The sequence below is a fragment of the Pleurodeles waltl genome, chromosome 7, assembly GCF_031143425.1.
Source record: "Pleurodeles waltl isolate 20211129_DDA chromosome 7, aPleWal1.hap1.20221129, whole genome shotgun sequence".
Classification (NCBI taxonomy): Eukaryota; Metazoa; Chordata; class Amphibia; order Caudata; family Salamandridae; genus Pleurodeles; species Pleurodeles waltl.
The window spans coordinates 1,445,010,373-1,445,082,461 of NC_090446.1; the positions used below are offsets into that span (position 1 = coordinate 1,445,010,373).

General features: G+C 45.0%; 1 long non-coding RNA gene across 2 annotated transcripts; it reads left to right on the forward strand.

Annotated features, from left to right (window-relative positions):
- Window positions 1-6,722: 6,722 nt before the first annotated feature.
- LOC138246461 (uncharacterized) lies at window positions 6,723-48,956 on the forward strand. Of its 2 annotated transcripts, none has more exons than XR_011194294.1 (3): window positions 6,723-6,835; window positions 14,815-15,059; window positions 48,822-48,956. It is a non-coding gene; the product is annotated as an uncharacterized lncRNA (long non-coding RNA). The 2 variants fall into 2 exon arrangements; XR_011194293.1 differs by lacking the exons at window positions 14,815-15,059; window positions 48,822-48,956 and adding exons at window positions 6,934-7,003; window positions 7,337-7,599 and having other exon boundaries at window positions 6,733-6,835.
- The last annotated feature ends 23,133 nt before the right edge of the window (window positions 48,957-72,089 follow it).

Sequence of the window (72,089 nt, forward strand, 5' to 3'; positions counted from 1 at the left end):
CCGCCAGCACCAGCCCTGCTGCCCAGGAGGCCACCGCCAGCACCAGCCCAGCTGCCCAGGAGGCCACCGCCAGCACCAGCCCTGCTGCCCAGGAGGCCACCGCCAGCACCAGCCTAGCTGCGTAGGAGGCCAGCACCAGCCCAGCTGCCCAGGAGGCCACTGCCAGCACCAGCCCAGCTGCCCATGAGGCCACCGCCAGCACCAGCACCAGCCCTGCTGCCCAGGAGGCCACCACCACCAGCCCTGCTGCCCAGGACGCCACTGCCATCATCCCCGATGGGCCATGAAGGACCACCAGCACAAGCCCCGCTGGGCCATGAAGGACCATCAGCACAAGCCCCTCTGGGCCATGAAGGACCCCCAGCAGCTGAGTCACTGCAAAGGAGCCCGCCGCTCCAAGCACCGCTGAACAGGGCACCGCAGTCTCAAGCACCACTGAACAGGGCACCGCTGTCTCAAGCACCGCTGAACTGGGCACCGCCGTCTCAAGCACCGCTGAACAAGTCACCACCGTCTCAAGCACCGCTGAACAGGGCACCGCCGTCTCAAGCACCGCTGAACTGGGCACTGCCGTCTCAAGCAACACTGGCCCATGAGCGCCAAGGGCACTGACGCTACTGAGTCCGTCACCGGCAGGATGAAGCACTCTGGGCACCATGCCCCCTCCAGAACCAGTGGAGAGATCCATCCACTACCTCTGTCCTTAGCAGGATGAAGCACTCTGGGCACCATGCCCCCTCCAGAACCAGTGGAGAGTTCCATCCACTACCTCTGTCCTTAGCAGAATGAAGCACTCTGGGCACCATGCCCCCTCCAGAACCAGTGGAGAGATCCATCCACTACCTCTGTCCTTAGCAGGGTGAAGCACTCTGGGCACCATGCCCCCTCCAGATCCAGTGGAGAGATCCATCCACTACCTCTGTCCTTAGCAGGATGAAGCACTCTGGGCACCATGCCCCCTCCAGAACCAGTGGAGACTGTTATCCACTTGAGAGACTGTGGCTTTGCACTCCCCAAGATTGAACAGTGGGCAACCCACCCACTGTAGAGACTTGAGAGACTGTGGCTTTGCACTCCCCAGGATTGTACAGTGGGCAACCCACCCACTGTAGAGACTTGAGAGACTGTGGCTTTGCACTCCCCAGGATTGAACAGTGGGCAACCCACCCACTGTAGAGACTTGAGAGACTGTGGCTTTGCACTCCCCAGGATGGAACAGCGGGCAACCCACCCACTGTAGAGACTTAAGAGACTGTGGCTTTGCACTCCCCAGGACTGAAGAGTGGGCATGTGGCCCCCTCGTGGATTTGGTGTCGTGCACTCAACCGGCTGACGTGCCCCCCTTTCCTCCCCCTGAGGTGCCTGTTTTCTTGCTCTCTGATGCCTCTGCAGTGTTCTCTCCGTCATGGTCGGGGATCTTGTGTGGGCCTCGACCCATACCGTGTGGGCCCAGTGATCCACGGACTTAATTGGAGCACTACCTGGACTACTATGCTTGGTGTATATTTTGTTAATGGTGTATATATATATATATATTTTTGCGTACTTGCTTTTAATATATTACAATGGTTACACTCATTTCCTTTGGTCTTTGCATTCTTCCGGGGAGGGTTGGGGGGTGTAACTGTGTTATATCAATATGTATTAGTGTGTGTGTTGTAGTGGGTGAGGGTAGGGGTGGGGGTGTTGCGTGTGTGTGTCCCTGTTTTTTCCCTCCCCCCCTCCCCTGTGTCATAGGTGCAGTACTCACTGGGGTCTTCGCCGCCGGCATTTGTGCTCCTGGTAGAGGAGCAGGAAGACTATCGCAGGGAGAATTTGGAGTTCCGGATCCATGGTGTCCTCGTTCCTCGTGGGATGTGTAGAGGTGAGCGTTTTCCCTTCGGAATCCTGTTTCCGCCATGTTTTTATCCACGGTAAATCCGCCCCGGAAAAGGTGGCGGATTGGTAGGTTGTGATACTGTGGGCGGTACTTTATCTCCCGACTGTCTGTTGGCGGTGACCGCCGTGCTGTTTGTTTGTACCGCCGTGGCTGTCGGAGTGTTCAAGTGGCTGTCTTTGTTGGCGGTTTCCACCACAGTGGTAACTGCAAAATTTTTACCGCCGGCCTTTTGGTGGTCTTACCACTGCTTTAACACGACCGCCAGGGTTGTAATGACCACCAAAGTCTCTTTCAAGCACAAAGTACCTGGTTTGGAGTGGAAAATCTCCACAAAGGGCCGCAGAGGAGGAGATGCGTGGAAAAATGGTGTGTGCGTGTATGTTTCACCCCTTTACACACGGACTTGCGTCGTTATTTTTCACGCGGGGAAGACGTGCGTCGTTTTCAGGCTCGCGGACAGTCTCCTTCTGTGGGTCGCGGGATTACCAGATGTCCCAGGGCCTGTGCGTGGAATCCTGGGCTTGTTATCCGGCTGCGCGTTGTTCCGGTGGGCTGTGCATGGAACTTTCTCCCTCACGGCAGGCGTCACGTCGAGTTCCTCTCTGGGAGTTGGGCGGCGTTGTCCAGGCGGGCCATGCGTCGAAGTTCCGGTCGCACTGCAGGCGTCGAGTTGATTTTTTCCTTGAGGGGTTCGAGTGCCATCTTTCCGGATCGGATTGCAGTGAATTTTTCACCGCGGAGCAAGCTGTGCGTCAAATTGTTCGGCGCACAAGGAGTCCAGTTGAAAGATGGAAGTCTTTTTGGTCCTGAGACTTCAGGAAACAGGAGGCAAGCTCTATCCAAGCCCTTGGAGAGCACTTCTGCAGCAAGGCAAGAGTTCAGCAAGGCAGCAGTCCGACAGCAAGGCAGCAGTCCTTTGTAGAAAGCAGTCAGGTGAGTCCTTTGAGCAGCCAGGCAGTTCTTCTTGGCAGGATGCAGGTTCTGGTTCAGGTTTCTTCTCCAGCAAGTGTCTAAGGTGGTAGGGCAGAGGCCCTGTTTTATACCCAAATGTGCCTTTGAAGTGGGGGAGACTTCAAAGAGTGGCTTAGAAGTGCACCAGGTCCCCTTTCAGTTCAATCCTGTCTGCCAGGGTCCCAGTAGGGGGTGTGGCAGTCCTTTGTGTCAGAGCAGGCCCTCCACCCTCCCAGCCCAGGAAGACTCATTCAAAATGCAGAGGTAAGCAAGTGAGGCTGAGTACCCTGTGTTTGGGGTGTGTCTCAGTGAATGCACAAGGACCTGTCAACTAAACCCAGCCAGACGTGGATTGTAAGGCACAGAAAGATTTAAGTGCAAAGAAATGCTCACTTTCTAAAAGTGGCATTTCTAGAATAGTAATATTAAATCCAACTTCACCAGTCAGCAGGATTTTGTATTACCATTCTGGCCACATTAAATATGACCTTCCTGCTCCTTTCAGATCAGCAGCTACCACTTCAATAATGTATGAGGGCAGCCCCAATGTTAGCCTATGAAGGGAGCAGGCCTCACAGCAGTGCAAAAACGAATTTAGGAGTTTTACACTACCAGGACATGTAAACTACACAGGTACCTATCCTGCCTTTTACTCACACAGCACCCTGCTCTAGGGGTTACCTAGGGCACACATTAGAGGTGACATGTGTAGTAAAAGGCGAGTTTTAGGCTTGGCTAGTACTTTTAAATGGCAAGTCGAATTGGCAGTGAAACTGCACACACAGGCCTTGCAATAGCAGGCCTGGGACAAGGTAAAGGGGCTACCTGAGTGGGTGGCACAACCAGTGCTGCAGGCCCACTAGTAGCATTTCATCTACAGAGTCCAATAAGTGGAGGGAGGCAGGCAAAAAGTTAGGGGTGACCACCCTAAGGCATGTCAGGTCTAACAACAGGCATGTGGGGCCCTCACCCCCCGGTGGCATTTAGGACTAGAGTCACATGACCCCGTGCACTCTTGCCATTCACTGGGAGGAGGGCAAGCTGCCAGAGTGCTTGGCCTTCGCATTGCTGGCTGGCTTCCACAAACGGCAGACCTAGATTCGGATAGTCTGAGTGGAGCTCTTTTCTTGAAACAGCCGAGGCTGGCGAAGCAGTCCATCCCTAAACATACCAAGGCCCATATTTATACTCTGTGCCGGATTTGTGTAATTTTTTTTTAACACAAATCCAGCACAAACTTAACTCCATATTTATATTTTGACGCTAGATGGGTCTACCGTCAAAAATATGGAGTTAATGTCATTTTAAGGATGCGTGAAACCGCCTTGCATCAATGAGATGCAAGGTAGGCGTTCCCGTCCAAAAAATGACTCAAACACCTTAGCGCCATATTTATCCAACAGGACCTGAAAAATGACACTAAACTCGATTTGCGTCAAAATTTACCGCCTGGCTCAGGTCAGGTGTTAAAATGAGGCAAACACACCACTACTTAAGGAAAACACACACAAGCAACATCACAGACCAACAGGACAACATGGTGGTGCTACTGATGCCGCTTGCAAGACGATGAAGAGCACAGGACCAACAGCAGCAGCCACACCACCCCAACACAGCCCACAAAGGCAACGGAGAAGGCAGGAGAGGTACTTCAGGAACAGGACAACCCTCCATGGCCTCAGGGTACAGGACATCATCTGGAGGTATCGACTGAACTGACCAAGCTGCTAGCTGTCCTGCATATGTTGGCAAGTGGCTCCTTCCAGATAACAGCTGCCCTGGTCGCTTTGGTATCACAGCCCTCATTCTCGGCCTTCCTGCCCAAGGTGTTAGATGCCTTAATCTTCCTCACACCCACCACATCAGCTTCCACAACACACAGCAGAAGCAGCAGGAGATAAAACAGGGCTTCTACCAAATCCATGGCTTCCTGCATGTGCTCGGTGCAATTGTTTGCACCCATGTCCGGATCGTCCCCCCCTTCAGCAAAAGAGCACCTATTCCGGAACAGAAAGCACACTCATTCTATCAATGTGAAGGCCATAGTTGACCACCAGGAATTGTTCACTGACATCTCGGTCAAGTATCCTGGGAGTGTCCATGATTTATTCATATTCCGCCAAAGCAGGATAAATAGGCACTTCCAGGATGGACAATATGGCAATGGCCTTCTTGTTGGTATGTCAATAAACCTAGCAATGTACACACAGCACAACAACCCTGTAGGACACACAAAACATACACCACTACATTGATACGTGGGCAGGATGACACTGAGGTGTGACACTGGTAGTTATGTTGTAACTTCGACCCATATTGATAATATGGGTCGAAGGTATCTGGCTAGGGGATATCCAGAGAATATCATAGAGAAATCAATACAGAAAGTGAAAAGAATATCACGCAGACAAACTCTAGGTCAGAATTTTTGGGAAGGAGGTAAATTGAATAAAGGTGAGGATCAGAAGATTAGAATAATTTTAGATTATACGGAGAAATCTAAAACACTTATCAAAAGTATGAAGAGACATTGGTCGATACTAACTCAGGATGATGTACTTAATAAATACATAGGGAACAGACCGGATGTTGTATTTAGAAGGGGAAACACTCTTAATAATATACTGAGTCCAAGTTATCCATTAGAGAGTAAAGAATTAGATTGGCTAGGGAAGCGTAACATAGGTTTTTTTAAGTGCGGATCATGTACAGTCTGCAAATGGGCATGGCAGCCCAAGAAAGAGTTTATGGACGGCACAGGTAAAATAGTGCCTATCAAATCACATATTGATTGTAATACAAAATTTGTAGTATATATGATTGTATGTAGTTGTGATAAGATGTATATAGGCAGCACAATTAGACCACTAAAGGTTAGAATTTTGGAACATTGGAGGGCAATAAATTTGGGGGATGATCGTTATCCCATAGCGTCCCATATGAAGATTTGTAATGCACAGACCCAATACAAAACATTTACATTTTTTGGCTTTGACCACTGTTTGGCTAATCCCCGGGGTGGAAATAGGGAGTTAACCCTCAGGAGAAAGGAATCCCAGTGGATTCTACAATTACAAGCTGTGGAACAGGGTCTCAATACTGAATATGAAATGGAATATTATTTGGGAGATATGTAACTAACATATATATTAACATAAAATTAGATGTTAGAGTTATATGTGTTGTACTGTATACCATAATAACACTGTGCATTATAATTAGAAAGTGTAAGAAATTAGGAGGAATAGGCTAAGAATGTGACTGTTGTGATTAGCTGATTTAGAGTGGAGATATATGCTCAGCAGTTATTTTATGTATAGAGGAAATACTATCACACAAACACTATGCTGCACTTATTAGCTGTAATTTGTAAAGTTTAGGCAATTGCAGTGCACTGAGGGTACTTAGAACAAGAAAATAACATATATTTGGGGTAAAAACTCGGGGATTTGCTAGTCCGCTTTCTATTTCTATTTTTGTTTTATTGAAAATAATACAGACGCTCCTAAGGAGTAGTCCGTTTTCGACATCTAGTTTGTAGAAGAAGACATACAAAATATTGATTTATTATCATAAAATACTATGTTGCACGTATCACGGTGCATCATATGAATTTTGGCAGTTGTAGGAAGTTTAGGACATTGATATTATGCAGTGAAGTGTACTCGTCAAAAATATTGATTTATTATCATAAAATACTCTATTGCACGTATTAAGGTGCATCATATGGATTTTGGTAGTTGAAGGACGTTTATGATATCGATAATATACAATTAAGTGTACTCGTAAGAATTAAAAATATTCTCGGACTTGTTTAAGTCCGCTCTTTATTTCTATTTTCACCATTGAGAAAACACGGACGCTTTTAGGGAGCGGTCCGTCTTTTATGTTTAGTAGGAAGATGGCGATATAAAACGTCGGTAGCAGAATAGCCTCGGCTTCGACTAAATACGAGTCGGTTAGAGCGTACTCGCGCCTTCAGGAGTCACTTGACAATAAGATAAGGTGAGCAATTAATTATAGGATATAATATATTGAATAAGTATGCTCTATTTAGGTATATAGTTTTATAGTATATAATTATATCTAATTCCTTTGGGCAGAGTTTCTGAAAGGAGACAGTTCATTCTAATAACGAGATATTCCTAAGGAATAAGTGAGCATTTTATAAAGGTAGGACGCAATTTAGTATTTAGTTCACATGACTCACGAGTGATAAGGAGTTAATAGGGAAAACAAGAACAGTCACCGAGGGGATTGCATGTTTGTAAATAAATTGGCACATAAGGGTGGTTTGTGTTAAGGTGCACTTAGGAAACACATTACATGATACTAAAGACACTAAAGATTTAAATTAGATTTCAGTGGAATAATATGAATGGAATTTTGGATTCCCACTGCATATTTTATTTAATTACATCTAATCACATTTAATTATATCTAATTATATGCAATTTGGCATTTATGTAATATGTTACAATAGCACATACATATGTACTGTTATAGGAGGTCCTGATGAAATCCAAGGGTACTCCCAGGATGAAACACGTGTTGACTACGGGACAACAGGATGGACATGTTTCACAAGGATAAAATTTGATATGGACTCTGATTTTGTGGACAATTTGCAAGGATCACTTTGAGAAGGACTTTGATTTCATGGACAATTGGGATTATCTAAGAATATAATTGTAATTTGTAACTTGGACAATGAATTTTTGGTTGTTTGTATAGAATTGCCAATTACAATAAATGTAATATTTTAGGTAGTGATGAAAAATCTTTTCTATATGTACAGATTAACATGATGTGTTGAGTTACACGTGTGCGAATATTTAGTTTCTAGTTGTGGTAACCTTGTGTTACTGTTTTGGGGAGATTGGAGGGTATAACCCCAGTGTTTGGCACCGTGTACTATATTTGAATTCTGTGATTTGGATTTAGGAGAGTAGGAGAGCTGTGACACTTTAGATTTACCCCCACATTAGTTTTGGTAGTTATGTTGTACACCCTGACACAATGGGATACACACCTCTGGACAAATGACGGCTGCCACAAACATTAGCTGCCACTCTAGAGCAACAAGGGACCAATGTCAAAGCCCACAGTGACAATGACATGGCCTGCCCTGGAAGTACAACTTGGACGATGAACCATTTACAAATAGATTAGGCCACATAGTCAATCCGACATCCTCCCAAGCAGTACGTAGCGTGAAAGGGGTGTACAATGTGTGTTGCAGCAGGTCTAACCCCATGAGACACATAGCATGATGATGCTGACTCACTTGTAGGTGACACGGAAATACTAAGACCGTCCCAACATCATACAACCCTCCTGGGGTGCCGTTGCCAGGTTGCAATAAGGAAGTGGACTGTGATATGAACACATATTGATGTGGCACGAATGCAAACTGCACACTGCTGCACACACTGAAAGAGCCAATTGTCCATAAAAAATTGCTTATGTACAGGGAGATGGCCCTTCCTGCACAGATACATCCACCTCCTCAAGGCAGTTAGCCAGTTTCTTAGTGTAGGTGCATGTTGCACATGAGCTACTGGCAGAGGGAACAACAAAGGTGTGCCTAGAACCAAGTCACACATGGGGCAATTGTGCATTGTCAATACTGAACACCTCAGTGCTGCCAACTTATGGAGATGTGTTGTGCATTGTCACCTAGCCAAATCAAAGTGCCTCACTGTTGCATTTCATCTGCAATGAAATATGCTTAAATGGATGGGATGTCCAGGCCATGTAGTGCAACCATGTTACCACCACATCAGAATCTATTGTGTGTGTGGACGTATCATGTCCCCTCCAGTAAAAGCACACTAAAACATGTTGAACACTACACAACGCAGGGTACATACATACTGATCAACAGTTTGGAAAACAAATCATAGACCCCAGGTCAATGAGCCAAACACAAGTTGTCAAGTCAAACAACCCACTGCAGAAAAAACTTAACAGACGCCCAGGATCTCACACAATACCACAAACACATATGAGTCACAGACGACACAAGATATCAACTGCCATGCTACATGACATTCCTGTTGCAAGCACTTACAAAATATTCACTCCTATTATCTTGTGCAGCAGTTCAGGGTTACAGGATCCAGCCATGGATCATGACCCCATTCCCCAACCCAAGCACAGCAGCAGAGCGTGCCTATAATGAGGAACATCAGAAGACATGCACCATTGTGGAAAGGACCTTTGGCATCCTGAAGTCCAGATTTAAGTGCCTGGACATCACAGGAGGCAGTCTCCTATATGCCCCACACATTGTGTGTAAAATTATACTAACCTGTGCTATCCTGCACAACATTTGTGTGAGGAAGAACATCCCTCTAAATGAGCCAGAGCAAGAACTGCCAGAGGAGGAGGAGGAGGATGGTGGCTGTGAAAAAGAGGGGGAAAAGCAGAACACAGCTGCAGACACATGTGGTGCTTATGATTGTACAGCAAACATCACACACATATTAAAAAATACTCATCTCTTGAATTTCACATATGAAGGACAAAATCAATGGACCACAGCATATGACTCACATCCACGTTGCCAACATGGTCTACTGTAGCACATGACACACAACTATGACATCTCCAATCATAAGGTAAATCAGTGACCCATACATGAGGCAGTGTATGTGAAATGTCAGTGGAAACAGGAATGTATGAACAGACCCCTGACATTAGTAGGTGTGACATTTGCAATCTCTGCAAGGTGCTTGTGTGACAAAGGGGGCATCATTTGTGAAAATGGATAGCATGAGTGTCCCAGGTATGACAAGCAATGTTCGCAACACATGCCCTGAAGAGTCCATCTCTGGAAATAAGTCCTGCCACTGCCATGTGTTACGTCTCTGCCCTCCCATCTCCAGGAGGCGCTGTAAACAGACTATCTGTACCCTGGGAATCATCATTAACACTCATCAAGAGTCCCTTTCTGACTCCTGTTTGCTTCCTTTTTCAATATGGCATGCCATAGAAGAACTACATTAGCTTGCATGGACTTCAGGTCCCATAATGCACTGCCTGGTAGTCGGTAAGACCTGTAATCTTATGTCCATTGCTTCCTATGGGAAAAGTCTGGTTATCCCCTTATACTGGATTCTCTCCTCCAGGACTTGTGAGAGACTGAAGCTGCACAAACCGGTGACCTCTTGTGCAGCCCAGCCATGTGACCCTGCCCTGGCCTTCCTGCTGCCTGGAACGGCTTATAAGCTGCCATTCCCTGAAGCTCCTCGTTGTGCATTGGAGTACAATTCCTTTGTGTCCCAGACCCCTTGTCCTGATTCAGCCTGAACCTGCTCTCTGTTTACCCAGTCCTATTCCTACTTGTTCCAGTCAGAGTCTGCTTCCTGTTTTTTAGCCTTGTTCATGTTTGTTTCTGCCAGAGCCTGCTTTCTGTTCCTCAGACCTGTTCCAGCCCTTGGATCAGCCTGAGCCTGTTCCCTGTTCCTGGATTTGCATCCTAGTTGGTTCCTTCACTTTCTGTTTCCTCTTTGGTTTTGTGTATGGTAAGTGTCCTATCAGTCCTCACTTCTGTAGAAGTGTTTTCCTTTGTACTTGGGTTGGCACCTGGTTTCCAGGAGGCAAATCCAGTCCCCATCCTTTGTCTGGTGTTGCATGTAGTCTTTAGTGCCTAACAGTGACAGTGTGCTATGGCTGTATTCCAGGAATTGCCACTGTGTCTCCAACAGGACCCCCAAGGGCTGGTCTTGTGTATGTAGGTACAATCCTTGTTTGTGCCCTGAGGGCCCAGACACAGAATCACTTCTGCTGCCTCCTTTGTATGGGGCTTGCGTGGTGACTATCTGTAAGATTAATCTGCACAGAGGCACTGATGTTCCCTGTTGCTGTGGAAAGTTCTGAGCTCTACCCTGTGTACAACCTTAGTGATAACCTCAGCGTGTTTGTCCATTACTGACCCGTTCCATATTTGTTCACACTAAGGTTGCTCTGCCTTCACATTTCCTTTTTTTCTGCCTTACCATAGTTGGCCTTTCCCCTTGTATGCCTTTAGCTGTTCTTCTGCTTTGGTACACTACCTCCTTGCAAGATACTCTGTGAACTCAAGGGGTGCCCTAACAGAGTCCTGACTAGGCCTGCCTGAAACTGTAACACCATGGAGCCCAATCCTGACACAGGGTACACATGCCCACAGACTTGAACTGGACACTTCTGTGGAATAAACATCTAAAAATATGTGAACACATGCAGCTAGGGCAGCAGGTCCACCACAGCAACACAAGTAACATAGGCAATTGTAATGAGTCAAACTGACGTGTACCAAACATTTTATGCATGTGAATATCCACAGAAATTCTCCAGTCTACAGGTAATGCGTGGTATTTTGCCGCACATATAGGTTATGCATCGAACATATTCACGCAAACATTGTATGCATCAAAAAAAATACACGCATGACGGAAAATGGGCCACAAAGGGGACAGGAAGTGATATAATAGGAAATCCTGTTTACAGACATGGTACAGTGGGTATACTTTCACTTTACAGTCTGTGCTATTTCTTGACTGTGTGGCTGTGTGTCGGTGTTGCTGGTGTCTCTATTGTGTTTCTTGTATCTTGTGGTGTCTCTCTTGTGTCTTTTGTGTATTCTGTTTGTTTATTGTACCTGTGTATGTGATTTTGTGTAGTTTAGTGTCTTTCAGTTTTTATTTGTACTGTCGGTGTCTTTCTGGGTTAGTTGGGGTTCTTAGGTTTGGGCTGTAAGTTTCCTTTTTTTTCATTTATTTTCATATTTTTTTTACACATTCTCAGTTTTGATTTGTTGGTCAGGGACTTGTCGGGAAGGGCGAGGCTGACCCACATGGGGGAGGAGGAGCTTGGGGGCTTTGTGCGGCTGGTGTGCCACTTCCTTCCCTTGATGCTGGAGATGGGTGGGCGGGTAGATACAGGGGTATCACACAGAGGCGAAGTGGTTGCGGTGGGGCAAGGTGCTCTACCACCTCAAAAGAGTCTACCATATAAGCAGGAATGAGCACCAGCTGAAGTATCGCTGGGCTGACCTGGTGGCCAGAGAGCAGGATCTGCTGGACCACCTGGGTGTGGCAATCAATGGCCCTGTTGGTGAGTATCACATTGACAAATGTGTACAGTAGAAAGCTCCTGAGTGACAGTAGCAGATGTCTTGACGTGCTGCATGCAATGTTTGTGGCCATGTTGAATGCAAGCTTAACAATGCAGGCCTGAGGTTTGTTGAGTCATGTACGACTATCACTTAGGGCCACAGGTACAAAGCTATTTTTAATTGTCACAAATGGCCTAGTTTTCAGAATTTGTGTGTTTTTACGTCAAGAAAAAATGTTTATTCCACTGCATACCCAATTTTGCTATTCTGCAATCACATTGCAGAATCACAAAACAGGGTTTGCTAGTGGCATTTAGGAAGGGGCGTTCCCTTCCTATTTGTGAGTTGCAGTCTGCTGATTGATTGTTTGAGGACAGCAAAGGCTGTCATAAAACAATTGCAGTTACCACCAGTTTCAAGTTAGTGCTAACCTATTTGCGAAAGGGAAGCGGTCCCCCTGGGATCCCTTTCCCTTTATGAATACATGCCAAAAAATTGTTTCAGAGCAGACAGTGGACCCACAGACCACTGGCTGCTTTAAAAAAAATACATACTATTTGTTTTTGGCATGCTTTCTGTTTACCCTTAATGAAATAAGGCTGCATTTAAAAAAAGAAAATACATCTTTATTTGAAAGCAGTCACAGACATGGGGGTCTGTTGAGCCCAGCAGGCCAGCATCCCTGTGAGTGCCGCCATTCCCAAGGGGTTTGCTAAATGAGACCTGCCTCATAAATATTCATGAGGTAGGTCATTTGCTACCCCATTTGTGATTTGCAAACAGTGTCATTGACAGTGTTGGACATCAGAATATCCTACTCGCAAATTATGAGTTGCTATGTCTCACAATGTGTGACTCACAAAACCTGATCTTCGTACCTGTGGACCTTAGTCACACATTTCAGGTGCAATGGCAACACCTGTGCCCATGCATTCTGTCAATGATGATCAGGTAAAACACTGTCAGCATACCTCATTTCACTGTATCAGGACAGCAAAGTGGGCAATCCATGTTTAGCGCTACATTGTCATCATTACACACACATAATCCCTGCCATTATGTTGGCAAAGGGGGCATACACGGCTTAGGGGACACTGCCAATGGGGCATTTGTTACCTACATACAACTGGGCCACATCTGTCATGGACCACTGAATGCATGATAATTGCAGACTGAAAATTGAGCCACATGTCCATCACACAGTAACTCAGTGTCCCTTGATGCACAAGCCACAATATCTGAGTCGCTTGTATTGCAGTGCACCAGGGAAGTGCCATTGAAATTGTCACAAAAATACAAATCATGCATGGAGTACCATCTCAAATGGATTAGCCGCAAATGGCTGTAGTCAGGTTTAGCACCACATGATTGTTAGGCCCAGTGCATGTGTGCAGATGTGTGGCTATCACTCACTGGAATTTCAGTGTCAATGTGAGTTTTCAGTGGTATGTCTGTTGTACTGCCTACATGCAGGATCACCAGCTCACTCATGTAAAATGTTACACACTGTGATATGTTGTCCACGCGTTTGTACAGTGATCCGACATTGAGCATATATTTCCTTTTCATGTCTGACAGGTGAACCTGCCCCCTATACCATCAGGGAAGTGGCTCAATATCAGGACGCAGACGTATCCACTAAGTGTGATAATGTCTGTCCTGTGTGGTGATTGTAGCTGTTGTGTGAGTGACTCTTGTGTGTTGCACTCATTGCAAGATATGATGAGCTGGCGTGATCTGATATCTTACACGGCTGGATGTTGACATAGTGTTCCGTGCAAGGGTTACACATTCACAGGCAGAGTCATATCTTGGGAGTCGTGTGCTGCAGAATAGGCAGCAGTGTGTGAACAAGGTGATTAATAACCACATGTAGGCCCACATCTGACTTGGAAGTGCTTCAGTGTCAGTATATTGGCACTGGGTCATACCCTCATTCTCAACTCAGTGATGCATCAGTTTTCCACACACAATTGTGCATCCCTGTATTGTAATGTGCATGTAGGACTGTCTGGGTAACTGTCCCCCAGCATCTAGCCCCATAATTTGTATTCAATTTACGTGACACGTATGTGGTATGTAATAAGCGTGCATGCAGGTCAAGGCCAGACGTGCTGGCATCAATGTGGGTGTTGTGGGAATTGTGTTGGCAGATCAGGTGTTGAAGGTTGTCCACAACTGGACACATGAATGTAGATGTCAATGACCTATGGATATCTTATTTCTAGGTGGCAGCCATCCTCACAAGTGTTCCAGTCACTAAATCCATATACAAGTGGACATGCCTTCGTGGTTGTCCTCAACAGTTGTGATGATGAATTGCATGCCCATCACCCCAGAGGCACGGTGTAGGAGAATAACATATATGTAGGTAGATGTAATGGTCACAGTGTAGATGAGTCATCTCATTCAAGCATGCATGTGTCCCAAACAACACTAACCCTTTATTATTAGTAACTGCATACCATTCTGCCAATTATATCTACAAGTCACTGGTCTTGTGTGCTTTGAAGTTGACTCAGATGATAAAGATTAGTCGGCCTGGCCCATGTCAAGTAGTTGCTGCCTTTGCATTGTGACACATTGCACTACATCAATGCACAGATCACTTTATTTGGTTCAACTCTTTGCTGTGGTGTAAAAGACATGATGGGTAGGCAGTGTTGTCATTACATTCATCAGGGACATTGTATTATCTGGACTGTGTTTTGGATTACATGTGCAAATCGAGGCAGAGTGTTAAATTATCATCTGTACATGAATCACATTATCTGGACTGTGTTTTGAATTAGATGTGCAAATCGAGGCAGAGTTTTAAATTATCATCTGTACATGAATCACACAATGATGACACTGATGGTTGCCTGTCTCATTTTTACAGCTGCCAACATGGATGTTGCGGAAATCAGGACTTTCCAGAAGCAGGCAGTGCGATACCAACACATCTTGGATGTGGAGTCTGGGTACCGAAAGAGGGAAACATCCTGAACAACTAGGTCTAAACCACTACTTGCCTGAACCACTACTGCTAAACAACTAAAATGTCTCTACAACTAAGTACTGAACAACTACTGTCTAAACAACAATTGTGCCTGAATAACAATTGCCTGAACAACTAATTTTAAGGTAAGGTTTTCCTTTTGTTTTTTTTGGTTTATTAGTTGTTTAGAATATATATATATATATTAGTTGTTCAGGCAATTGTTATTCAGACACAATAGTTGTTCAACCAGTAGTTATTCAGTACTTAGTTGTAGAGACTTTTTAGTTGTTTAGCAGTAGTGGTTTAGGCTATAGTTGTTTAGGACCTAGTTGTTCTGTCACATATTCACCGAAAGATGGCACAACACTATCAAAGAGAGCGAGCCACAGGGGAATGGTGGGCTTTCAGCCAAGGGGGACCGGCATTGGCCACAAAGGTTGTAGCCACAACTACACACAGTACCACAGCCGCCACCTTCACATCTGCCCCACCTGCTGCACCGTCAACCTCTGCACCACAGACCACCACACCTGCTGCACCATCAACCTCTGCAACACAGACCACCACACCTCTTAGAATGGACATGGCCTCAATTGTGGAGCTCCAGAGGGACATGAAGAAGGTGCTAAAAAAAGCTGGACTGCATTCAGAAGGATGTGGACAAAAATACACGGAGACTGAAGCCAATTAAAAAGACACTGAGGAGGGCCAAGCTGTGGACACTTGCCTCCCCTCACCCCTAGTTCAGTCCCCTCCCTCCTCATTCCTCATCCTGTTTTGTAGTGGGTTTAAGGAGTTTAGTGATAGGTTAGAGTAGGGTAGTTGTTTAGATAAGTAGGTTTTGGGGTGGTTTTTCATATTATTACATATTAGTTTGTGAGTTGGTGGGTTGGGGGTTAATGTTGGGCCTTTTGTCTATTAAAAAATAAAAAAAGAAACAACAATATATATTTGTTCAGGATTAGGTAGTATATGGTTAGGTTAGTATATGTTGTCCTGCATGTGTCTCGTCATATAAAGGGGGCGGGGGCATATGTTTAGAGTGTGTTGTTAAATGTGGTAAGTAAGCTTAGCATATGGTAGTAAGGGCCAGTTGTGGCTATTGTATAATTAGTATAGATTAGGTTAGCATATGTGTGTTACATAGTTTTAAGTTCTGTTCCGTACATAGTTTTGAAAATGTAGGTACTCCCTTACTGCATGTGTCAACTGCTTGGGGCTCAGGGTCTTTGCATGAGTGTACAGTGCCAATTGTTCCGTTCTGCATCCACATCCCTCTCTTGACATGTTAATTCCAACTTCCAACTGAGCTGTCACATTGGCAGCTACAACAAATCTAAATCTCAATATATCTGCCATCCATTGTACCCACCACTCAACGTGACTATGGTTCACATGTATTAGACAGGTAGGTGTGCTTTTTAAGCTGCAATTTTTTTTGACTCTGTGTCATGATGTTTGGCACTGTGAGATGTCTGCCTGCAGCCTGAAGGTCATATCAACACTGCTAAACTGAGTAGTGCCAATTTCAGATGAGGTCAAGTATACAAATGTCATGCCAATGTGTTTTACTTGTACTCCTAGCTGACGTTATTGGCTGAGCACTCTTACACAGCCATTCCTGCTGTATGTTGTGGGTGAGGCATGTATGTTTTAAAGCAAATGTCACATACACAGTGACTTGCTTGTAGGGGTTGTGGCCAACATTGACATTCATCTTGTAGCTACCTTGTGTGTAGATATCTGCTCACGTTATTTCTGCACTCTGGTATTGACACTCTGTGACCACAGACATGTTACACGCATCACAGATCTCCAGCAAAGTAGATGTGTCACATTACACAGAGACAAATTGGGTGTGTAGGTGCTGTTTATTTTAAAATGCTGTAGTGCAATATTTACATAGTCCAGGTCTGTGACCCCATAAGTGTAAAGCATTCTATTGTGATGCAACACAAGTGCAAGGTTGAGGGACATGTCATTGGACATGCTGAGGTAATGTTGGTCAGTGCAGGGGAACATGAATTGCCAATGGAGTAGTGAGAGACAATTGCAGTCCATAGTGGAAAGGTTAACAGTGTGTCAGTGAAGAGTGCATGTCACCAACTGTAGCAACTCTGGCATGTTGTCAAGCACAGGACAAAGAAATCACTGCCCATGTGGCATGGGCTGGTGCTAACAGGTACTCCTAAGGGTGAAGATGATCTGTTCCACATCTTCATCCTCTGATGTGTGTGTCGTCTCCTCTGCCATTGATGGTGGTGGGCTTGAGGGGGGCACACACACTTCAGTGGTTGGCGAAGTGGACACCAAATTCCCGGCAGCTGTCATCTATGGAATTACATATGGCATCACTGCAGCAAGGAGGTGCTGCTGATTATTAAGTATGGCAGCAACATCCCTATGGTAGGCAGCCGCCATGTCTGCCCTGAGGGAGGCCAGTTCCCAGTGCATAGAGTCCTGCTTGTTGTCATGCATGCAGCAGCAAGATTGGGAGGGCAGGTGTTGTGTCAACTCCCTCACCGCAGTGGTTAGGTCCCTCACACACTGCTGCACTCCATGCAGTAGGGATTGTGTGACTTGCTTGGCTGCTATCTGTTCTGCGGACGTCATCATGCACATGCGCATTCCCTCAAGGCTGCCTGCCATAGTTTGCATCCCCACCCGCACCTCCTTGGCCATCTCCTGCTGTACTTCCACTATTGTCCTCTCAAAGGTGACCCCTGTGTCATCAGAGTCCTCAGCTGTGTTTGAGATGGCAGGTCGTACTATTGGGGTGGTGGGTGGGTCCTCTGGGTTGGCTGCTACATGAATGCTCCTCCTTGTGACTGGAGGTAGTGTCTGGAGGGTTCCCAGGACATCTTGGAGGGTTTCCTGGCTGATGGTTGTCAGCTGGTCATCCAGGTCATCAGGGTAGTCAAGGACAGGCAGATCCACAGGAGAGCCATCGTCCTCTGCAATGAGATATTGTACAATTAGTGGGTCTTTGTTGTGCCAGTTGTAATGTGACGTCACTGACTTCCTATTGATGGTATATTATCATCTTGGTTCCCATGCATTGTTCCTGTCATTAATGTTTGCAGTCTCTCAGCCCCATGCCCCACCTGCATGTCACATGTAGTGTGGGTAGTTTGGCCAATTGTCTGCATCACATCTTCTAGGTGTGGGTTCTGTCCGAATTGTGGCTTGCCACCTTCTTGTCCTCATCAACCCTCCCTCTGCTTCCATTTGCATTTTGAGGCCTTGCAATGATTGTTGGTGTGCTGATGCCACAGCACCACACATAATATGGCCCTGTCCCAGTCTGTCATTTTTCACATACACCTATACGGTGCTGAGACCTAGCACCATACCATGCATGGCATTTCCATGAGACAATGCACGTGCTACCATTGGTAATTTATCATGTTGCTGTTTGCGTATGTGTGCTACATCGCATTGCACTGATGGGCCTGGCAGAGTCCCCTTTCCTCTTGTGACTGTGTGGGTGTGTTTGTCTTCCCACACATATATGTCCTCCTCCTCAATGCACTTGTCTTAGCACTATGATACCTGAGATGTTGCATGGTGGCTTTGCAGCTATTGTGACACAGGCATAGGGGTAAACCCAGGGATGTGCAGCATGGGTATGAGACTAATGCTGTGTACATCATTATGTATGTGACAGTGCTTGATGGTTATGGTCTATGGACATGACCGTTGACAGGAGTTGCACTTGGATAGGGATTGATCACATAGTCATACTGAACCCTCATTTTGAGTGTGTTTGTTCCATGGGAACCTAACTGGCATTTCCTAACTGACCAGTGCACACAGCACAGGTAGTTGTGACAAATGTTGTCAATGGGGAATGCCACTTGACCCAATGGCCTGAGACTTGGCATTGTCCTCTAGTTTACATTCTGACAATACCAGCTGTCCTGTCACACGAGACCAGTTTTACATTCTACCCTACCCTCTTGGTCTTCTTCAGCATTTCCGCCAGCCTTGGCATGCAGTGTATCCTCATGCAAAGGTTGTTGGTGTTGTGTTGTGCCCCTGGATGCCCCTGCACAGCCCATGCACCTGGCATGGGCAGTGCAGGGAGTCCCGTGTCGTGCATCTTTGCCCTTTCCACTTCCTGATTTGCAGGGCTGACATGCATTGTGCAGTACGTATGTGCCTCCCTCTTCTTGCACTTGACATTTAGGCATTTTGGCACCCCATGCAACTTACCCTGCATATTTGTTGTTTCCTGGTAGTCTGCACTGTCCTGTCCTGCAATACCAGTGACTATTTCCTCCGGGTTGACGGCTGCAACCATCTCCTCCATCTCATCCAAGTCCTCTTGCGGTGCAGGACTCCCACCTCCGGTCTGCAGTGCTGCCTTCCTGTTCCTTGCCATTTTTTCCTTTGTCTTCCGCTTGCAGTCATGCCAGCATTTCTTGCACTCTGTGACAGTTCTCCTGACTTCTGCAACACTGTTAATCTTGTCTACAATCGGTTGCCAAATTGCCTCTCTCCTCCTAATTGGCAATTTAGAGGTGATGAAGAGTTGGTGCTGGTGCTCTGTCACCTCTCTCACCAGTATTTCTTGCTCCTCTGCACTGAAGCGACACTTCCTCTTCTTCTTGTCTCTCTCCTGGGTCTTATCTGTGTCCTCCTGGCTGGTTCCTGGTTGTCTGGGGTCTCCATGGGGTCTCTCCTGGCTTCTGGGATCCATTTAGGGGCTCCTTTGCACTGTTTGCTCCGTTTGCATCGCTTTTTGACTCTATTGTGGGGAAAAATAGCACATAGCTGTTTTGCGACGTGTGTACATGTCGTAAACTGGATTAGAGTCATTTTTCTTGTGTTAACGTAATTTTGCCTTACGACAAGGCACAATGGTTAGCATCAGGAAAAATTACTCTAACCTCTTCTTAGTGCCACCCAGCGTCATAGTATAAACATGACGCACGGGTGGTGTTAAGAAATGGCGCTAGACAGCGCTAAACTTTTTGACGCAAAACTGCATTAGCGCCGTTTTGAGTCAAAAAGGATAAATCTGGCCCCATGTTTGCTCTATCAATCATGCTACAGTGTTTCCTAAATCCTCCCTGTACAGGGATGCCAGCTTCACATCCTTGCCTGTTCTCTGAAAAGCCAGGCTCACAGGAAAGGGCCATTGGACAGGGCTGGAAGGCAGCCGTGGACTGAGGGGCCCGTGGGGGCTGCGGCAGACAGGCCCAGGCCCTTGCAGCACCTAGAGAGAATGAGCAGACAACAAGTGGTCCCCTAATACCTTGTCCCTCTGTATACAGAAGAAGGCTACGTGGCTTTCTTATAGTCCATATACAACCAGTGATAGAGAGGGTATTTGGAAAATGTATTTGATCTCCTGGAGCCCTGGCTGGGCTTATAGTGTCAAATAAGCTCTCATTGTGACTTCCAGGGCAGCCCAGTCATCTTGGCACCATTCATTTCTACTGCATGTGTGATCAGATGAATCAGTCAATCAATCACAGCATTTGTTAAGTGCACTCTCACCTGTGAGGGTCTCAAGGCACTGAGGCAGGCCCGAGCCCACACAGATGGCAGGGATAGGAGTGACCAGATGGCTAGGCTTGAAGTACTGACATTTGGCCACACCATGCAAAATGAATTAATTTCTGTTCACCTTTGGAGGGGCCAAGAGCTCTCTGGGTCATGTTCCCAGATCCTTGGCTGAGCCTCAGGCATTGGGCTTTGGAGAAGCATCCTGGAGCTACATCCCAAGAGTCTGGCCAGAGCTTTTACTGCCTTCCAAGCAGGGGGCCATGCCTGAGCTTACAGGACGTTTGTTGTATTCCCTCCTCCTAGAAACCTGCCTGGGCTTGAAGTCTCAAATGAGCCCTCATTGAGACATCCATGGCAGCTCAGAATGCTGAGCACTGAGTCACAGGAACGAAATTATATGTTTTGTTTATTTTTTGTAAGTACAAAAAAACACCAGTGACGTTGTCATGGCACATTTTGCACCAATCATGTAGGAATGGTAAATGACCCTTAATTATAATTTTGGATAGCCCTACAAAAAATACCTAAAAGAAGAGAGAAAGTTCTTGTAAGCCTTCACATTTGCCATGTTGGGTGGGGGGAGGTGGGAGGGCATGTCTCCTCTCCCATCCAAAATAAGTGTGAGAGGGACAGAGGATAGAACTCACATGCATCTTGCCACAGGGTTATTCCTGCTCACCCCATTACAGCGCCAATCACTAGTATTATGCAAACTTCTCCAATCAAAGTGTAATGATCTATTTAAAGCAAAATGAAGATCATTAAGGCTCTGTAAATAAACGAGCACAAATTACAAAACGTATTCATGTATATCATATGCAGGCAACAAATACTCTGACATGAAAAAGCCATTTTAACAAATTAAGAAGGACAGTGTGACAGTTCGACCCACATTATTTTAGTCTGTGCAGTATGTGTATCTCAAACACAGCAGACTGCTGTTGAGGTGTTTGTAGCACCAAAGTGATAAGAAATATAGTTACCCGGTGGTTGAGGTCCATTAGTGATGTACATAATACTGCCTGTGTTTCCACTGATAAGGTCAACTGTGATATCATCTGTGCTCTCAAGTGTGAAGTCATCAACAGTTAAGAGAGGTGTGTTACGGCAGTGTAGTTATCTTACCTGGTACATATTGGGGTGACATTCTCATTCATCAAATTTTTAATGTTTTCATATTGTTTAATATATTTGCCTAGAACTGACTACCACTCGTTAGACCTCTTCCATCATTTGGAATACATTTCAGCTCCTTTGAACAATCTATGACATCCTTGTGTACTTCCTCTATACTTTGAAGGATTGTCGTGGAAGAAAATATTGTTTTGTCATGGTGGAATGCACATTTGCATGTTTAATTTTTCCTCTTTTTACCTCTACAATGGCAATTTGTTTCTCTATGTGGAAAAAAACCTTCAGTTAAAAGAGATGAAATTTGAGAGTGCACCCTTCTAATGCCAACAATAGAAACACAGTTACTCCAGTCCTGTTTAGGTTTTAATCCATTAGTGCTTTGAGTATTTAAAAATGTATGTTTTTAGAGTCTGACTACAGACAGGTAAAGCTACTGGAATCTTGTGTAAAGTTCCATGTTTATGCACTTTAGTACTGACTGAAAAGAATAGCTTTCTCATGACATGAAATCGATTCTACAAATTCATGCACAATAATAAAAGTGAATCCACGTGGCTTACTGTGTGTGTATTTCGGGCGTATATTCAGAATGCAAGCCAGACATGTTGCATTTAATAATGCTTCTTGTGTGTGTAATCTTACTATTGCATTGCAGTTGCCATGGCTGTCCCCACTTTCCCACCCGTAGTCCTAAACTTCAGAAACAGTAAATAAGATTACTGGTGGATTTTCCACTGCAGTATATTCAAATAGCAGTTTACCATCAGAATCATGCTTTATTGTGCACCTAAAGTCTGCTAAGGTAGTAATTCAGGTTTTTGACAGTGGATTAGTAGCAGGCCTTTAGAAGACCACGTAGCGGAAGCTCTTGTCTGTGTTCAGCTTTCTTTTGGGCTACTAGTGCAGTGGGACATCCTGAGAGTCAGTCAGAAATACAGGTGTGGAGCTGTTAGACAAGTGTAGCTCAGCAGGCCACAACATCTGTGGAGGTTGGCACAGCATCTCCTGGCGAGATGTGAGCTGTGCCTGGAGCTGCTGAGGAGACAGGCCTGCTGAACTGCAAGATTTGTACTCAGCGTGTCTGCTTATCTCTCACTAAATCTTAGGTGGAATGATGAAAAAGTAATGAATAGTATAATATAAAGTAAATGGCAGACTCATTCAGGTGATGATCTTAATCCAAGAGCAACAAAGATATAATGGGAGCACCTACAACAGCAAAAGTAGTGGCAACTGTTGATGCTTATTTTCCCTCATAAAAACAGATTTTAATAAATTACTATTCTTAAGCGCTCATTCACGGGATCAGGTGTCTATTTAGTCCCACAGGATGGTGACCTCAGAACAGCGAAGTCAATTTAAACATACACCAAAAAAGGTTCATTCAAAGTATAAATCAATAAGCAGACTTACATAGAAACTGCTCTCTAGGTAAAGGGAAAAAGCTCCTGGCTCGCCTCACAAATACAGCATGTTATACAGTTTTTCACACCGATAAATCATACTGTCAACATGGTGTGAAGCAAAAGTTACATAACCATTACCAAAGGTAAAACATAAAACACATTACATGGCATGTGGCTTTTACTCTACTACCAATAAATAATCCTGTAATATGTACAGTCAAGAAACCTAATAGTGCTTAAAATTATGTGCACAACCTCTGTTCCTTCCTCCATAAATAGCATGAACTCCATGAATAGCATGAACACATAAAGAATACATTTTAAATATATATCATAAATAGGACCACAAAACTGCTTTAATTAAAGGTATTTTACAAAATGCTGAAGAACACATTTACAGCTCTTGCTGCAAAGGCAGAAAAATGGAAAACCATGGTAGTTTTTTGTGTGCAAAGTACAACAAATGAGAGTGGATTTGGGGTCTAGTTATGTCAAATGAAAAAGCTTTGTTATGTTACATACAGCCTAATTACATAATTTGCAACTCATTCATGTCAATTAAGCATACATATTTTGGTAATTTTACATTCACTGTAACCAATCCTCCCTCTGATTATATAAATCATCACAAACCACACTGATTAAAACACTATGGCCCTCGTTATGACATTGGCGGTAAGTCCCTCTTACCACAATGCCGACTGCCGGCAACATATTGTGTCCGCGGCGGTATACCGCTACCCATATTATGACCCACACATAGAAATCCGTCACTATACAGACACAAATACACGTCCGCCAGCCAAAAGGTCAGTGATAAAAAGGTGGTAGCAAAACCCACACCGTTACGCCAACAGAACTACGCCCACAGCATTATGACCCACGAATCACTGCAGCAGACATTCAACCACTGTAAACCATTAGCAGTACATACCGCTGCGCTCAAAATACACACACACTAACAAAACAACACCACATTGGACAATTTAAACTACACACACCTGACATTCATACACACACCACACCCACACCACTATAAAACACCCACCCACATTACCCAGAACCCTTTACGACTGTAAAATAATTGACAACTGAGAGAGAAAGACACCAAGAGCACCTACAGAACCAGAGCCACAGAACACCATCACCAATACACCATCCATGCACAACACACACCCCAAAACATCACCCCACACACCCTCACACACACCACTCACACTACACCCATGGCACCACAACGACACCCCATGTTCTCTGAGGAGGAGCTAAGGGTCGTGGTGGAGGAAATCATCCAGGTAGAGCCACAGCTATTCGGATCACAGGTGCAGCAGACATCCATTGCCAGGAAGATGGAGCTATGGCGTAGGATTGTGGACAGGGTCAATGCCGTGGGACAGCACTCAAGAACAAGGGATGACATCAGGAAGAGGTGGAACGACCTACAGGGGAAGGTGCGTTCCGTGGTTGCAAGATACCAACTAGCTGTACAGAGGACTGGTGGTGGACCCCAACCTCCTCCCCCACAACTAACAACATGGGGGGAGCAAGTCTTGACAATACTGCATCCTGAGGGCCTGGCAGGAGTAGCTGGAGGACTGGACTCTGCTAAGTCAACCCTTTACTACTGGCACCCCCTCTACCTGCATGCCATCACATACCCCCACCCTTACCCTCACCCCCATCACTCCACCACCTCACATACACCCCACCATCACAACCCGCCCATCCCATTACCAAGCGCTGCATGCACCACCAATGCATGGGCATCACTCACAGCCCTGCATGGACACCCATCACCACAGCATGCACACTAGAGAGAATCACCTAGCCCACCAAACATACCCATTCACAGGATGACACACGCAGAAACTATAACACTGCATTTACATCCTCACAGGTCCCCTAGCCACTGTCACCGGAGAGGAGGTGCCAGCAACATCCAGTCCCCCCACAGAAGAGGCCCACAGTGATGACAGCAGCTCTGCACGCCTGGATCAGGATGACCAACCTGGCCCATCAGGGACCTCTGGACAGTCGGTTACCCAGCCACAGTCCCATACCACCACAGAGCATCCCCCCTCAGGAAACTCCAACACAGCACCCACCCAGTGTGCCCATACCTCTGTCCCCAGGTCAAGTCAATCAGCAGTGTGTCTGCCTCTACAGGGACCCCAGGCAACCCCACAAACACAGGACAATCCGGGTCCTGGGGTCAGTGGCAGTGGGCACACGGTTCAGGGGACAGGGAAGCTGGGAGGACTGCTGTGCGACAGGGGGAGGACAGGCCCAGGGAACCGACTCTCCAGGAGGCACTCACCAACATCCTGGGAGCATACTACCATTCCCAGGAGACGATGGGCCAGATACTGTCCAAGTTGCAGGAGACCCAGTGGCTGCAGGAGGGACAGTACCTGGGGATCAGGGAGGACCTGAGGGACATCCACACCACCCTGGTTACCATTGCAGGGTTGCTTGCTGACGTGGCCAACACCATGAGGGAGGCAGTGGCACACCAACAGGCCCCTGATACTAGCCACACTGATGAACAGCCCTCCACCTCCGCCAGCACTAGTGGACAGGAGGCCCCACCACAGGAACAACAGGCCCCCAGCACCCCACCCCCTGCAGAAGGAGAACCACCTTGCAAACGGTCCCTGCGATCCAGGCAGAAGCCAGAGAACATTGCAAAGACGCCTGCCAGGAAATAAGACTCTCCTTATTGTCACCCTGCCCACCTTGAACTGCCATTGCTCCACTTCCTATGCCCTCTTGGACAATGCACCTGTGATACAAATAGACTGAACTCTATCCTGGACACTCCTCCATCACCCCAGCCCATTGCACATCACCATTCACTTCTCAGCACTGAAATAAACACCATCTTAAAAAAATACAAGTATATAGTTTGTCAAATGATTTAAGGATGTATTTGTTTAACAATCTATAGACAATACAATTAGACTGCACATTTATGTATACATAGGTATGACCTGTAATGTGCTGCAGTCGGTACACCAGGAGCCAGAGTAGGGCAAAAAGATCTGTGAATAGACATGTCAAAGGGTACAGTAAGGGGCCAGAGTAGTGGGAATAGCAGCCTGCTTAGAGAAAATTAACTACACAAAACTAAAATGGAAGGTGAAGTTACAGTGTCTTACCTATGTGTCACTGGAAGTACTGTCATATGATAGTTGTTCTGTTGTCCACATCCTCATCCTCTTCTTCGTCACTGTCCACAGGCTCCACAGCTGCCACACGCCCATCTCCAGACCCATCCTCCTGCAGAAAAGTCACCTGGCGTCTCAAGGCTAGGTTGTGCAACATGCCACGATGATCTGGCACACCTTCTTGGGTGAGTAGCACAGGGATCCACCTGTCAGATGGAGGCACCTGAACCTGACCTTCAGGAGGCCAAAGGTGCGCTCAATAATTCTTCTTGTATGCCCATGTGCCTCATTGTAACGTTCCTCTGCCCTTGTCCTAGCATTCCTCACTGGTGTAAATAGCCATGAGAGGTTGGGGTAATCAGAGTCACCTGCAAATATCGAGGGATACCTGTTAGCCACATACTCACTTTTAGGGTCAACCCCACACCCATATACCAACAGACACTGGGTGGGGACCATAGGCTCACCTATTAGTCACACCCGGTGCCTCTGGAGATGAGCCATCACATATGGGATGCTGCTATTCCTCAGGAAAAAGGCATAATGCACAGACCCAGGATACTTTGCATTAACATGGGAGATGTACTGGTCTGCAAGGAACACTATCTGCACATTCATAGAATGAAAGCTCTTTTGATTTCTGAACACCTGTTCATTTCTCCAGGTGGAGGGACAAAGGCAATATGTGTACCATCAATTGCCCCAATGATGTTGGGGATATATCCCATTGCATAGAAGTCAGCCTTCACTGTGGCCAAATCCTCCACCTGGGGGAAAACGATGTAGCTGTGCATGTGTTTCATCAGAGCAGACAACACTCTGGTCAGCACGTTTGAGAACATTGGCTGTGAAATCCCTGCTGCCATGGCCACTGTCGCTTGGAAGGAGCCACTTGCCAAAAAAATGTAGCACTGATAGGACTTGCACAAGAGGGGGGATCCCAGTGAGCTGACGGATTGCTGAGATCAGGTCTGGCTCCAATTGGGCACACAGCTCTTGGATTGTGGCCCTATCAAGTCTGTAGGTGAAGATAATGTGCCTGTCCTCCATTGTTGCCAAGTCCACCAGGGGCCTGTACACGGGGATGTCTCCATCTCCTAGTCATCCTCAGAGGTTGTACTCCAGGGGGATAAACAATGAGCATCTGGTCAGTTTTCAACATTTCCTCATTGTACAATGCATGCATGTTGTGTCAGAAACAGTATGTTTATGTTTATTCCCAAAATGTGCTTATGCCGGCTGTGACGCAGTTAGGTGCCATGGGCTGCCCACCCCTGAAATAGCGGAAGCCTGTCCTATGTGGAAGGACATGGTAATTCTGCTGACGTTGTGCGCCGTTGCGGGAGGCGGTCGAGAACCGCCGTGCAACTTCTCATTGGTTATCATTGGGCCCTATGGGTTCCAGTAGCAAATGGTGATGTACGCACCGCCGAGGATGTGACTGCCATTTTCTATCTGTTCACTCACTTGCTACCTGACCTTCAACAGGAGAGGACCTACACTGCAAGTGCTGCTGTGACCTGTGTCTGGAAGTGACCATGGCTCGAGTCACTGGGGAAAGGGCCCCTGCCTTCACTTCGGAGGATGGGGTCCTACCCCAGTACTGATTGCTTTAAGGGCCTCCAGACCAACAGGTGAGTACACTGTGTGCACGATGCATGGTGCATGAGTGCATGGAGTGCTGTGTGTGAAGGCCTTGTGTAATTGGGGGGTGGTTGAGGGGTCCTGGGCAGCGTGATGCATGTATGGTGGGCAATGTATGTACGTAAGGGGATGGGAGGTATATGGTGGGCCATGAGTGTAACAGGCCGGTCGGTATGACTGATAGCATTATTCCATGTTTATTTGTCTGCAGGTCAGGGCCCATCAGAAAAAGGGCATATGGCGTGCAATCACCAAGGATGTGCGGACCCTGGGGGTCTACGACAGGTGGAGCACCCACTGTCGCAAATGGTGGGAGGACCTGAGACGCTGGGCAAGGAAGACGGCGGAGGCCCAGTTGGGGATGGCCTCCCAACGAGGAACGGGTGCCTGTCTAACCCTGACCTCCCCTGATGTTCCAGATACTGGCGGTGGCCTATCAGGAGTTGGATGGGCACTTGAGGGCATCACAGCAGCCACAAGGGGGTGAGTGCAGTTTCCAATTCTGCAAATTGCACGTGGTGGGGTGTTACCTGGGTGGGGGATGTGGGCCTGTGGGTGCCACTAGGCCAAGTGGAAGATTGCAGGGTAGGTTCCATGTTGGGCAGGGTGTGTTGCACTCTACTGTCGTAGTTTGGACTCTTGCTCTGAGCAAGACTGCTGGTCTCAGGATGACAGTACTTTCGTTTGTAGGGGACTGAGTTTCTTCCTACAACTAGTTGTAACTGTTGTCCAAACCTTACCGGTTAACTAGCAGTACCTCACCAGGAACTTAATATTAACAGGTGATTTGTAGCAGTCGCTTACGCATGGACTCTAAGTAAGATCTCTCAGGGTTATCGTGGTTAAACGGAAATTACCCTTTTCTCACAGTTTTGTAACGTCTCATACAAACAGAGGCAATGACACAGATGCAGTGAAGTTATAATAGTTTTTATTTAACATAACTGCAATTTGCGATTAGTTGCGTGAACTACAATGATTAGGATGATGAATACAAAAAGCAATAGTATTGTAAAAAGGAGAGTCATCGTTATAAAGACCCCCACCATTGTGTGATATACGAAATGAATATATGTATATGTATTTAGAGGGAATCAACCCTAATACCCTAAGATGAATGGTTCTACCCTCCTACCTAAAATGAGAGCTGGGTTCGTTAAACCTAATCTGCCAAAGCCATGTCCATGAGAGGAGCCCCCAACCCTCGTTACCTTGGAATGAGGTCTCTATCTCAGACTCCGCAGGGAAACGAAGACTGGGTCAGCGTCAAGATGACTGCAGCATCGGTATCAGCGATGGTGGCGATGCCCTCTGGTCGGAATCCCTCTGATTATCTGTCTAACGGGGTGTTGTATTTATACAGATTTACAAGGTCCCTTGACATAAGTGTTTATTCATAACAATAGATAACGTATGCTTGGGACGGCAATTCAGATCAACAATCCCTCGAAAGCATAGAGAGGGAAAACCCCTAAGTGTGAATGCCCACTGTATGTTTGTCTTTCATACTTGACATTGACGCCTTGGCGCAGTGACACTGATAACAGAACCCATAATAAATGGCCTAACTATAAACAAGGCCGCCATCTTAAAGAAAATATATAATTAAATGAACAAGCTAAGTAGGTTAAAAGTCACTAGGTGACGGGGGCACGAGTCGACAGGCCTATTGCTAAGCTAACTCCTGTTATCCTATAAAAACAAACTAGAATTCACTACACCCTCCCCATTGCCGTACCAGGTATAAACGAGGAGAGGAAGAAAAAATTAAAAAATTTAATTTGAGTTCTTTAAATTGCGTCCAAATGCAACAAAATGTTGTCAATATCAACCATGACAAGTAAATCAAACTACTGTAGTAATATAATTGCAAAATTTTTGAATCAGGGACTGGCAAGCAAATATGATCAAATTATGTGCTATACACAGGATCTTGAAGAATGTCATCGAAGTCATCACCTAACGATCTCAAAAAAGAGTCAACATCGTCTGATGAGAAATTTAAAGTTGGACGGAAAAAAGGATCCACAGAGCAGAAGTGAGCCATATTGTCCGGTGTAACAACATTCGCCGCAGCGTCCTCATCCATGTTAGATTAGATAACAGAATGTTCATAGGTGGCCTCGCGGAGCAACCGTAGTCTCAAGGGGCAAGACCGTGTATGAACCCTCATCGGGGACATCAGCAGTTCGTGGTCCACAGGAGATGTAGGTGCAACAGCAAGACAGACCATAGGCAGATGTTCAAAGAGACACCATAAGCAGCGGAACACTGGTTGTACACACCACAGTAGAGGCCGAAAGGACAATGACCAGTCAAATTCCAGCTCCACCAGGAAAGGTGTACCGAAGATCTGAACCATACGGTCACGGCACAGTGGTGTTGACGGGAGCGGCTCCATTGCTCTGTGTCGCTGGAAAAAAACAACCACCGCGAATCAGAAAAAATAGCAGCAGTAGTCCGCCAATTAATGCCGAAATAATCGGAAAGCCACCAAACACACTGGAAAAGAGGGAATGGATGGCCGAAGGAATGACTCCGAAGACAGCCTGGAAGATGGACACAAAACCAGACCCGATAGTCTTAAAGAAATGAACAATCCCTGTCGTGCTTGAAGCATTGAATATTCTCGATACCAACTCTCCAAAGTGTTTGGGGAAATCGGTATTTAAAAGGGATTGTATCTCAGCTGATGATCTTGCAATCTGGAGAGCATACGTCTCTTTTGCGGATGTCAAGGCGACCTGTTTTTGAAACAATAGCGTCTTAAGTCTGCTCAACTTGTCATAGTTCACATTAACAGTATCAATGTGGGGCCATATTTCAGATACCTGTGTCTCTCGTGTGGGGGGACGTCTGTTGAACAGTATCATTCAAAAAAATCATTTGGACTGGTATTAAGCAAGCGCGAAACAAAGCGTACCTACCGTGTATCTGCCAATCTTGTGTCCCCCATACACTTTTCAAATTGATAGTGTCCTTCCAATATTCATAACCCTCAATCGACAGTTTGGAAACAAAGGGATCGGAATAGATCAATTTAGTATCCGTGAGCAATATTTTCCCAAACTGCATTGTTGGTAGCTTAAAATAGTAAGATGCTGCATTTTTAGCATGATGCCCAGAAAAATAAGTGAATTTGTCACTGTAAAACTTTGGACTCCCCACCTGTGGTGTAGAACAATGTTCCCATTGTGTGTAATTCAACATCGTCCTATATCTTGTTGCACGGTGCAGGAAGTGATGTCCCCAATTATTATAGCAGAACATATCACCATAGTTCATTGAATAATCATAAACATCATCACTACCAAAAGCGGAATAGTCCTTCATTTCAGTCAGCATGGAATTAACTGTGAGGATATCCCAATCATCAGAAACAACATTAGGTGTAATAACATCAGACATTGAAATTTTGAACACATATGGTATCTGAATTATCTCCGTGGGCCCGTATATATCGAACAGAACTTTGTCCCACACAATACCATCAGGAATTGGAAAAGCTGTTATATTGACAGGTGATAAATCACGTCGTACCTTATGTGATGAGCGATGAGGTGTTTAAATGATATCAACATGTTGTACAGAGGAACGATCAGAAATATAATGACCATTGATTAGTAAAAAGAAAACAGTCACGAAACCAATCCACAAACATAACGCAATAAAGATCAAACAAAACCAGAGATAATTCCATGGATATATCAAATAGTTCTTTTTAAGCCATCGATATAACGTAGTACATCTCGAAAGTTCGTTTGGTACTGTGGAGGAGGAATCAGAAGAGAAATCATCAATATCAACAAAATAGCCAGAGGAAGTCTCCACAAATACAGGACCCAACGAATTTCCATCCACCGTTGTCGGAAGTTCCTGATAGACAGCGTTATTAGTAGTGGAAGAGTTCGTGTAAAATAGTCAAATCCTGTAGCGGGATGTTCTCCGAAGAAGTTACTGGAACCAACAAAAGTTCATTTTCTGCCCTCCCCATGATCGAGGAAGGGTCCTGAACAGCAGCTGACATAGGTGCATAGTCAGTAGTAGCGATAGTTACCCTACTATGTAGAGGAATGTCCTGTTGGGTAGTGAGAGGGGATCGGGAACTACCCAAGGGACCTCCAGGTCTACTGTGAAAAATTGGCCACATGGTGTAATTTGATGTCATCAATGGAGATGAACCTGTTCAATTTAGAACCAGACAAAGGTGGAAGGATGACAGTTCTGGTGCCTTTAATTCCCAGGACCGGTACAGGTGCTCTGTATGATGGACCAAACTCTTTTTTCACAGCGATCTTCTCACGAACTAGATCCCCAACCGTAGGAATCCAGCCAGTCGAAGTTTTCGCCAAATCCCTTATTCCCAAGGTGGCAGCACTCGCAGATGATTTATCATCACGGAATTGTTGAAGCTCCTGTAAAACAGCGAGACGTTCTTTTATGTCAAATGGCGTGTCTGCTGCCACCATACCAGGGGCATCAAGATCGGGGACATACATAGGTACCCCAAAGAGAACCTCATATGGAGACTTTCCCCCCAAGGACCGTCTTGGCAGATTATTCAGTGCTCTCTGGACCCCATATAGGTGATGTAACCAACTGCGGCCTGAACCTAATACTCGAGCTGTCAAGGACTGCTTTAGATCACGATTACGCCTCTCCACGACCGAATTTCCCTCGGGATGGTATGGTGAGGAGTAATGGAGTTCAACACCCATCGTCCCCATGGTGTCCCTGAAAGCCTTAGAGGCAAAGGCAGGGCCCTGGTCCGAATGGAATGCTGCAACCGCATATGTACCGATAAAGATCAGCAAATCTTTTATAACAGTCCGGGCGTCAGCCGACCGCTGTGGCCATACCCACAGGAATCTAGAACAGGAATCTATAGCCACTAAAATGTATTTGTATGCACCATCAGGTTGCAAAGGACCACAATGATCCAGGTACACACAATGAAGTGGCTTGTCTGATACTAAGAGGGATGTCTGCGAAGGGCGCCTGACATTAGAGCCCTTAATCTGCTGACAAATGTCACAGCAAAGGACGTACTGTTTAGTCCGTCTGCATAGCCCAGGCCACCAGTACCGTTGTTGTAGAATGGTGATAGTGGCCTGTATGCCAGCATGTGCAGAAGCGACTCCCTCATGTGCAGCAGTAATCAATCCCAACCTTTGATCTTCATTTGGAATCACTCGATCACCAACATCAGGAATCGTTGCAAAGGCAACATTCTGTGCACTGATATGATAGGTATAGTTTGTAGGGTATCCTTTCGGAAGGGTCTTGCCAGCAGCCGAGGCTTTCACGGCAATCAGTATCTCATCATCCAACCTCGTCCGAGAACGAGTCACTGCAGCAACAGAAGCCGTAGCTACTGACGCTTTGGCTGCTTAATCAGCCAACGTATTACCAGCAACATGTATTCCTACACACTGGTGCCCTAATGTATGAACTACATGGACTTTCGGTAGCCGATCCTTAAGAACAGCTACCCTTCCCCACAATATTTTGTGTTTAATGGTGTTCCCTTTAGAATCTCTAAACTCGTTCAGCTTCCAATGATTGATGTATTCATTGTAAGACTGGACGCAGTAATACGAATCACAGACAATTAATGTCCATGATCCTGGCTCAGAATGTTCGAGCGCTAAAAGAAGAGCCTTGAGCTCGGCCAACTGGGCTGTGCAGTCCCCTAAGGACTGAGTGTAGGTATTATGAGGATGAAAAACTCCGTCTTCCATTACCCCACACACGGCAGCGCAAGCCGCCGAGTATTGATGCTTAGTACCCACAGCCGGTTGTGCCGAACCGTCCGTATAAATGATGGTATCATAACTGTCAATAGGCAATATGTGTATTGGAGCGGGGTACTCATTCTCATACTGGAGAAATTCTTGTGTCTGTAGTCTTGGATCAAACACATAATCAACATCAGTGGCGGTCAGAGACGTTGCCCATTGAATCCAACGCGGATGTAAAGCCTTAGCGTTGGGAATGCTCGCTTTCGTGACAGCTTCCAAGGCAGGTACTGGGGAGACAACAATAATGCGCTTCCCTTGGGCAAGCGGCCTCTCTTTTATGACGGCCATCTGAACCGCCGTCAGAATTTTTTCAGTAGGAGCAAAACGTTTCTCCGCATTGGAGTACAAGTGTGATTTGTAAGCTATGGGCACCGTGTCACCCTCATTAAGGGTGACATAGGTAAATCCAAGTGCACCAGCTATCACCCTGATGACCAAATTCGTTTTATTGTCACGTGTGAATAAGTGTCTAGCTTCTAGCATGTCACGTATGTCCCTAAGGATGTGAGTATGTTCAACCGTCCATTGTCTACCAGAAAATTTGGGCTGTATTAAGTCATATAGTGGCTTGACACGTGCAGCATAATCAGGAATGTATGTTCTGCCAAAATTAAAGAAACCTAGTAACGACTGCAACTTCTTAAGCGTGTTTGGAGGCTGTAGTTGAGCACATTTTTCTAGAAAGTGAGGGGCCAGGCTCTTGCCCTCATTTGATAGTTCATAACCCAGGAATAATACACTAAGAAAAGCTATCTTGCTTTTCCTAAAATTAAATTTATAACCCAAGGCTGCAAATCCCAAAATGATCTGATCAACCCTCGCAAGATGAATGTCGAGGGTGTCATCCGTGAGATAAATATCATCCACATAGGACAATGCATCGGAATCAATCTCCTGTAAAATGGATGTCACACGGGCTGAAAACAGCCCGGGCTATTCTTATAGCCTTGAGGTAAACGACAAAAGCGTTTCTGAGATCTAAAGGAAAATGCACTGAGGTCCCTACTTTCATGTGCTAAATTCTGGCAGAAAAACCCATTCGAAATATCTAATGTAGTCTTATATTGTTTACGCCCGATATTATTAATCAGAGCTGTGCTGTGTGAATTTTGGATAGCATATGTACGCGTATGACTATTCAAGTGTCTATAATCAACCACTATCCTATATGAATGATCAGGCTTCTCAACGGGAAATAGCGGATTATTCATTGCAGAGGCACTTTGCTCAATCACTCCCTGGTATTCAAGTTGTGACAATATCTCCGTCACAGGAGCTTTCGCTTCATGGTTAACAGGGTATTGTGGCTGTGGGTGTGGTGTAGACCTAATGGGAATAACATGACAAGGAGAGTCCTTGTCCCAACCTACATGATTACGGTATAATGCCGGTGCCTGTGCCAAAGCCCATGCAGCAGCATAGTCTTTTTTTGTCTGCCTCTAGAACAAGATTGGAGAAGGATGGCAAAATGACATCTTCCCCATGTGGGAGCTTGCGGACATATTCAGGTGGCCAGTCTCTCTCGGCCAGAAGGATATCACTAGTAAGAACATCCCAAAATATTACACTAATAATGCGTTTCACGTCTCCCTCAATCTGGATTTTTAAATCATAAACCCGATCGGGCGGGAGAACGCGACCATCCGCAGTTTCGACGGCGATGTAATCGCTAGTTGCTGTCACATCCAGATGATCTTTCAGACTCTGGCGACATATCGTGACCTCTGCTGCGCTGTCCAGCAGAGTCACTGCCCACTTCTTGTTCTGCAACAGAGTTCTCAACGTTACCGGCATTTTTAATAGTCAGTGCCGCCACCTTTTTCTTTTTAAATTGTGGCTTCTGCTGAGCAGTCTTTTCTTCTTTTTTAATGGGAGACTGTGGTGAGTCTTTCTTTTTTCTCACGTATTCCGGACGTCGATCCTGACGGCCCCCTCTCTCGCTACGTCTATCCGGTGCGTCCTGAAAAGAACGAGAAGGACGCGAATCAGTATACCTGTCCGGGGTCTTAATGTTATCCCTATTTCTGAGATTATGGGGGTCATTACGACTCCCGCCGGACGCGGTGACTGCGCGCCCGGCGGGAGCCGCCAAAATACCGTACCGCGGTCGCAAGACCGCGGCGGGTATTTTGAGTTTTCCCCTGGGCTGGATCGCCGCCGCCGAAAGGCCGCCCGCCAGCCCAGGGGAAAACGACCTTCCCACCATGAAGCCGGCTCGTAATCGAGCCGGCGGAGTGGGAAGGTGCGACGGGTGCTACTGCACCCGTCGCGTATTTCACTGTCTGCTAAGCAGACAGTGAAATACAAGCGGGCCCTCTTACGGGGGCCCCTGCAGTGCCCATGCCATTGGCATGGGCACTGCAGGTGCCCCCAGGGGCCCCGCGACACCCCCTACCGCCATCCTGTTCCTGGCGGGCGAACCGCCAGGAACAGGATGGCGGTAGGGGGTGTCAGAATCCCCTCGGCGGCGCAGCAAGCTGCGCCGCCTTGGAGGATTCTATGGGGCAGCGGGAAACTGGCGGGAGACCGCCAGTTTCCCTCTTCTGACCGCGGCCAAAGCGCCGCGGTCAGAATGCCCTGCGGGGCACCGCAAGGCTGTCGGCGGTGCTCCCGCCAACCGCGGGCCTGGCGGTCTAAGACCGCCAGGCTCGTAATGAGGGCCTATATCTCCTTTCGGAGTATTCCGGATGTGGGGAATCAGATCTTCTATTTCTCTCATCTTTAAAAAATTTTTGTTTGTCCCAGCGTTTATTAGAGCCCTCTTGAGCCTGTTTTGTAGCGTCTTTATGGGTGATATTTGGTATATCCAATTTTTTAGGTTTGGCCCCCAACCCATCCCGTCCTATACTAGTATAGGTATCCGAGGTAATTTTTGGTAGCTGTCTCTCCTTTTCCACATGTGGAGTTTTCCGGAGACGCTGGCGTATTGCCAGAGCCACTGCTTCCCCCTTAATATTACTTAATATTATAGAGGAGACCGCTTCAAAGTTACGCATTAATTTCATCCCTAGATCTAGGGCAGGAGCAGCCCCATGCTCATTTTGTATCTGTTTCAACACATCCGGCAAATTGGCAAGTGTAGGGGTACCATGCGTAGTAGTATATACGGCAGCGAAGACTGTACCCCAAGTGGCACAGTCATTCACCGAGGGGACCATCCCAAACGGCAGGCACATAGTGAGCAATCTGTTTCTCCTGTGGCCCCGTATGGGGGAACACAGCCTCCAGCTGATTTGTTTTCTGTGCAATCCAGAACGGTATTTTGTCCCGCTCCGCCGGTATTTTACCCATAATAGTATGTATAGTTTGTGGATTAATTCCAGTAGCCAATTGATATCCACCAGCTACTGGCGGTGCTAGACGCGCTGGTGTAGTGTTCAACGTTCGCATAACGAACTGTACTAATCTTCTATATAATGCCACTAATTCATTATATAAAATCCTCAAGTCTGCAATTGGCATATTTTGTATGCCTGGGTGCGGTGTATATGTGGCAAACATGGGCCATGTAGGCCCTTCATTACCTAAGGGACCTAGCCTCACCCGTCGCAGTACATGTGGTAGGGCGCCTTCAAACCAGTTCTGATGCTCTTGATATGTGAGCGATATTTCATGATACTGGTATGCTTCGTACCGCATAGGTACATCCGCAACGTCATATGTGTGAAATGTGTGCGTTACTCGGTCAGCCTCCGGAAAGGACACCCAACAGTAGAACGTTTCAGTCTGGTAAGCCTCAGTGGCTTCTATTATCAAAGTAACCTCCCCACCCTCTTCTGTAAGGCCATGCGCTAATAAATGTTGTGTAAGTGCATGTCTAGCATTTGCAGGAATGTCTACAGATTGAGCCATATTTGTTTAGAGAAACGGAACACCAAAATATGGGAAGATTATTTTTTTCCTTTTGTTAGTTCGAGCTCGAACAACCTACAGCTGGATCAGGGGACACCTGTTCGGCTGAGGAGGATATTCCCACAGACCACGGACGTCTCCGTATACTGGAACTGAGGGTACCTGTTGTCTGTGAGACAGTGATAGTCAGGGTATCCGTAAATTAGTGCCTAAACACCATCGTTGGTGGCGCCATGTCGTAGTTTGGACTCTTGCTCTGAGCAAGACTGCTGGTCTCAGGATGACAGTACTTTCGTTTGTAGGGGACTGAGTTTCTTCTTACAACTAGTTGTAACTGTTGTCCAAACCTTACCGGTTAACTAGCAGTACCTCACCAGGAACTTAATATTAACAGGTGATTTGTAGCAGTCGCTTACGCATGGACTCTAAGTAAGATCTCTCAGGGTTATCGTGGTTAAACGGAAATTACCCTTTTCTCACAGTTTTGTAACGTCTCATACAAACAGAGGCAATGACACAGATGCAGTGAAGTTATAATAGTTTTTATTTAACATAACTGCAATTTGCGATTAGTTGCGTGAACTACAATGATTAGGATGATGAATACAAAAAGCAATAGTATTGTAAAAAGGAGAGTCATCGTTATAAAGACCCCCACCATTGTGTGATATACGAAATGAATATATGTATATGTATTTAGAGGGAATCAACCCTAATACCCTAAGATGAATGGTTCTACCCTCCTACCTAAAATGAGAGCTGGGTTCGTTAAACCTAATCTGCCAAAGCCATGTCCATGAGAGGAGCCCCCAACCCTCGTTACCTTGGAATGAGGTCTCTATCTCAGACTCCGCAGGGAAACGAAGACTGGGTCAGCGTCAAGATGACTGCAGCATCGGTATCAGCGATGGTGGCGATGCCCTCTGGTCGGAATCCCTCTGATTATCTGTCTAACGGGGTGTTGTATTTATACAGATTTACAAGGTCCCTTGACATAAGTGTTTATTCATAACAATAGATAACGTATGCTTGGGACGGCAATTCAGATCAACAATCCCTCGAAAGCATAGAGAGGGAAAACCCCTAAGTGTGAATGCCCACTGTATGTTTGTCTTTCATACTTGACATTGACGCCTTGGCGCAGTGACACTGATAACAGAACCCATAATAAATGGCCTAACTATAAACAAGGCCGCCATCTTAAAGAAAATATATAATTAAATGAACAAGCTAAGTAGGTTAAAAGTCACTAGGTGACGGGGCACGAGTCGACAGGCCTATTGCTAAGCTAACTCCTGTTATCCTATAAAAACAAACTAGAATTCACTACACCACCCCTAAACATGCTAGTGGGCATCTACTACTGGGCAGGGTTCTGTGGGTCTCAGGTATGCTGCTATTGGCGATAGGCATTATTCTCCATGGCCTGGTGACTAGCATTGTGACTGGTAGTGCATCGCCTACTGCATAGGGCTGTCCACTTTGTGCTGTGTACACCAACGGTGGTGTTGTTGCTGGCATTGACTAAGTGTATCCTCTGTCTCTTACCCCCTTTTTTGTTTTGTCACCCTGTCCTTATGTGCATTAGCATCATCTGGCGGAGGAGCAGAGGCACCAGTGACGGAGGGAGCTGCATTCCACATGGGCCTGGAGGCCAAATCCACCGACCATGAGGGCACCAGTGGGACGAAGGGCTAGGGGAGCAGAACTGCGGAGTCTGGAAGGGACAGTTCGGACAGTGATACCTCCTCCGATGGAAGCTCCCTGGTGGTGGTGGACACCTCTGTTGCCACCACAACTACAGGTACAGCCACCACCCCCTGTACCAGCACAGCCCTCCCAGCAGCCCCTCAGCGTGTTTTCCGTGCCCGCTCACCCAGGAGGGTGGGCATCTCCTTCGCCAAGGCACCTCAGGCCCTGCCCCAGTCAGCCCTGCTGCCCTGACTGAGGAGTCTATTGACCTCCTGCGATCCATCTCTGTTGGGCAGTCAACCATTGTGAATGCCATCCAGGGGCTTGCAGGGCATTTGCAAAAAAAATGCATTCCTGGAGGGCATTCACTCTGGCGTGGAGGCCAAACAGAGATCATTCCAGGCTCTGGCCTCCTCCCTGATGGCAGCCATTGTCCCTGTCTCTAGCCTCCCCCCTCCAACTTTCTCTACCCAGTCCCATTCGCCTCAACCCCAGCCTATCCCAAGCAAACCATCAGACCAGCATGCACCCAAGACAACACACAGGAGTGGCTCAGGCAAACACAAGCACCACACATTATCCCACAGGCACTCACACAAACACCATCCAGAATCAGACGTGCCAACATCCACTGCCTCCACTGTGTCCCCCTCCTCCTCCTCATCCACCTCCCTCCCAGTAGCATCTCCACTCACACCTGCATGCACTACATCCTCATCCACTACCTCCATCACCAGCACGCCTTTCATTGGACACCCCTCACTGGCAGTCACCATCCCCACATCCATGCACACGTCCCCTGTGTCCTCTCCCACTGTGTCTGTGCCCCCTCCTTCCAAAGTACATAAACACAAGCACTCAGACACCCAACAGATGTCTACCTCACAACAGCAACCAGCCCATGCACCTGCACCCAAACACAGCAGACAGACACCTTCAACCACCACTCCCTCTTGCTCCACCCCCAAACCTTCACCCTCTTCCCGCACCAGTGTCCCTAAAAAGCTTTTCCTCTCCACCCTTGACCTCTTCCCTGCCCCTCCCCCCTCCTTCACTTCAGCCAGGGTCGGCAGAACCCAGGCCAGCACCTCAGCCACCCATTCCACGGCCACTGTAGTTTCGGCAGCTGCTGCAGGTGTGAGGCTTCAAGGAGACACCAGTCAGCACTGCCAGTGTGCCTGCACCAGCTGGCAAAGGCAAGAAGGGACCACCAGCTACCAAGGGCAAGGAGGCACCACCAGCTGGCAAGGGCAAGGAGGCACCACCAGCTGGAAAGGGCAAGAAAGGACCACCAACTACTAAGGGCAAGGAGGCACCACCAGCTGGAAAGGTCAAGAAGGGACCAACAGATACCAAGGGCAAGGAGGCACCACCAGCTGGCAAGGACAAGGAGGCACCACCAGCTGGCAAGGGCAAGGAGGCACCACCAGCTGGAAAGGGCAAGAAGGGACCACCAGCTGCCAAGGGCAAAGACAAAGGTCCGGCCACTGCAGGCAGGATGGATAGGGGGCCTAGTGCTGCAGCTGCATCTGAGCACACAACACCAACTATGGCACTTCAGCTGTCCGAGGCTGCAGGGGATGGGCTGGAGCCTCCCACTACCACTGCCAGCACCGCCACCAGCACCGCCAGCTGCACCACCACCTGCACATCTGTGAGCATCACTGCCAGCAGCAGCAGCCCCAGTAGTCAGCTGTCCGAGGCTGCAGGGGATGGGCTGGAGCCTTCCCCAACCACTGCCAGCACCGCCATCAGCACCGCCACCAGCACCGCCACCGGCAGTGCCACCAGCAGCGCCACCTGCACCACTGTCAGCACCACAGCCAGCAGCAGCCCCAGTGGTCAGCCATCCCAGGCTGCAGGGGATGGACTGGAGCCTCCCCCCACCACTGCCAGCACCATCACCAGCACCGGCACTACCACCACTGTGCAGCCGTCACCGCTGGCAGATGAACTGTAGTCCTGCCTCCATGGAGTGTCATGCATCCTGCCCACTGCATATCTCATGGGTCTGACACCCAGGTGAGGGTCTGTGACCTGGCACTCCCCAAGTGCTGCATCACTGGGCACAAAGCCTCCTCCAGAACCAGTGGAAGAAGGTATCCACTCACCCCCTCCTTGCCAGGATGAAGCACACTGGGCAGAAAGCCCCCTCCAGAACCAGTGGAAAAAGGCTTCCACTCACCCCATCCTTGCCAGGATGAAGCACACTGGGCACATAGCACACTCCAGAACCAGTGGAGAAGCCACCCACTAGAGAGACTGTGGCCTTGTACTCCCCAGGACGCAGCAGTGGGCAAACCACCCACTTGAGAGACTGTGCACTTGCACTCCCCAGGACCAAGAAGTGGGCAGACCACCCACTAGAGAGACTGTGGCTTTGCAATCCCCAGGACCAAGCAGTGGGCAGACCACCCACTAGAGAGACTGGGGCCTTGCACTCTCCAGGACCAAGCAGTGGGCATGTGGCCACCTCCAGGAGCAGTGGCATTGTACCATCTTCCGGCTGAGGTGCCCACCCTTCCCTGCCACCCTGAGGTGCCTGTGTATTTTCGACCTGATGCCCCAGCAGTGTTCTCTCTGTATTGAGGCAGGAGTCAAGTGGGGCCTTGGCCTGTGTGAAATGGCCCTGTGGCCCACGGACATTATGGACTGGGCAGTGTCCCTCCATTTGTATTTCTGTATATACAGTGTTTATTTTTGAGGACGTATACCTGTTATTTAATCTTATTACACTCACTCCTCCCAAACTACACAAACGCAAGCACTCAGACACCCAACAGACATCCACCTCACAGCATCCAGCCCATGCACCTGCACCCAAAGACAGCAGACAAACACGTTCAACCACCACTCCCTCTTTCTCCACTCCCAAACCTTCACCCTCTTCCCACACCGGTGTCCCTAAAAAGCTTTTCCTCTCCACTCTTGACGTCTTCCCTGTCCCCCTTCACTTCGGGCCAGGGTAGGCAGAACCCAGGCCAGCACTTCAGCCACCCAGTCCACGGCCACTGTAGTTTCAGCAGCTACTGCAGGTGTGAGAGGCTTCAAGGAGACACCAGTCAGCACTGCCAGTGTGCCTGCACCAGCTGGCAAGGGCAAAGGAGGCACCACCAGCTGGAAAGGGCAAGAAGGGACCACCAGCTGGAAAGGGCAAGAAGGGACCACCAGCTACCAAGGCCAAGGAGGCACCACCAGCTGGAAAGGGCAAGAAGGGACCACCAGCTACCAAGGGCAAGGAGGAACCACCAGCTGGCAAGGACAAGGAGGCACCACCAGCTGGCAAGGGCAAGGAGGCACAACCAGCTGGAAAGGGCAAGAAGGGACCACCAGCTGCCAAGGGCAAAGACAAAAATTAGGCCACTGCAGGCAGGATGGATAGGGGGCCTGGTGCTGGAGCTGAATCTGAACATGGCACTTCAGCCGTCCGAGGCTGCAGGGGATGGACTGGAGCCTCCCCCCACCACTGCCAGCACCGCCACCAGCACCACCACCGCGACCAGCACTGCCAGCTGCACCGCCACCTGCACCGCTGTCAGCACCACTGCCAGCAGCAGCAGACCCAGTGGTCAGCCATCTGAGGCTGCAGGGGATGGACTGGAGCCTCCCCCCACCACTGCCAGCACCATCACCAGCAACAGCACTACCACCACTGTGCAGCCGTCGTCGCCGGCAGATGGACTGTAGTCCTGCCTCCATGGAGTGTTATGCATCCTGTCCACTGCAAACCGCGTGGGTCTGACACCCAGGTGAGGGTCTGTGACCTGGCACTCCCCAAGTGCTGCATCACTGGGCAAAAAGCCCCCTTCAGAGCCAGTGGAAGAAGGCATCCACTCACCCCGCCTTGCCAGGATGAAGCACACTGGGCACAAAGCACCCTCCAGAAGCCATCCACTAGAGAGACTGTGGCCTTGCACTCCCCAGGACGAAGCAGTGGGAAAACCACCCACTTGAGAGACTGTGGCCTTGCACTCCCCAGGACAAGCAGTGGGCAGACCACTCACAAGAGAGACTGTGCCTTTCAACTCCCCAGGTCCAAGAAGTGGGCAAACCACCCACTTGAGAGACTGTGGCCTTGCACTCTCCAGGACCAAGCAGTGGGCATGTGGCCCCCTCCAGGAGCAGTGGCGTTGTACCATCTTCCGGCTGAGGTGCCCCCCCTTTCCCGTCCTCGAGGTGCCTGTGTATTTCGACCTGATGCCCCAGCAGTGTTCTCTCTGTATTGAGGCAGGAGTCAAGTGGGGCCTTGGCCTATGTGATATGGCCCTGTGGCCCACGGACATTATGGACTGGGCAGTGTCCCTCCATTTGTATTTCTGTATATACAGTGTTTATTTTTGAGGACGTATACCTGTTATTTAATCTTATTACACTCACTTTAATCTATTCCTTTTTTCCTTGCATTATTCCTGAGGGGTACGGGGAGTATATGTAATGTTACTGCATCTGTTTGTGTGTATGGTGTTGGGGGTGGGGGTGTTGTGTCACTCTCTTTTTCCTCCCCCCTCCCCTGTGTGCTAGGGGTGGTACTCACCGTGGTCGTCTTCGCCGGTGTTGGTATTCCTGGTGTAGGAGGAGGTAGACCAGCATGGGTAACAGCTGTAGTTCGGGCTCCATGGGGTCGTAGTTGTTCCCTGATTGTCCAGAGGTGAGTCGTTTCCCTTCTGTGTACTGTTTCCGCCCTGCTTTTGATGGCGTTGATAGCACCCCGGAAAATGTGGTGGATTGGCTTGTTGTAATAGGGTGGGCGGTACATTGTCTACTGCCTGGCTGTTGGTGGTTACCGCCACAGTGCTTGTTGCTACAGCCATGGCAGTCGGTGTGTAAAAGTGGCTGTCCGTGTTGGCCGTTTCCGCCGTAGTCATAATTCCATTTTTTTTTTTACCACCGGCCTGTTGGCGGTATTACTGCCGCTTTTTAACCGACCGCCAGGTTTGTAATGAGGGCCTATATGATAAAGTTACTTTTTCTTTTGTGTTGAATTCCATTTTCCAGTGCTCTCATCTTACCAACAACTCCAGATGTGAAGTCTTCCATCTCATTCTTGTCTCTTTTTGTTTTCCTGAATGTTGTCTTCTCACCTTATATTTCTTGCACCTGCAATTTGATCAATTTCCTCAACGTATTACTTCAAAGAACATAATTACAAGTCTTAGACCAATTAGATTATACTGAAAGGAGTTAGGGTTCTTTACACATCATTCTTTCACCTGCTTCACCAAATCTTTCACCATCTCTCATAATCCCATTTCCTAGCGTATTAAAGCATGAACCAACTATTTCCCACACAACAGTTTCTCCAGAGCCTTTGTCACAAGCAAAACATTAGTAATGTTCCTTACATACTGATTAATTAGCTTGCTGTTATTCAGTACAAAAGTGCAACACTCCTGGACTCTTATTATACACCACACACCATCTTCCTCGGACCTCCTCCCTTCATCCCAGGATACTTAGTTACTCCTAGGGTCAGTTAGCTGACCTTTGGTTCTGAGCTACATGGACACAACAACCTCCAGATGCCTTTCTGAAACTGCACCTATGAGCTACTGTAACTGGATCTGTAACTGGACCTGCCTGATCTCTGCAGACCTCTGCTGGAGTGAGTTCCTTATCCCCAAGAGGTGCCTCCCCAGGTCCTTGATTTTCTTCTGTGAAGAAAAAGTGAAATCCCGAAGTTTTGGGCTCTTCATGACATGGAATGGGAGGGTTTACACAGGGACTCTGCAGGTAGCAATGACTGCCAATGCAAAGTTCCAGTGAACACGCTACAGCAACTGTGACTGACTACTGACAATGTAAGATCTGAACTCCATGCCACAGCAACAACAGCTCATGGTGACCAGCAATGTGACGCTCCATCTGGTGACTGTGGTGGTTAACCCTGAATTGTGGTTGTTGCAGAAGTTGTTAAAACATCCAATTTCTTACAATCATCAACTATAAAATTAGAACTGCACTCACTCTTTCCAATCATTTCAAAAGGTCCTAGCTCTTCAGATTTTGCCCACAGCTCATTTATTTTCCTGTTCAATTCTAAGGCCCATATTTATACTTTTTGACACAAACCAGTGCCAGCGCTGGTTTGCGTCAAAATATTTACCGCCGGCTAACGCCATTCCAACGCGCCAGGCGGGACCCTTATTTATGAATTGACGTAAGCGGTGCCGCGGGCTGTTTAGAGTAAAAAAATTACTCTGACCGGCAGCGCAGGCGTTGGGAACAATGGGGGTTGTGTGTCAAAAAATGGTGCAAGTCAGGTTAGAGTAAAAAATCATGGCTCTAACCGGACGTGTGCCATTTTTGATGCACAACCCCCATTGAAATGACTCCTGTCTTAGGAAAGACAGGAGTCATGCCCCCCTGCCCAATGGCCATGCCCAGGGGACTTCTGGGCATTGGCCATTGAACACAGTGGCACAGGGCACAGTGGCATGTAGGGGGGCCTAAGTTATGCCCCCCTGTGCCACTTTAAGAAAATATAAAAAATACTTAACTCTACTTACCTATATTTACCTGGGATGGGTTCCCCCCATCCATGAGTGTCCTCCAGAGGTGGGCGAGGGTGGCAAGGGGTGACCCTGGGGCAGGGAAGGGCACCTGTGGACTGCTTCCATGGTCAGAGACCATGGAAATGAGCCCCCAGGTCCCTTAACGCCTGCCCTGACCAAGGCGTTAGAAAACGGCGCAAATCAGGCTGGGTGCCATTTTTTAAGGCCAGCCCCCTCCTGTGCATCAAAATGACGCAGGAGTGTATATAAGGTGCACAGGCCTTAAAGTCATTTTTTGGACGGGAACGCCTACCTTGCCTGCCATTAACGCAAGGCAGTTTCCTGCATCCAGAAAATGACGCACACTGCTGAATTTTGATGTTCGCTGGGTCGGGCGTCAAAGTATAAATATGGTGTTAGGTTTGGGATGAATTTGTGTCACAACTTTTGACGCAAATTCGTCGCAAACAGAGTATAAATATGCCCCTTAGTCTGTTTTGTTAGGTTAGCTGAATTTGTATAGCCTACTAATCAACCGTGAGAGCATCCTGGCACTTAAAGCAGGTGTGTGGAGACAGCCTGGTGGGCTTACTCAAAGGGCCACTTCTTGCGGAAGTCAAGAAGAGAGGAGGAGCCTTTAATGTGTTGTCGGAGCCATGTATGAGAAGATGCAACCCCCTGTTCTGCTTTTGTGCATGCACAAGGTGTGTGCAATTGAGTGTGGCAGAGCGGAAGAGTCTTGGAGGTTGGAGTAAATAAATGCGGCTATTCAGGCTGACTTTCGAGGGTATTGTGGCTTGGACAAGTAAATGTTTCTGCACAATATTGCGTTTTTAGTGTCGTTTCTGCACTACCTCTATTTAACTACTGATCATTAGTTCTATTTAACTACCGATCATTAGTTCATTAGTTTTGCATAGGTTTGTTTTGATGTTAAGTTTAAGAGTGTGAGTCACCTCGGTATAATGATGCAAAATACACACCAATCTATTTTAGGCCTGTGGGAACTCGCATTCCACACATATAATTTTACACACATGCACATATATAGATACCCTGTGAGCAATACTACGTGGTAGACAAAATGCACCAGATCCCAGAAATCATGTAATTGTGTAAAACCACTGAGCATTACCTCATTAGTGTGCCTGCACCTTATGTTCTACGGAGAGAAGGTCTGTGTAGAAAGTTCTTACAAGGATGGCAGCACTTGGAAAAGCTCAGCACCACCTCCAATTAGGACCAGGTTCGATGAAAGTATAAAAATACATATATATATATTTTTTTTTTTTTCAATAAAAAACAAAGGTTACACGGACGTTGTAGTTAGGTTCATGTTTTACCCACACAAAATCATAGGAATTCAGCACCTATAGTTACACTCATGCTTCTGTTAAGAAACTATAACTCAATGCCTAAAGGTACTTAAGTTATTTTCCAGCACAAGGTATAGCTTTTTCAGGTAAGTGTAAGTGAGTCCCAGTTTTCCGAGGCTATCTAGTACTGCAGCTGTGTTGAGGGCAGACTGGTCTTCTATGTGGAAACAGGTCTTCTAGGGGGATGAATATGTTGAACTTGAGGACTAGTGGGGTGACGAAGTCCATAATGCTGCTGGTGAAGTTGGCTTGGTAGACCTGGGTTCCACCCACGGTGAAATTTGCTATGATATGTGTTTTAAAGTTGAGCTGTTCCATGTAGTTTGTTCTGGTTTCTCTGTCATTAGTGCAGTTGAACTTGTTCTTGAAAATGATTGCAATTCCTCCTCCGTGTGTCTTCCCTGGTGATTATGTATCTGGTGAGGATGGCTGCATCGTTGCCAGTGTTGGTGATTGTGTCAGCCATGTTCCTGTGATGAAAAGGAGGTTCATTCAGAGTTGTCTAGTAGGAACCAGATCTATGTGGTTATGTTTGCTGAGCAAATGTGTGTTGAGGAGCATGCATGATGTTGGTGTGTTGAGAGAGGGGTGTTTGCTGGCAGGTGTTTGAGTGAGAATGCTGTTTGAAATAGGTGTGTTGGTGGATGGTGGCATTGCAGATGTGGTGCAGGTGAAGCGGGAGGAGGTGCAGGTGAAAGTTCCCCCATGCGGTTTGGCACACCAGAAGTGAGTAGCACGTTGTCCAGGATTCAGTGTGTGAAGGAGAGCAGGCTTCCTGGTGCAGGCAGTGGTCTGAATGCAGACAGGATAGCCTTTGGTACAACTTCAGTGCACCAGTGTTAAATCTTCTGCAGCCACCCTTAAGCAGGTCCAGGTAGGGCAGAGGAGAGTGGGGGAGGCTGACAGGGAACGCTATCGTTAGGAGAGTGGGGAGGGAGAGAGGTCTGAAAGAGATAGAGAAAAGTCATACAAATGTCACAAAGAGAACATGAAGAGTGAGAAAAGGGGCACAGTAGTCACAGTAGTCACACAAGAGAGTGAAAGAGAGCATAAAAAGGTCACAGTAAGGGGAAAAAATAGCACAAAGGTGACAACAAGATAGAGAAAACAGCACAAAGGTCATAAAGAGAGCATGAAAGGAATGGCACAAAAAGGTTAAACCGAGAGAGAGAGAGAGAGATAGAGCGAGAGGGTGAGAAATGAGATTGATTCCTCGAGGTGCTGGAGCCGGGTCTGCAATGACCTTGACTGTTTGGAGGACTACTCGCAGGGTAGGTCTATGGGCCTTGACCCATGCACCTGCTTAATGGCTGGCCCACACTGCATCTGCCATGAATTAGGTCCAGGGAGGAGGAGAGGGTCCAGTGGGCAGGGCTTGGGAGGAGCACAAAGAGATGGTTCTCAAAGAGACAGAGAAGAACAGCACTAAGGTCACAAAGAGAGTAGAAAAAGACAGAGTAGGAGAGAAACAAGACGGGTACCATGAGGTGCTGCAGCTGGGTCCACAGTGGTATTGATTGGTCGGAAAACTGGGTGCAGGCAAGTCTAGGAGAGCTGGTCCTAGGCATCTGCTTAATCATTCAATGATATGTTCTTGAATTTCTAAATATCTCTTCAGCTTATTCTTGTGAATCAATCTCACACTTCATGCAAATCCCTACTAATTGTCAATCCCTTCTCATTAAATTCTCTAATAAAGTTCTTTTCTACATTACTCAATCTACATGCATTTTTCTTGTTAATTTTATTATCCTTTGAGTCTGGCTGTCTAATTGATATAACATGCCTGGAAACACCTAGATCAGCATTTACATTATTTATTTAATAGAAAAATCAACATGAAGACGAAGAAGAACCAGCCAAGTGGAAGTTGATTGTCGGTCGCCCCATCTGAAACAGAAGTTGACAAGTACATAAAAACATACGTTGGCTACATTCATTGTGATAAGATACCTATTTAACAAACTAGCATAGGTATTATCACTGAATACACTTTTAAAAATATCTCTAGGGGAAAGGCGGAGCTAGGATCAGCCTGCAATGACTGCTCTCTGCTAGGCTCCAACACATTGCTGGCTTTTGTCTTCCTGCATTCTGTTCCTGGGGCCCACAGCCGATAACTCATGCAGTGCACCACACAGATTAGGAAATAAAGAAATGTTGTACCAGATTCTCAAACTGCACTTTGTAGTGCGTAATTAGTACTGCTGTTAAAGTTCTAGGATACTACAAAATGCTATCCACAAACCTATAGGCAGAGAACTCTATCTGCTGTGTGTTTTCTGTGTGGAGATTTGCATTAAGGGGCAGGTCTATCCACGAGCCTGTATAGGTTTCAGTAATTAATGTATTTAGAAACTATATTAATAAAGATAATAAAGCCAAAACCAGATGTAAATGTACTCCATCCTAGTCTTGGTGTAAGTCAAGTACCACATAAGGCCACTCACAGGTACAGCAATTCATAGAAAACAATGGAAGCATTGAAAATGACACCACTAGGCTCAATCTCCCCATGTTAATAATAAGGGGCAGCCATTTCCTGATTAAATAAAGCCGTACAGTTCTTGTTCCCTATTGAATAGTCCATCCCAGGAGTGAGGTGTCCCTATTGAGACCCTCTTACTAAGGGACCGCCTGTAGTGTTCTTCTTGTGATATGGCCCAATTTCTCCTTACAAGGATTTGGATCTGTATGTATTCCCTAACTCAGAGCAAGCCTATTTTATACCTCTTATAGGAATAGTTCTAGCCTAATTCTCATGCAGGTTTTTGATAGTTGGATTAGCCAGATGTCAACATCTTTATACAGAGATATTTTTCGATGGTAGAGATTTTGGTAGTCTATGTTTTAGCCGAACATGAATGCACACTCTGTAGTACCAAGTCACCAACTGTATTTACTAGTACTATAATAGTACTTACTGTTCACTTACCAACATGTGGAGGTCTCAGCCTCTGCTTCTACTATCTTTTATGTGTAGATATCCCCACCTCAACTGTCGTACTGCTATTGCAGCCCCCTCCCATAGAAAATAATAATGCAGGTTGGGACTTATAACAAAACCATATATAAGTGAATGTTAAAACAAACTAAAATATTTAAACATTTGAAAAACATAAATGCATTTTATTTAATATTTTTAAAATTGTCCATACATAAAATAATTATTTATTCAGTCAATGAAGTACTATTTTATTTTAAATATTTGATTTAGCTATTTAAAATTAAAATAATTTAACATTAACATTTATTAAGAATGATTAAATTACGTTTAATTCATTTTATATATTACTTTTAATATTTTTCATGCATAATGAAAATATATATTTTTTACTTTAGGTGGATTTTTTTATTAATACTTAAAAATGTTTTAAAATCAATATGTTAAAAATACACATTACGAAATTAAATGTAAGTTAATTCAGTATTTTTATAATGTTTTGTGTGTAAAATAAATTTAAATTAAAATAAATACTTTAAATTAGTTAATAGTAATATTGAACATAAAATGTGTTCTTACAACTTTTTTAAAAGTTTAATTTATTTTTATAATGCTCCCTATACTTTACTATGCAGAGAACTCCTCAACGGTTATGGAGGTCTCCACCAAGTGAGCTGAAAGTCAATTACAATCTGAAAGCCACTACTAGCAGTAACTTTAAAGTCAGATTTGATGTTTTAGTGACTTTAACCCCAATTTTAGTGTGTGGGAACATATACACTAATGAATCACTTTGCACTTGTAAATTATAAATAGCCAAAAGTAGTAAAGTTACTCAAAAGTGTAAAAGTTAAATTACTTATAGATCTACCTATGTGAATAGGCCCCTCTGTCTTCACATGATACCTTTGTAAACTATGAGTAGATTCACCCCCACCTGAATGATTTGTTAAAATTAAAGTTGCTGGGCTCCTTGCGGGCTATTCTAAAAGGCATTTTGGAGTTTCTAAGAAGTACTTCTGTAGTACTCTTATGTATTCCTACATGCCTCAAGATATCTAGAATAGGAATAAAATGTTTTTTTTGTTTGGAATATTCGCATACAATTAGTACATATAAAAATCACTGTGCACTCTTGGACTTTTACTAATGGAGAGTTGCATGTTTTGGGCCAGCACACAATGGGCCTCATTATGAATCTGAACTTCCGACAGGGAGGTTGCTGAGGCTGAGGTTGCTGGGCTGACGGGTGGAAACCAAGGCTTCCTCCCGTCAGTCAAGCAAGAAAGTGGCAGCAGCTAGGTGCACAGGAGACAGTACACATTCAGAGTTTGCAGGGAAGAGGGGCCAGTAGATCTAATCTCTGGTCTTCGTTGGTCATCACTCAATCTCCAACCACAGGAATTGTTGTGTAGGCAACATTCTGTGCACTGATATGGTATGAATAATTTGTAGGGTATCCTTTTGGTAGAGACTTGCCTGCAGCCTGGACGTGCTCAGGTGGCCAGTCTCTTTCAGCCAATAGGATGTCACTAGTGAGTTCATCCCAAAATATCACACCAATGGTGCGTTCCACGTCTCCCTCTATTTGAATTTTTAAATCATAAACCCTGTCGGGTGGGAGAACGCGGCCGTCCGCAGTCTCCCCTGCAATGAAATCGCTAGTTGCTGTCGCATCCAGATGATCTTTCAGAATCTGGCGACATATCATGACCTCTGCTGCGCTGTCTAACAGTGTCACTGCCCACGTCTTGTTCCTCAACAGTGTTCTCAACTGTACTGGCATTTTTAGCTGACAGTGCTGCTACCTTTATCTATTTAAACTGTGGCTTTTGCTGAGGAGTCTTTTCTTCTTTTTTAATTGTAGACTGCGGCGAGTCTTTCTTTTGTTTCATGTATTCAGGATGTCGATCAGGACGGCCCCCTCTCTCGCTACGTCTATCCGGTGCATGATGAAAGGAACGAGAGGGACGTGAATCAGTGTATCTGTCTGGAATTTTAATATTCTCCCTATTTCTGAGATTGGGTCTCCTTTCAGAGTTCTCTGGGTGTGGAGGATCAGCTCTCTTATTTTGTCTATCCTTAAATTCTTTTTGTTTTTCCCAGCGCTTTTTAGAGCCCTCTTGTGCCTGCTTTGTACCTTCCTTAAGGGTGGTACTTTGTAATTCCAATTTCTTTGGTTTGGCTCCCAAACTATCCCACCCTATACTAGTATAGGTGTCGGAAATTATTTTCGGTAGTTGTCTTTCTTGTTCCAATTGTGCAGTTTCCCGGAGACGCTGGCATATAGCCAGTGCTACTGCTTCCCCTTTAAAATGACTGAGTATTATTGAGGAAACTGCATCAAAGTTACGCATTAATTTCATCCCCAAATCTAATGCTGGTGTAGCCCGTGCTTATTCTGTACTTGTTTTAACACTTCAGGTGAATTGGAAAGTGTTGGGGTACCATGTGTCGTAGTATATATAGCAGCGAAGACTGTACCCCATGTGGCACAGTCACCCACTGAGGGAACCATCCCAAAGGGCAAGCACATTGTGAGAAGTCTATGTTTTTACTGTGGTCCCGTATGTGGAAACACAGCTTCCAGCTGGTTTGTTTTCTGGGCTATCCAGAACAGTATTTTCTCTTGTTCTGTGGGTATTTTACCCATGATAGTATGCACTGTTTGTGGATTAATCCTATTAGCCAATTGGTATCCACCAAGTGCTGGTGGAGCTGGACGCACTGGTGTTGTGTTCAAAGTTCGCATTACGAACTGAACTAGTCGTCTATATAATGTCACTAATTCATTATATACATTTTGCAGATCTGCTATTGGTATATTTGGTATGTCTGGGTGAGGTGTGTATGTGGCAAACATAGGCCATGTTGGTCCATCATTACTTAAAGGACCTAGCCTCACTCTTTGTAATACATGTGGTAGGGCGCCTTCCAACCAGTTCTGATGCTCTTGGTATGTGAGCGATATTTCATGATACTGGTATGCTCGGTACCGTTGAGGTACGTTTGCAATTTCGTATGTGTGGAATGTATGTGTTCTTTGGTCTACCTCGGGAAAGGTGACCCAACAATAAAATGTTTCTGTTTGGTATGCTTCATTAGCTTCTATTATAAGAGTAACATCCCTGCCATCTTCTGTAAGGCCATGCGCTAGTAGGTGTTGTGTTAGTGCTTGTCTAGCATTCTCAGGAATTCCAATGGCGTTAGTCATATTTGTTTAGAGAAACAGAACACCAAATGGGGAGTAAAGTCCTTTTATGAGCTCAAGCTCGAACAACCTACAGCCTAATTAGGTGTTACCTGTTCAGCTAAGGAGGATCTTCCCAAAGACCACGGACGTCTCCATATAATGGTACTTAGGGTACCACTTGAGAGACTTTGGCCTTGCACTCTCCAGGACCAAGCAGTGGGCATGTGGCCCCCTCCAGGAGCAGTGGCGTTGTACCTTCTTCCGGCTGAGGTGCCCCCCCCTTTCCCGTCCTCGAGGTGCCTGTGTATTTCGACCTGATGCCCCAGCAGTGTTCTCTCTGTATTGAGGCAGGAGTCAAGTGGGGCCTTGGCCTATGTGATATGGCCCTGTGGCCCACGGACATTATGGACTGGGCAGTGTCCCTCCATTTGTATTTCTGTATATACAGTGTTTATTTTTGAGGACGTATACCTGTTATTTAATCTTATTACACCCACTTTAATCTATTCCTTTTTTCCTTGCATTATTCCTGAGGGGTACGGGGAGTATATGTAATGTTACTGCATCTGTTTGTGTGTATGGTGTTGGGGGTGGGGGTGTTGTGTCACTCTCTTTTTCCTCCCCCCTCCCCTGTGTGCTAGGGGTGGTACTCACCGTGGTCGTCTTCGCCGGTGTTGGTATTCCTGGTGTAGGAGGAGGTAGACCAGCATGGGTAACAGCTGTAGTTCGGGCTCCATGGGGTCGTAGTTGTTCCCTGATTGTCCAGAGGTGAGTCGTTTCCCTTCTGTGTACTGTTTCCGCCCTGCTTTTGATGGCGTTGATAGCACCCCGGAAAATGTGGTGGATTGGCTTGTTGTAATAGGGTGGGCGGTACATTGTCTACTGCCTGGCTGTTGGTGGTTACCGCCACAGTGCTTGTTGCTACAGCCATGGCGGTCGGTGTGTAAAAGTGGCTGTCCGTGTTGGCCGTTTCCGCCGTAGTCATAATTCCATTTTTTTTTTTACCACCGGCCTGTTGGCGGTATTACTGCCGCTTTTTAACCGACCGCCAGGTTTGTAATGAGGGCCTATATGATAAAGTTACTTTTTCTTTTGTGTTGAATTCCATTTTCCAGTGCTCTCATCTTACCAACAACTCCAGATGTGAAGTCTTCCATCTCATTCTTGTCTCTTTTTGTTTTCCTGAATGTTGTCTTCTCACCTTATATTTCTTGCACCTGCAATTTGATCAATTTCCTCAACGTATTACTTCAAAGAACATAATTACAAGTCTTAGACCAATTAGATTATACTGAAAGGAGTTAGGGTTCTTTACACATCATTCTTTCACCTGCTTCACCAAATCTTTCACCATCTCTCATAATCCCATTTCCTAGCGTATTAAAGCATGAACCAACTATTTCCCACACAACAGTTTCTCCAGAGCCTTTGTCACAAGCAAAACATTAGTAATGTTCCTTACATACTGATTAATTAGCTTGCTGTTTTTCAGTACAAAAGTGCAACACTCCTGGACTCTTATTATACACCACACACCATCTTCCTCGGACCTCCTCCCTTCATCCCAGGATACTTAGTTACTCCTAGGGTCAGTTAGCTGACCTTTGGTTCTGAGCTACATGGACACAACAACCTCCAGATGCCTTTCTGAAACTGCACCTATGAGCTACTGTAACTGGATCTGTAACTGGACCTGCCTGATCTCTGCAGACCTCTGCTGGAGTGAGTTCCTGATCCCCAAGAGGTGCCTCCCCAGGTCCTTGATTTTCTTCTGTGAAGAAAAAGTGAAATCCTGAAGTTTTGGGCTCTTCATGACATGGAATGGGAGGGTTTACACAGGGACTCTGCAGGTAGCAATGACTGCCAATGCAAAGTTCCAGTGAACACGCTACAGCAACTGTGACTGACTACTGACAATGTAAGATCTGAACTCCATGCCACAGCAACAACAGCTCATGGTGACCAGCAATGTGACGCTCCATCTGGTGACTGTGGTGGTTAACCCTGAATTGTGGTTGTTGCAGAAGTTGTTAAAACATCCAATTTCTTACAATCATCAACTATAAAATTAGAACTGCACTCACTCTTTCCAATCATTTCAAAAGGTCCTAGCTCTTCAGATTTTGCCCACAGCTCATTTCTTTTCCTGTTCAATTCTAAGGCCCATATTTATACTTTTTGACACAAACCAGTGCCAGCGCTGGTTTGCGTCAAAATATTTACCGCCGGCTAACGCCATTCCAACGCGCCAGGCGGGACCCTTATTTATGAATTGACGTAAGCGGTGCTGCGGGCTGTTTAGAGTAAAAAAATTACTCTGACCGGCAGCGCAGGCGTTGGGAACAATGGGGGTTGTGTGTCAAAAAATGGTGCAAGTCAGGTTAGAGTAAAAAATCATGGCTCTAACCGGACGTGTGCCATTTTTGATGCACAACCCCCATTGAAATGACTCCTGTCTTAGGAAAGACAGGAGTCATGCCCCCCTGCCCAATGGCCATGCCCAGGGGACTTCTGGGCATTGGCCATTGAGCACAGTGGCACAGGGCACAGTGGCATGTAGGGGGGCCTAAGCTATGCCCCCCTGTGCCACTTTAAGAAAATATAAAAAATACTTAACTCTACTTACCTATACTTACCTGGGATGGGTTCCCCCCATCCATGAGTGTCCTCCAGAGGTGGGCGAGGGTGGCAAGGGGTGACCCTGGGGCAGGGAAGGGCAGGGAAGGGCACCTGTGGACTGCTTCCATGGTCAGAAACCGTGGAAATGAGCCCCCAGGTCCCTTAACGCCTGCCCTGACCAAGGCGTTAGAAAACGGCGCAAATCAGGCTGGGTGCCATTTTTTAAGGCCACCCCCTCCTGTGCGTCAAAATGACGCAGGAGTGTATATAAGGTGCACAGGCCTTAAAGTCATTTTTTGGACGGGAACGCCTACCTTGCCTGCCATTAACGCAAGGCAGTTTCCTGCATCCAGAAAATGACGCACACTGCTGAATTTTGATGTTCGCTGGGTCGGGCGTCAAAGTATAAATATGGTGTTAGGTTTGGGATGAATTTGTGTCACAAGTTTTGACGCAAATTCGTCGCAAACAGAGTATAAATATGCCCCTTAGTCTGTTTTGTTAGGTTAGCTGAATTTGTATAGCCTACTAATCAACCGTGAGAGCATCCTGGCACTTAAAGCAGGTGTGTGGAGACAGCCTGGTGGGCTTACTCAAAGGGCCACTTCTTGCGGAAGTCAAGAAGAGAGGAGGAGCCTTTAATGTGTTGTCGGAGCCATGTATGAGAAGATGCAACCCCCTGTTCTGCTTTTGTGCATGCACAAGGTGTGTGCAATTGAGAGTGTGGCAGAGCGGAAGAGTCTTGGAGGTTGGAGTAAATAAATGCGGCTATTCAGGCTGACTTTCGAGGGTATTGTGGCTTGGACAAGTAAATGTTTCTGCACAATATTGCGTTTTTAGTGTCGTTTCTGCACTACCTCTATTTAACTACTGATCATTAGTTCTATTTAACTACCGATCATTAGTTCATTAGTTTTGCATAGGTTTGTTTTGATGTTAAGTTTAAGAGTGTGAGTCACCTCGGTATAATGATGCAAAATACACACCAATCTATTTTAGGCCTGTGGGAACTCGCATTCCACACATATAATTTTACACACATGCACATATATAGATACCCTGTGAGCAATACTACGTGGTAGACAAAATGCACCAGATCCCAGAAATCATGTAATTGTGTAAAACCACTGAGCATTACCTCATTAGTGTGCCTGCACCTTATGTTCTACGGAGAGAAGATCTGTGTAGAAAGTTCTTACAAGGATGGCAGCACTTGGAAAAGCTCAGCACCACCTCCAATTAGGACCAGGTTCGATGAAAGTATAAAAATACATATATATATATATTTTTTTTTTTCAATAAAAAACAAAGGTTACACGGACGTTGTAGTTAGGTTCATGTTTTACCCACACAAAATCATAGGAATTCAGCACCTATAGTTACACTCATACTTCTGTTAAGAAACTATAACTCAATGCCTAAAGTTACTTAAGTTATTTTCCAGCACAAGGTATAGCTTTTTCAGGTAAGTGTAAGTGAGTCCCAGTTTTCCGAGGCTATCTAGTACTGCAGCTGTGTTGAGGGCAGACTGGTCTTCTATGTGGAAACAGGTCTTCTAGGGGGATGAATATGTTGAACTTGAGGACTAGTGGGGTGACGAAGTCCATAATGCTGCTGGTGAAGTTGGCTTGGTAGACCTGGGTTCCACCCACGGTGAAATTTGCTATGATATGTGTTTTAAAGTTGAGCTGTTCCATGTAGTTTGTTCTGGTTTCTCTGTCATTAGTGCAGTTGAACTTGTTCTTGAAAATGATTGCAATTCCTCCTCCGTGTGTCTTCCCTGGTGATTATGTATCTGGTGAGGATGGCTGCATCGTTGCCAGTGTTGGTGATTGTGTCAGCCATGTTCCTGTGATGAAAAGGAGGTTCATTCAGAGTTGTCTAGTAGGAACCAGATCTATGTGGTTGTTTGCTGAGCAAATGTGTGTTGAGGAGCATGCATGATGTTGGTGTGTTGAGAGAGGGGTGTTTGCTGGCAGGTGTTTGAGTGAGAATGCTGTTTGAAATAGGTGTGTTCTTGGTGGATGGTGGCATTGCAGATGTGGTGCAGGTGAAGCGGGAGGAGGTGCAGGTGAAAGTTCCCCCATGCGGTTTGGCACACCAGAAGTGAGTAGCACGTTGTCCAGGATTCAGTGTGTGAAGGAGAGCAGGCTTCCTGGTGCAGGCAGTGGTCTGAATGCAGACAGGATAGCCTTTGGTACAACTTCAGTGCACCAGTGTTAAATCTTCTGCAGCCACCCTTAAGCAGGTCCAGGTAGGGCAGAGGAGAGTGGGGGAGGCTGACAGGGAACGCTATCGTTAGGAGAGTGGGGAGGGAGAGAGGTCTGAAAGAGATAGAGAAAAGTCATACAAATGTCACAAAGAGAACATGAAGAGTGAGAAAAGGGGCACAGTAGTCACAGTAGTCACACAAGAGAGTGAAAGAGAGCATAAAAAGGTCACAGTAAGGGGAAAAATAGCACAAAGGTGACAACAAGATAGAGAAAACAGCACAAAGGTCATAAAGAGAGCATGAAAGGAATGGCACAAAAAGGTTAAACAGAGAGAGAGAGAGAGAGAGAGAGAGAAAGAGAGAGAGAAAGAGAGAGAAAGAGAGAAAGAGAGAAAGAGAGAAAGAGAGAGAAAGAGAGAGAAAGAGAGAGAAAGAGAGAGAAAGAGAGAGAGAGAGAGAGAAAGAGAGAGAGAAAGAGAGAGAGAAAGAGAGAGAGAAAGAGAGAGAGAAAGAGAGAGAAAGAGAGAGAAAGAGAGAAAGAGAAAGAGAGAAAGAGAGAAAGAGAGAAAGAGAGAAAGAGAGAAAGAGAGAAAGAGAGAAAGAGAGAGAGAAAGAGAGAAAGAAAGAGAGAGAGAAAGAGAGAGAGAAAGAGAGAGAAAGAGAGAGAAAGAGAGAGAAAGAGAGAGAAAGAGAGAGAAAGAGAGAAAGAGAGAAAGAGAGAAAGAGAGAAAGAGAGGAGAGAAGAGAGAGAGAAAGAGAGAAAGAGAGAAAGAGAGAAAGAGAGTGAGAAATGAGATTGATTCCTCGAGGTGCTGGAGCCGGGTCTGCAATGACCTTGACTGTTTGGAGGACTACTCGCAGGGTAGGTCTATGGGCCTTGACCCATGCACCTGCTTAATGGCTGGCCCACACTGCATATGCCATGAATTAGGTCCAGGGAGGAGGAGAGGGTCCAGTGGGCAGGGCTTGGGAGGAGCACAAAGAGATGGTTCTCAAAGAGACAGAGAAGAACAGCACTAAGGTCACAAAGAGAGTAGAAAAAGACAGAGTAGGAGAGAAACAAGACGGGTACCATGAGGTGCTGCAGCTGGGTCCACAGTGGTATTGATTGGTCGGAAAACTGGGTGCAGGCAAGTCTAGGAGAGCTGGTCCTAGGCATCTGCTTAATCATTCAATGATATGTTCTTGAATTTCTAAATATCTCTTCAGCTTATTCTTGTGAATCAATCTCACACTTCATGCAAATCCCTAATTGTCAATCCCTTCTCATTAAATTCTCTAATAAAGTTCTTTTCTACATTACTCAATCTACATGCATTTTTCTTGTTAATTTTATTATCCTTTGAGTCTGGCTGTCTAATTGATATAACATGCCTGGAAACACCTAGATCAGCATTTACATTATTTATTTAATAGAAAAATCAACATGAAGACGAAGAAGAACCAGCCAAGTGGAAGTTGATTGTCGTCGCCCCATCTGAAACAGAAGTTGACAAGTACATAAAAACATACGTTAGCTACATTCATTGTGATAAGATACCTATTTAACAAACTAGCATAGGTATTATCACTGAATACACTTTAAAAATATCTCTAGGGGAAAGGCGGAGCTAGGATCAGCCTGCAATGACTGCTCTCTGCTAGGCTCCAACACATTGCTGGCTTTGGTCTTCCTGCATTCTGTTCCTGGGGCCCACAGCCGATAACTCATGCAGTGCACCACACAGATTAAGAAATAAAGAAATGTTGTACCAGATTCTCAAACTGCACTTTGTAGTGCGTAATTAGTACTGCTGTTAAAGTTCTAGGATACTACAAAATGCTATCCACAAACCTATAGGCAGAGAACTCTATCTGCTGTGTGTTTTCTGTGTGGAGATTTGCATTAAGGGGCAGGTCTATCCACGAGCCTGTATAGGTTTCAGTAATTAATGTATTTAGAAACTATATTAATAAAGATAATAAAGCCAAACCAGATGTAAATGTACTCCATCCTAGTCTTGGTGTAAGTCAAGTACCACACAAGGCCACTCACAGGTACAGCAATTCATAGAAAACAATGGAAGCATTGAACATGACACCACTAGGCTCAATCTCCCCATGTTAATAATAAGGGGCAGCCATTTCCTGATTAAATAAAGCCGTACAGTTCTTGTTCCCTATTGAATAGTCCATCCCAGGAGTGAGGTGTCTCTATTGAGACCCTCTTACTAAGGGACCGCCTGTAGTGTTCTTCTTGTGATATGGCCCAAATTCTCCTTACAAGGATTTGGATCTGTATGTATTCCCTAACTCAGAGCAAGCCTATTTTATACCTCTTATAGGAATAGTTCTAGCCTAATTCTCATGCAGGTTTTTGATAGTTGGATTAGCCAGATGTCAACATCTTTATACAGAGATATTTTTTCGATGGTAGAGATTTTGGTAGTCTATGTTTTAGCCGAACATGAATGCACACTCTGTAGTACCAAGTCACCAACTGTATTTACTAGTACTATAATAGTACTTACTGTTCACTTACCAACATGTGGAGGTCTCAGCCTCTGCTTCTACTATCTTTTATGTGTAGATATCCCCACCTCAACTGTCGTACTGCTATTGCAGCCCCCTCCCATAGAAAATAATAATGCAGGTTGGGACTTATAACAAAACCATATATAAGTGAATGTTAAAACAAACTAAAATATTTAAACATTTGAAAAACATAAATGCATTTTATTTAATATTTTAAAAATTGTCCATACATAAAATAATTATTTATTCAGTCAATGAAGTACTATTTTATTTTAAATATTTGATTTAGCTATTTAAAATTAAAATAATTTAACATTAACATTTATTAAGAATGATTAAATTACGTTTAATTCATTTTATAATATTACTTTTAATATTTTTCATGCATAATGAAAATATATATTTTTTTACTTTAGGTGGATTTTTTTATTAATACTTAATGTTTTAAAATCAATATGTTAAAAATACACATTACGAAATTAAATGTAAGTTAGTTCAGTATTTTTATAATGTTTTGTGTGTAAAATAAATTTAAATTAAAATAAATACTTTAAATTAGTTAATAGTAATATTGAACATAAAATGTGTTCTTACAACTTTTTTAAAAGTTTAATTTATTTTTATAATGCTCCCTATACTTTACTATGCAGAGAACTCCTCAACGGTTATGGAGGTCTCCACCAAGTGAGCTGAAAGTCAATTACAATCTGAAAGCCACTACTAGCAGTAACTTTAAAGTCAGATTTGATGTTTTAGTGACTTCAACCCCAATTTTAGTGTGTGGGAACATATACACTAATGAATCACTTTGCACTTGTAAATTATAAATAGCCAAAAGTAGTAAAGTTACTCAAAAGTGTAAAAGTTAAATTACTTATAGATCTACCTATGTGAATAGGCCCCTCTGTCTTCACATGATACCTTTGTAAACTATGAGTAGATTCACCCCCACCTGAATGATTTGTTAAAATTAAAGTTGCTGGGCTCCTTGCGGGCTATTCTAAAAGGCATTTTGGAGTTTCTAAGAAGTACTTCTGTAGTACTCTTATGTATTCCTACATGCCTCAAGATACCTAGAATAGGAATAAAATGTTTTTTTTTGTTTGGAATATTCGCATACAATTAGTACATATAAAAATCACTGTGCACTCTTGGACTTTTACTAATGGAGAGTTGCATGTTTTGGGCCAGCACACAATGGGCCTCATTATGAATCTGAACTTCCGACAGGGAGGTTGCTGAGGTTGCTGGGCTGACGGGTGGAAACCAAGGCTTCCTCCCGTCAGTCAAGCAAGAAAGTGGCAGCAGCTAGATGCACAGGAGACAGTACACATTCAGAGTTTGCAGGGAAGAGGGGCCAGTAGATCTAATCTCTGGTCTTCGTTGGTCATCACTCAATCTCCAACCACAGGAATTGTTGTGTAGGCAACATTCTGTGCACTGATATGGTATGAATAATTTGTAGGGTATCCTTTTGGTAGAGACTTGCCTGCAGCCTGGACGTGCTCAGGTGGCCAGTCTCTTTCAGCCAATAGGATGTCACTAGTGAGTTCATCCCAAAATATCACACCAATGGTGCGTTCCACGTCTCCCTCTATTTGAATTTTTAAATCATAAACCCTGTCGGGTGGGAGAACGCGGCCGTCCGCAGTCTCCCCTGCAATGAAATCGCTAGTTGCTGTCGCATCCAGATGATCTTTCAGAATCTGGCGACATATCATGACCTCTGCTGCGCTGTCTAACAGTGTCACTGCCCACGTCTTGTTCCTCAACAGTGTTCTCAACTGTACTGGCATTTTTAGCTGACAGTGCTGCTACCTTTATCTATTTAAACTGTGGCTTTTGCTGAGGAGTCTTTTCTTCTTTTTTAATTGTAGACTGCGGCGAGTCTTTCTTTTGTTTCATGTATTCAGGATGTCGATCAGGACGGCCCCCTCTCTCGCTACGTCTATCCGGTGCATGATGAAAGGAACGAGAGGGACGTGAATCAGTGTATCTGTCTGGAATTTTAATATTCTCCCTATTTCTGAGATTGGGTCTCCTTTCAGAGTTCTCCGGGTGTGGAGGATCAGCTCTCTTATTTTGTCTATCCTTAAATTCTTTTTGTTTTTCCCAGCGCTTTTTAGAGCCCTCTTGTGCCTGCTTTGTACCTTCCTTAAGGGTGGTACTTTGTAATTCCAATTTCTTTGGTTTGGCTCCCAAACTATCCCACCCTATACTAGTATAGGTGTCGGAAATTATTTTCGGTAGTTGTCTTTCTTGTTCCAATTGTGCAGTTTCCCGGAGACGCTGGCATATAGCCAGTGCTACTGCTTCCCCTTTAAAATTACTGAGTATTATTGAGGAAACTGCATCAAAGTTACGCATTAATTTCATCCCCAAATCTAAGGCTGGTGTAGCCCGTGCTTATTCTGTACTTGTTTTAACACTTCAGGTGAATTGGAAAGTGTTGGGGTACCATGTGTCGTAGTATATATAGCAGCGAAGACTGTACCCCATGTGGCACAGTCACCCACTGAGGGAACCATCCCAAAGGGCAAGCACATTGTGAGAAGTCTATGTTTTTACTGTGTTCCCGTATGTGGAAACACAGCTTCCAGCTGGTTTGTTTTCTGGGCTATCCAGAACAGTATTTTCTCTTGTTCTGTGGGTATTTTACCCATGATAGTATGCACTGTTTGTGGATTAATCCTATTAGCCAATTGGTATCCACCAAGTGCTGGTGGAGCTGGACGCACTGGTGTTGTGTTCAAAGTTCGCATTACGAACTGAACTAGTCGTCTATATAATGTCACTAATTCATTATATACATTTTGCAGATCTGCTATTGGTATATTTGGTATGTCTGGGTGAGGTGTGTATGTGGCAAACATAGGCCATGTTGGTCCATCATTACTTAAAGGACCTAGCCTCACTCTTTGTAATACATGTGGTAGGGCGCCTTCCAACCAGTTCTGATGCTCTTGGTATGTGAGCGATATTTCATGATACTGGTATGCTCGGTACCTTTGAGGTACGTTTGCAATTTCGTATGTGTGGAATGTATGTGTTCTTTGGTCTACCTCGGGAAAGGTGACCCAACAATAAAATGTTTCTGTTTGGTATGCTTCATTAGCTTCTATTATAAGAGTAACATCCCTGCCATCTTCTGTAAGGCCATGCGCTAGTAGGTGTTGTGTTAGTGCTTGTCTAGCATTCTCAGGAATTCCAATGGCGTTAGCCATATTTGTTTAGAGAAACAGAACACCAAATGGGGAGTAAAGTCCTTTTATGAGCTCAAGCTCGAACAACCTACAGCCTAATTAGGTGTTACCTGTTCAGCTAAGGAGGATCTTCCCAAAGACCACGGACGTCTCCATATAATGGTACTTAGGGTACCTGTTGTCTGCGAGACAGTGATAGTCAGGGTATCCATAAAATAGTGCCTAAACACACCATCGTTGGTGGAGCCATGTCATAGTTTGGATTCTTGCTCTAGGCAAGACTGCTGGTTTAAGGATGACAGTACTTATGTTTGTAGGCAGCTATGCCTATCCTACAACAAGTCGCAACTGTTGTCTGAACCTTACCGGCTCACTAGCAGCACCACACCAGAAACCAAAATAGGAAAAGGTGATTTGTGGCAGCCTTTACGCATTGCCTCGAGAGTATGACTTCTCAGGGAGTGTTGTGGTTAAACGGAGATTACCGCTTTCTCACAGATATATCATGTCTCATACAAACACAGGCAATAACAAAGATGCAGTAAAGTTTAAATGTTTTTTATTTAACAAAACTGCAATTTGCGATAAGTTGCACGGACTGCAATGATTAGGATAATGAACAGTGCAAGAAACAGAATTGTAAAGACAAGAGTCATTATTACAAAGACCCCCACCATTTTGCAATAACTTGAAAAGACATGAAGTGTATAAGATGTCCTAATAACCTATTATGATAGGCCTAACCTCCTACCTAAAGAAGAGCTGGGTGTGTTAAACCTAATCTGCCAATGCCGTGTCCATGAAAGGAGCCCCCAACCCTCGTTACCTTGGAATGAGGTTTCTATCTCAGACTCTGCAGGGACACAAAGACTGGGTCAGCGTCAAGACGACGTACAGCATCGATATCAGTGATGGTGGCGATGCCCTCTGGTGGTAATCCCTCTGATTATCTGTCTAAAGTGTGATGTATTTATACAGATCTACTTGGACCCCTGACGTAGGTGTGTTCCCATACAATAGATAAAAGGCATGCTTGGGGCGGCAATTAATATAAACAATTCCCTCGAAAGCATAGAGAAGGAAAGTCCCTAAGTGTGAACACCTACTTTTTGTTTGTCTTTGTCACTTGATCTTGACGTCTTAATGCGGTATAATACAAATCATAACAAGTGGTCTAACAATAAACAAGGCAGCCATCTTAGAAGAGTTAAATAATCAAATGGGCTAAGACAGAGCAAACTAAGTAGGTTAAAAATCATTAGGTGACGGGGGCACAAGTCTGCAAGCCAAAGGCTAAGCTAACTCCTGTTATCCCATTAAAACAAACTAGGATTCACTACAAGTGCACTGCCCACAACATGGTCGTGGACTCGTAATCAGCGGGGTAGCGCTGAACTTAGCACCACCATGGCTGACCATGACTCTGATCGCCACCATACTGCCAAGAACCAGGTTCTTGGACAGGGTCGTAATGTGGCAGTCAGGCCACCAAGAGTGCAGCGGTCCAACCACCAACACGAGGCAGGCAGTCTCCAGACCTCCAGCCTTGTAATGAGGATCTAAATCCCCAATAGCATCTTCACAACCATTTCAAATCATTAATGCTAAAGATAGTGGCCTGATGATTAGGAAAAGCAGATGTGACTAGATTGGAAAATAATTGCATTGAGCAGTCAATTTTATTGAATTCCACAAGTGTACCATATATATATATATATGCTCATGTCCATGCTACAATTCTGCCTAACCCACAACTTGTTCATTTTTGATAACGAATGTTTTTTACAAAAACAAGGGACAGCGATGGGGGCATCTTTTGCTCCCACATATGCTAATCTATATATGGGCTGGTGGGAGAAGGAGGTAGCCTGGTCTGAAGACAATGACATCTATATGGACAAAGTGGTACTATGGGTCTGATATATAGATGATCTGTTTATCTGGAATGGCACAGAACAACTACTATTAGATTACATTAATGTATTGAATAATAATCAATTTAACATTCATTTGGATGCCATTCACAGTAGAGATACCATTGCATTTTTAGACGTTTTATTGAAAATAGAAAATTATCATCTACAGACCACTATATATCGCAAGCCCACGGCCTGCAATTCCATATTGCATGCCAACAGTGGTCATCCCATGGCATTGAAGTGGAGCATACCCTACAGTCAACTATTGCGGGCTCGTAGAATATGCTCGGATGAAAACAAATATGAATTTGAAGCTAGAGCCATGGTGGAAAGATTCCTAAGTAGAGGTTATCCTCGTAAAATTCTGATGGATGCACTATATAGGGTTAAAAGTAAAAACAGAGATATGCTACTTTTTAACAATAGACTAACCAGCAGTGAGCCCAAACAGTCACCACCTAGAATATTCTTCCAATATAATCAACAACATGAGTCATTAAGAACTATACTCCAAAAAAATTGGCATGTTTTACAGAATGATTCAACTATTAAAGACAACATAGGGGTACATCCATCCATAACTTTTCGTAAAGCACGTTCATTGGGAGACTATCTAACCAGAAGCCATTTTTCGATGAAAACAAATACATCTTGGCTGAGCCAAAAAAGTTTGGGATTCTGGAAATGTGGCCACTGTAAGGCTTGTAATTATGCTCAGAACAAGCAAAAATATCAAACTTTTGATGGTCGCCATTGTGACATCAAGGATCGAATCACCTGTGATACAGAGTTTGTGATCTATGTTCTTGAATGTGGATGTCACAAGAAATACATTGGGTGTACCATCCACAAGCTAAAAGTCAGATTTTTACAGCACTTTAGAGCCATAAAAAATCAGGATAGGACTTATCCTTTAGCCAAGCATTTTTGGGATGTACACAAAGGAAATTACAGTACATTATCCTTTTATGGTATTAAATCCATTAAAAATAACCCTAGAGCAGGTAACAAAATATTAGAGCTCAGACAAACAGAATCAAAGATGATCTTACTTTTAGGCTCCGAGTCTCCATGGGGGCATAATCTTGACGCTGAGCTACATGTTCATCTTAGATGATACTTTTAACTCTTTGTACTGTGGTGAGCTTTAATATAGAAAGATATGCTTTTTGCCACTGCATTTTACAATTAGACCTGTAGCTGCCAGTGATTTTGAGAATATATCTTCCTTAAAATTTGATGTATTTATATACAGAAAATTGCAACAAATTGAAAAAATTTATGTCATATACATATTTATGGGATATAGTACGTGAAGAAGGAAGTAACGAATATAGCTCTTTTAGTATTGTTCTTCTAAAATTAGATGCACTTTAATTGCTTGTTTTTGCACAATTATTTAATACATTACGTAGTATTTAGCACTTTGCACTTTATGCTTCGGCCCTGTCTAAATTATAGACAATTTACGGGATTAATCAACATATAGATAAAAGATCAAGAAGAATCACTTTAGAAGATGTGGACACTAGAAAAATATCCAAGTATCAAGATACTATTTAGGTTGTCCGTTGAAATATATATATTAAAAACACATAAAAAATATTAAAGTAGTTGGACATTAATTGTATAACAGATAGCCTAAAATGAGGTCATAAATCACAATTGATTAAATATATGTTTTAGACATGAAAACCCGGCACTAACATGATGGTGTTTTAATTATAGAGATCAGATTACAATTAGATACCATGTAAGTCATTGTTGTGAGCAATTGAATATAGATGAAAGTGATGAATTATTGTCATATTACATGGGTTATTATCTATTTATGTATTTATTTATTGAATAGGTTAACTAAGAATTGACATCGAATTGAATCTTAATCTTATATTAATTTTATACTATTTATTGGGGTTTTATCATGTTCTATACATAAGATAATTATTGTGTATTTATGTAAATTATATAAGTTATTTAAAATAATCTAGTGATTATAGGTGATTCGCTTATTAATTGTGAGAATTGAAATTTAATTCCCTAACCAAACATGTTTTAAGATGGCCGCTGTTTTAGTATTCACGGTGTTGTTATAGAAACTAATGAAGGACTGTTAATTTGGATTTAAAAGATGTTGGTTTTGTAATCATGGTTGTCCAGTAGAAGGCGTTTTTGCCGAAATGCGTTGACACGTATTTCAGGACGCTGTGTCACCTGTATTTAGAAATAAAAGCATCAACTGAATTCGAGTTTGTCGGATGCGACTCTATTTTACTATGGAATATCAACAAACGGGATTGGTGCAGCCGTCAGATGGCTATTCTTTCATCTGTTGAAGAATCATATATATATATATATATATATATATATATATATATAGCGAGAGAGATACAGGGATATGAGAGTATTGATATATATTAATCATACACATCATCTATAATTTTCTCTTTTTTTCCAGTGTTCCTAATTCTATTGATATGTGGGCTCCCATGAGTTTTAGATATAAGTACAAAAAATCTGAAGTGAAATTGGATATGGCAGTATTATGGACAGAATTGATATATGTCTGTATAAAATTGAGATAGCAAAATCTATTAAGGATTATACTGAATCTCAGAGGGTTAATAACGACATATAGAAATGTATAAATTAGTGATACTGAAACATCAGAGCGATACCTCTTTCAAGATTTGCATGAAATAATGGAATAGATGTTGTTGGGTTCTGTGTGTCATCTGTGTGTAGCTCTTCAGCCCTATTGAATACAGTAAATCAATTACGGATAAATACTAATAGTATTAAGGTACGAATTGACAATTGAATACAATAGCACAATATAAGAAAACGTACGTAACAAGTATTATAGTATTATATTATGTGGGTTTAGGATTTTTTTTAGCACTATCTTGAGGAATTATTTTTTGTTGTTTCTATTATTTTTGGTATTTGTATTTAAGAATGGGAAAATCACACAAATGCTTTCTAATTTTAAAAACTACATTATCCAGAATGCATTGTAAATAATGAGGCACTATGGGGTATAAATAGCAAAAGGGAAAAGGGACTCATTCACTGTGAACAAGACTCCTTGGGGAGTTGAAACGCGTTGGTGGTTGTTAATTTGGCATCAATAAATAGGCACTATTTGGACCTCATGGAGTGCAGTGATTATTTTTGGTGAATTATATTTTTCGAGACTAGTCCTCTCCGTCACGAGCACCGGCAGTGGAGTGCACCACCCAGCAACTTTTAGTCCATTCTTTGTTTGAAGATATATATATCTATGGCTATGTATATATATATATATATATATTCATAGCCACTAGGTAGTTACAGTTAGGACCTAGTTTCTACAGAAATTGTTTTTTTTTACTAGCCTATATCTTTGGCGCCGCTTTACAAATCTTCACACAATGTTTCCAAAAAATTTGACAGGCACATCAGCTGCTGTCTGGAAAGTTTTGGGGTGATCTGTCTATGGGAGGGCAAGAAATAGGGGAGGTAAAAAACTGTGCATTTCCCATGTTAATTCCAGGGGATTCTGAACAGCCATAGTGCTTGAATCACTTGACAGAATTACACCAAATTTGGCAAAAACGTAGACCTTGGTCTGGAAAGAACCCTTTTTGTTGTTTGGTGTAAATTCAGTCAGTAGTGTCTGAGAAATTTTAAAAAATCAAAATTTCTATATATAGCGACGTGAAGGCTTCACAAACCCTCCCGATCTCATGCTGAGATGTGATTGGCTGCCAACACTTCAACAAGGAAGTGTTGGCATCCATCTGGGGACTCGGCTTCAGCTAAGTCCCAGAAAAAAAGATGAAAAAACAAGAGGCCAGGGTAGGTACACCGTGACCCCTTAGCTCTGATGCGGGGGTCCCAGAGGGACCCCCCATGGCAAAAAAGAATGTATTTTTTAATTTTCAGCAGAAGGTGAGAAAGATCTGCAAAAAAAACAAAAAACAAGTGCCGGCATCCGTGCTTTTATCTGTGAGGCCCACGGGTGGGCCAGGTCCCAGGAGACATTCAAATTTTAAATTAAGTTGGGCCACTCGGTCACCGACACCCCCCAGAGCCCCGGGGAACACCACCTCCCTGGGGTATATTTTTTTAATGGAATGTGAAGCCACTGGGACCACCACTTAAATGGAATGCAGGGTGGCTGCCCGGCCACCCGGCCACCTGCCCCCGTAACCCCAGGGATCACCACATCCCCAGGGCACATTTTTAAATGGAATGCGAGGGGCCACGCATCACCCCCCAGCCCCGGGGACCGCCATGTCAATGGGGCACATCTTTAAATAAGGAAAGAGGAAGGAAACAACAAACCAAAAAAAATCTATAATTACTTGTCCAAAGCTATATTTCACACATTTAAGACTGGTTTCTTTCACATGATACACTGTAGGGAAAACTAATGCTAAATTGTAGTCACCTTCAAAATTGACTGGTAGATTAAAATAAGCTGTCTTTTTACAAATAAAACAAAGTCCTGTATATATAGGCTCTTCATCCTTCAAATTTTCACCATTGTTGGCCTTGGGCCTCTCTGCAGAGTCACCCCAAACATTTTGTCTTCGCTCTTTTTCTTTGGTGAGCCTGTATTTATTGACTTTTAGGACTCTGTCTATTTATAATTGCTAATCAGCGCTCTCCCAAAAACATGAAAAATTGGCTTACACCTAAATGGCGCATTACATTTACTTGTAATTCCCTAGTATTTTGTACCATGAATACCTGGGGCCTGTAAATTGACTGCCCCCAGTGGGCAGAAACATTCATTGTGCTACCCACTAAAGTAGCCTTTTAAAACATGTCTCAGGTCTGCAACTGCATCCTGTAGTAAACCTTTGCTAAGCGTAAACCTTCATTTGTAATACATATAAGAACCCCTAGTGTAGGGTGCATTATTTAAAAAGTAAGACACGTGGATTTAAGTTTTACATGTCTTATAAAGTTCTTCCATATCTGTAGGCCTACCTTCCCCATTTACTTGCATTGGTTTGCCTTATCACATTTATTAAGTGCTTCCTTTTAATTGGGAACAGGTAGAGATGTCATTTTACAGTCAAACTAATTGTAATTTATGTGAGAAAACATGGCTGATTGCAGAGGCCCCCTAACTTTTTTCTCCCATTTTTCACATTTTGCTAGTGTTTTCCTAACTCTGATTGTGACCTGGGTACTGTTAACCAGTCCCTGGGCCTGTGCTCTGTATCAAATAAGTATGCAAATTAGGCTAATTATAATTGGCTATGTCAACCTACCTATAAGTCCTTAATATATGGTAGGGTATGTCGGTTTAGGGACCCCAGCATAGGTAGTGCACCCATAGGTGCACTGCTGAGGTGTCAGGAATAAGGCTGTGCGTGGTCCAAGTCCCACCCGAAACTCCGCTGCGCGGATTTACGGAGCTTTTGTCTAAAGCTCATGCCATCCTGCGGTATCATGATTTTACTAATTGTTCTTGTTCCATGATTCAGAGAAGGGCCACGCCCTGTTTTTTGCCTAAAGCTCATGCCATCCTGAGGTATCATGATTTTACACATTGTTCTTGTTCCATGATTCAGAGAAGGGCCTCGCCCAGTTTTGTCTAAGGCTCATGGCATTATGAAGTATCATGATTTTACCCATTGTTCCTGTTCTATGTTTCAGAGAAGGGCCGCACCCGTTTTTTTTGCCTGGGGCTAGTGCCATCCTGAGGTGTCATGATTTTGTTAGTTGTTCTTGTTTCATGATTTACAGAAGGGCCACGCCCTATTCCATAAGGGTCTCAACATTTGCATTCTTGGAGATGCCTTTGTCTATTCCATAAGGGTCTCAACATTTGCATTCCTGGAGACGCCTTTGTCAATTCCATAATGGTCTCAAGATTTGAATTCCTCGAGACGCCTTTGTCTATTCCATAAGGGTCTCAACATTTGCATTCCTGGGGACGCCGTTGTCTATACCATAAGGGTCTCAACATTTGCATTCCTGGAGACGCCTTTGTCTATTCCATAAGGGTCTCAACATTTGCTTTCCTGGAGGCACCTTTGTCTATTCCATAAGGGTCTCAACACTTACATTCACGGAGACGCCTTTGTTCATTCCATAAGGGTCTCAACACTTGCATTCACAGAGAAGCCTTTGTCTATTCCATAAGGGTCTCAACACTTGCATCCATGGAGACGCCTTAGTCTAAGTGTATAATTGCATGTTGATGTTGTAGTGAACAAGTATATACATACATGCTTAACCATTTTCCTTTTCAGATCTCTCTCCCTGCAGTTCCCTATCCTAATTTCTCTTCCCCCCCGCTTGGCTTCATCAATACTCAGGTGGTCATTCCAACCCTGGCGGTCGGTGTTAAAGCGGCGGCCAACCCGCCAACAGGCTGGCGGTGAAAAAAATGGAATTCCGACCCTGGCGGTAACCGCCAACAGAGACCGCCACATTAACACTCCGACCGCCACGGCGGAAAAAACAAACAGCGCGGCGGTCACCGCCAAC